This window comes from Pongo abelii, chromosome 9 (genome assembly GCF_028885655.2).
Source record: "Pongo abelii isolate AG06213 chromosome 9, NHGRI_mPonAbe1-v2.0_pri, whole genome shotgun sequence".
Taxonomy (NCBI): Eukaryota; Metazoa; Chordata; class Mammalia; order Primates; family Hominidae; genus Pongo; species Pongo abelii.
The window spans coordinates 119,203,345-119,263,693 of record NC_071994.2 but is presented as its reverse complement, the minus strand read 5'-3'; the positions used below and the strand labels follow the sequence as shown (position 1 = coordinate 119,263,693).

The following is a 60,349-nucleotide window of genomic DNA, read 5'->3' as shown; positions in this document are numbered from 1 at the left end:
TTTAGTATAAAGAGCTACAGTAATCGTCACCATGTGGTATTGGCAAAAAAAAAATCCAAACATAGATCCACAGATATATAATCAATTGATTTTTACAAACTACTAACGTCATTTGATGAAGCAAGGATAGTATTTTCAACAAATGATGGTGGAATAATTTCACAGTCACATGCAAAACCAAAATCAAACCCAGAAACCCTCAAGCTATACCTTGCACCATATACAAAAATTAACTTGAAATCTATCACATGCCTGAATATAAAACCTAAAAGCATTAAGCTTCTAGAATAAAACAGGTGAATATCTTTGTAAATTTGGGTGAGGTAAATATTTTTTTAGAGTACAAGAAGCATAACCAGGGGAGGAGCCAAGATGGCCGAATAGGACCAGCTCCCGTCTACAGCTCCCAGCGTGAGCGACGCAGAAGACAGGTGATTTCTGCATTTCCAACTGAGGTACCGGGTTCATCTCACTGGGGTGTGCCAGACAGTCTTTGCTATTGTGAATAGTGCCACCATAAACATACGTGTGCATGTGTCTTTATAGCAGCATGATTTATAGTCCTTTGGGTATATACCCAGTAATGGGATGGCTGGGTCAAATGGTATTTCTAGTTCTAGATCCCTGAGGAATTGCCACACTGACTTCCACAGTGGTTAAACTAGTTTACGGTCCCACCAACAGTGTAAAACTGTTCGTATTTCTCCACATCCTCTCCAGCACCTGTTGTTTCCCGACTTTTTAATGATCGCCATTCTAACTGCTGTGAGATGGTATCTCATTGTTACATATGTATACATGTGCCATGTTGATGTGCTGCACCCATTAACTCGTCATTTAGCATTAGGTATATCTCCTAATGCTATCCCTCCCCCCTCCCCCCATCCCACAACAGTCCCCGGTGTGTGATGTTATCAGGAACCAACCCAAATGTCCAACAACGATAGACTGGATTAAGAAAATGTGGCTCATATACACCATGGAATACTATGCAGCCATAAAAAAATGATGAGTTCATGTCCTTTGTAGGGACATGGATGAAACTGGAAACTATCATTCTCAGCAAACTATTGCAAGGACAAAAAACCAAACAAACCTGCACATTGTGCACATGTACCCTAAAACTTAAAGTATAATAATAACAAAATTTAAAACCAAACACTGCATGTTCTCACTCATAGGTGGGAATTGAACAGTGAGAACACATGGACACAGGAAGGGGAACATCACACACCGGGGACTGTTGTGGGGTGGGGAGAGGGTGGAGGGATAGCTTTAGGAGATACACCTAATGCTAAATGACGAGTTAATGACTGCAGCACACCAACATGGCACATGTATACATATGTAACAAACCTGCATATTGTGCACATGTACCCTAAAACTTAAAGTATAATAATAATAAAATTAAAAAAAAGCATAACCTTTTTTTAAAGCCTGGTAAATTAGACTTTCTCAAAATGAAGATTTTTATTCTCAGAAACATACCATTAAGGTGATGAAAACAAACAAACAAAAAAATGTCTAGGTGGAAAGGAAATTTTGGCACACAGAAAATAAAACTAGTTCTTAAGGGTCAATTATAAGAAGCCAAACAATTCAACTAAAAGTCAGAAAATATTTAAACAGACACTACACTAAAGAAGAGATATGGATGGCACAGAAGCACATGAAAATATGCTCAAAATTATTAAAAAGCAAATCAAAAGCACAAACAGATACCCAATGTACACAAATTAGAATAGGCAAACTTAAAAACAAAAAACTAACAATACCAAGTGCTCATGAGAACGTGACTGAATTTCTCATACATTGGTGGTAGTAATGTAACATGGTACAGCCACTTTGGGAAATAGTTTCCATTTTTGTATTAATTTAAACATACACTTACCATATAAGCCAGTAATTTTACTCATAGGGACCCACAGAATAATCCGTTGGGAGCCCTCTAAGGGCCCTGAAGAAAGCCACACCCATCTATGCACTTGATAACAGGACAGCCATCTGTGGATTCTGAAGCAGATCCTCATCCCAGTACTCATTCTGTGGACCAAGATCCTGGAAACAGTGCAGTCCATCCAGGAAGCAGAGAAATACATATCTGCTAGAATCTCTGGTAATAATCCTAACAACCATGAACCCTAGTGTGGACCCATTATCAGCTACATGACTCAACTTCAATCCCATGTGACTGTGATCCTGGAGGAAATTCCATTAGCCAAAGGACCTACCAGGAGATGACCTTAACCTGCTGAAACCAGTCTTTAAAGATTGAAAGAGATATTTGTTCCTTAAAATCCACATACCCCAACACAAGGTTACACAAATAACAGAGAATCAGGCAAACAGGATACCACCAAAACAAAGAAACTAACAAACAAAACTAATAAAGTTCCAGTAATGGACCCCAAAGAAATGGAGATCTGTGAATTGTCAAAAAAAAAAAAAAAGCATTCAAAATAATCATCTTAAAGAAGCTCAGTGAGATGCAATAAAAACAGAAAATTAAATAAAATTAGGAAAACAATTCAATAAGAACTTCAATAAAGAAATAGATATCATTTAAAAACAGAACCAAACAGAAATCTTGAAAAAGAAGAACACAATTACAGAATTGAAAAATTCAAAATCTAACTCCAATGGGCGACTCAGTTGTACAGAAGAAATAATTAGTAATTTAGAAGATTTATTTGAAAACAGCTAATTGGAGGGACAAAAATTTAAAAAAATTGAAAACGAGTGAGGAAAGCATAAGGGATATGAGACATCATCAAATATACAATTATACAAATTATGAGAATCCCAGAATAAGAACAGTGAGAGAAAGAAGTCAAAGCTTAATTAAAGAAATACTAATTGAAAACTTCCTAAATTGTGGGAGGGATATGGGCATTCAGATTCATGAAGCTCAAAGAACCCCAAGAAAGACAACTCAGAGAAGAATATTCTGAGACACATTAAAATCAAATTGTCAAAAGCCAAAAGCAAAGAGAATCTTGAAAGCAGCAAAAGCTAAAAGACTGGTCATAAATAAAGAAACACCCAAACACCCATAAGACTATCAGCTGACTTCGCAATAGAAATCTTGTGAGCCAGGAGGGAGTGGGATGATATATTCAAAGTGCTGAAAAAAAAAAACTGTAGAACATATATTCTTTTAAATTATGTATTAAAAATAAAGGGTGAAAGATTCTTTTCCAGAAGTGGTAGAGTATTTTCTGTTTCTTTCTTTTTTAAAAAAATTTTTTGAGACAGTGTCTGGCTCTGTCACCCAGGCTGGAATGCAGTGGCTTGATCTTGGCTCTCTGAAACCTCTGCCTCCCAGGCTCAAGCCGTCTTCCCACCTCAGCCTCCTGAGTAGCTGGGACCACAGGCATGCACTACCACTCCTGGCTAATTTTTGTATTTTTTGTAGAAATGAGGTCTAATTTTGTTGTCCAGGCTGGTCTCAAACTCCTGAGCTCAAGTGATCCAACTGCCTTGGTCTCCCAAAGTGGTGGGATTACAGGTCTGAGCCACTACAGCTGGCCAGAACATGAATTCTATATGCAGCAAAAGTGCTTAGAATAAAAGAAGATATAAAAACATTCAAAGACAAATAAAAGCTATGGGACACAAAAATCAAATAAAAATAAATAAAAGACCTAATTGTAAAACATGAAATTATAAAACTCCTAGAAAATAATAGGAAACAAAATCTTGAAATTGTCCTTGGCAATAATTTCTTGGATATTACACCAAAAGCTCAGGCTACAAAAGCTAAAATAAATATGTGGGACTATGTGAAACTTCTGCATAGCAAAGGAAACAACCCAACAAAATAAAAAGACAACCTAAAACTGGGAAAAATATTTGTAAATCACATATCTGATGAGCAGTTGAAATCCAAAATTTGTGATGAACTTTTACAATTCAAGACCAGAAAAACAAATAACTTAGTCAAAAAATGGGCAAAGGACTTAAACAAACATTGCTCCAAAGAAGACATGCAAACGGCCACAGGTATACAAAAAGGTGCTTAATATCACTAACCATCAGGGAAGCATAAATTAAAACCATGATGAAGTATCACCTCACAATCATTAGGATGGCTATTATCAAAAAGAGAAGAGATAGCAAATGTTGGTAAGAGTGTAGAGAAAATGAAATCTTAGTATGCTGTTAGTGAATATATAGATTGGTACAGCCATTATGGAAAACATCATGGAGATTTCTAAAGAAATTTAAAATAGAACCACCATATGATCCAGCAATCCCCCTTCTGGGTGTATACCCAAAGGAGATGAAATCACTACTGAAAGAGTTTGGATCTGTATCCCCACCCAAATTGCATGTTGAAATGTAATCTGCAATGTTGGAGGTTGAGCCTGGTGGGAGGTTATTGAATCATGGGGAGTGTTGGAGATTCATCATGAATGGTTTAGCACCATCCCCTTGATGATGTCCTCATGATAGTGAGTGAGTTCTCACAAGATCTGGTCATTTAAAAGTGTGTGGCACCTCCCACCTCACTCTCTTGCTCCTGCTTTTGCCATGTAATGTGCCTGTTACCCCTTTGCCTTCCACCTTCCACCATGATTGTAAGTTTTCTGAGGCCTCCCCAGAAGCTGAGCAGAAGCCAGCATTATGCTTCCCGTACAGCCTGAATAACCATGAGCCAATTAAACCTCTTTTTAAAAATAAATTATCCAGTCTCAGGTATTTCTTTATAGCAATGTGAGAATGGCCTAATACAACTACCTTGTAAAAATATCTGTATTCCCATGTTCATTGCAGCATTATTTACAATAGCCAAGATATGCAAACAACCTAAGTGTACATCAACGAATGAATTAATTTAAAAATGTGAAAAATATGCGTATTTGAATAATATTCAACTTATTACTCAACCTTAAAAAAGGAGACTACCATTTGCTAAATCATGGATGGACCTGAATGACAGTGTGCTAAGTAAAATAAGCCAGACACAGAAAAACAAATATTGCATCTCACTTTAATGTGGAATCTAAAAACAAAAAAGGTCAAATATACAGACATAGAGAATAAAACAGTGGTTATCAGAAATGGGGTGGAGGGGAGGAAATGGGGAGATGTAAGTCAAAAGATACAAAGTGGCAGATACGTAGAATAAACCAGACTAGACGTCTAATGAAAAATTGGAGGACTGTAGTTAATAAAATTGTATTGAATTAGGGATTTTTGTTAAATAAGTAGATTTTAGCTGTTCTTATCACAAAGAGTAACTATGTGAAATGATAGACATTATTAATTTGCTTCACTATAGTAATCATTTTACTATCTACATGTATGTTGTAAATCTCAAGTATAAATGATAAAATGTATTTTAAAAATGGCTGAGGGAGCTTATCACCATGAAACCTGCCTTATAAGAAATGCTAAAAGGAGTTTTTGAGTAGAAATAAAAGGATACTGAAGTAACAACGTGAAAACATATGAAAGTATAACTTCTATTAGTAAAAGTAAATACATAGTCAAATTCAGAATACTGTAATACTGTCATGGCAGTCTATAAATCACTTTTAACTCTAGTTTAAAAGTTAAAAGACAAAAGTATTAAAAATATACTATACTATAATCATAAATGGTTACACAATAAAAAAGGTGCAAATTGTGACATCGATAGCATAAAATGTGTGTGGAGGGGGGAGAAACAAAAGTGTAGAGTTTTTATATGCAATTGAAGATTAGTTGTTATTGGCTTAACTTTGAATATTACAACTATGTTTTATGCAAGCCCCATGGTAACCACAAAGAAAAATACCTCTACCTACAAGATAAAGGGAAAGACATAAAGACATACCACTACAAAAAATTTAACAAATTACACAAAAGATAGCAAGATTAGAAGAAAAAAACAAAGGAATTACAATGTAGTCAGTAAACAATTGGCAAAATGGCAATAGTGAGTTCTGACCCGTTAATAATTACTTTAAGTGTAAATGAATTAATTCCTCAATTAAAAGATAGAGTGACTAAACGGATTTAAAACAACAACAAAAGACTGAACAATATGGTACCTACAAGAGACTCACTTTAGCCTAAGGACACACATAGATTGAAAGTGAGAGTTGGAAAAAGTTATTCCATGTAAATGTTAACCAAAAGACTACAAGAGCAACTATTTTTACACTAGACAAAATAGATTTTCAGTCAGAATCTGTCACAAGAGGCAAAAAAAAAATCACTATTTGATGATACAGTTGTCAATTCATCAAAAGGACATAACAATTGTAAATATACATGCACCTAACACTGGAGCACCTGTGTATATTAGAAAATATTAATGAACTGGAAGGAGAAACACAGCAATATGATTATGGTAGGGGACTTCAATATCCCACTTTCAACAATGAACAGATCATTGAGACAAAAAATCAATAAGGAAACACCATACTTGAATAATGCTATAGACCAAATGGACCTAATGGACATATAAAGAATGTTTCATCCAACACTAGTGGAATACATATTCTTCTCAAGAGCACATGAAGTATTCTGCAGGAATCATATGTTGGCATACAAAACAAATTTTAACAAGTTTAAGAAGATTGAAATCAACTCAAGTACCTTTTCTGACCACAGTGCTATAAAACTAGAAATTAGTAACAGGAGGAATTTTGGAAAATTGACACATAGGTGGAAATTAAACAAGACACTCCTGAACAAATAATAAGTCAAAGAAAAAATTAAAAAGAAAATTTTAAAATATCTTGAAACAGAAGAAAACGGAAACCTAACATACAGAAACTTACGGGAATACAGCTAAAGCTGTGCTAAGAGAAAAGTTTATAGCAACACACACCTACTTTAATAAAGAAGAAAGATCTCAAATAAGCAATGTAATTTTATATCTCAAAGAATTAGAAAAAGAAGAACAAACTCACCCTAAAGTCAGCAGAAGGAAAGAAAGAATAAGTATTAGAGAAAAAATAAAATAGACACTAGAAAGATAATAGAAAAGTTAAAAAAAATAAGAGTTGATTTTTTGAAAATATAAACAAAATTGACAAACCTCTAACTAGACTAATATAAAAAATAAAAAGGACTCAAAATCATAAGTAAAAAAGGTGGCATTATAATTGACATCACAGAAATGGAAAGGATCATAAGAGAATACTATGAAAAATTATACACCAACAAATTAGATAACAGAAGAAACGGATAAATTCCTAGAAACCTACAACTTACCAAGAGTGAATGATAAAGAAATAGAAAATCTGAACAGGCCAATAAATAAGGAGATTGAATCAGTAATCAAAAACCTCCCAACAAAGGAAAGCTCAGAGCCAAATGGCTTTGTGGGTGAATTCTTTTTTTAAAAAAGATCCAAGGCCAATTCATTTCAAACTCTTTAAAAAAATTGAAGAGAAGGAAACACTTTCAAACTCACTTTATGAGGCTAGCATTAGTGTCATACCAAAGCCAGATAAGGACACTACAAGAAAAGAAAATTATAGGCCAATACCTTGACTAATATAGATGCAAAAATCCTCAACAACATACTACTAAACTCAATTAAACAGCACATTAAATGGCTAAAACACTATAATCAAACATAATTTATCCTTGAGATGCATGGATGGTTTGACATATGCAATTGACATATGCAAATTAAAAATGTGATACACCATATTAACAAAATAAAGAATCATATGGTCATCTCGATGCAGCAAAAGTATTTGACAAAATTTAACATCTTTTTATGATAAAGTCTTTCAACAAATTAGATGTGAAAGGAATGTACTTCAACATAATAAAGACTATATATGGTAAGCCCATAGGTAACTCCATACTCAATGGTGGGAAGCTGAAAGCTTTTCTCTAAGATCAGGAAAAAGACAAGGGTGCTTACTCTCACCACTCATATTAAACATAATACTTGAAGTCCCAGCCAGAGCAATTAGGTTAGAAAAAGAAATAAAAGGCATCCAAGATAGAAAAGAAATAGTTAAATTGTCTCTGTTTTCAGATAACATTGTCTTATATGTAGAAAATCCTAATGACTACAAAATATCTGTAATAAACAAATTCAGTGAAGTTGCAGAATACAAAATCAGTATACAAAAGTCACTTTTGTTTTTATACACTGACAACAAACTGTTCAAAAAGGAAAGAAAGTGGTTCTGTACACTTCTGTTTCTATACACTAACAAACTGCCCTAAAATGAAATTCTAAAAAATAATTCCACTTACAATAGCATCAAAAAGAACAAATTATTTAGAAGGAGATGAAATACCTGTACACTAAAAACTATGACACTGATAAAAGAAATTGAAGAAGGCACAAGTAAGTTGAAAGATATGTTCATAGATTGGAAGAATAAATATTGTTAAAATTTCCATGTTATCCAAGGTGATACACAGATTTAATTCAATTTCTATGAAAACTCCAAAGCATTTTTCTCAAAAATAGAAAAAAAAATACTTAAATGTATAGGGAACCATAAGAAACCTTGAAAAGCCAAAGCAATTAACCAAAAAGCTGGAGGCGTCACACTCCCTAATTTCCCTATATTACAAAGTTACGGTAATCAAAACAGTATGATATTGGCATAAAAAAGAGATTCATAGACCAATGAAACAGAATAGAGAGCCCAGAAGTAAACTCATGCATATGTGGTCAACTAATCTTTGACAAGAGCTCACAATGAAGATACACAATGGGAGAAAAAACAGTTTCTTTGATAAATGGCTATGGGAAAAATGGATAGCCACGTACAAAAGAATGAAACTGGACTCTTGTATATTGCTATATACAAATATTAACCCCAAATGGATTAAAGACTTAAATGTAATATCTGAAACTATAAAACTTCTAGAAGAAAACAGGAAAAAAAGTTTTTGATACTGGCCATGGCAATGAGTTTTTGAATATGATATCAAACACACAGGCTACAAAAGTAAAAATACACAAGCGGGAGTACATCAAACTAAAAATCTTCCACACAGCAATGGAAACAATCAACAAAATGAAAAGGCAACCTAGAGAACTGGTGAAAATATTTTCAAAGCATGTATCTGATAAGTGGTTAATATCCAAAATATATAAAGAATGTACACAGCTGAACAGCAAAACAAACAAAAAAATAGCTGATTTTTAATAAATGGGCAAAGGCTCTGAACAGACAATTCTCCAAAGAAGATACACGAATGCCAAACTGGTATATGGAAAGTTACTTAACTTCGCTATCTTTAGAGGAATGCAAATCAAAATCACACTGAGCTATCATCTCATGCTTGTTAGAGTGGCTATTTAAAAAGACAAGAGGTAAATATTGGTGAGGCTGTGAAAAACTGAAAACCTTTGAATACTGTTGGTGGGACTGTAAATTGATATAGCCATTATGGAAAAGTGTGGAAATTCCTCAAAAATTTTAAAATAGAACTACCAGAAAACTCAACAATTTTACTTCTGGGTATATGTCCAAAGGAAATGAAATCAGTATCTCAAAGAGATATCTGCACTCTCATATTCACTGCAGCATTATTTATAATAGCCAAGATATGGAAACAATCTAAGTGCCATTGACAGATGAGTGAGTTAAGAATTAATATATATATATTCATTATATCTAATTTATATTATATTTCTACATATGCCTATATTTTATATGTAATAATATATGTATATAATATACTTAGATAGCGTATATATGTATATAATATATATGCACACACATACATACATAATAGAATATTATCCAGACATGATAAAGAAGGAAATCCTGCCACTTGCAACAATATGGATGAATCTGGAGGACATTATGCTAAGTGGGAAAAGCCAGACACAGAAAGAAAGTCACTCTATGATCTTACTTATATATGGAATCTAAAAAAGTCCAATTCATAGTAACATGTTGAATGATGGTTGTCAGTGGCTAGGGGGTAAAGGGGATTGTGAGAAATTAATCACAAAGTACACATTTTTAGTTATAAGATTCACTAGTCCTGGCAATCTAATGTATAGCATGGGTGGTGATGGGTGTGTTGATTTGATCGTGCCAATCATTACACAGTGTATACATATATCAAATTATCACATTGTACATCTTGAATATATACAATCTTTATTTATCAATTAAATATTTTAAAATAAATTTTAAAAACATGAGAGAAAATCCTTATGGTATACAATACAATACTACTCATAAATAAAAAGATCTATTTAAAACATGAATGAATCTCAAAATAACTATGTTGAGTGAAAGAAGCTAGACACCAAAATAATTCACACTATATCCTGTTTGTTAAAACTCCAGATATTGCAAACTAGTGTATAATTACAGATAGCAACTCAGTAGTTGCCTGTGAGGATGAGGGTGGGGGGGCATACAAGTGGGCATGAGAAAACTTTTGGTTATGTTAAATATGTTCATTATCCTGATTGTGGAAATGGCTTTATGATTATATACATGTGTCAAAATTATCAAATTGTACACTTTAAATAAGTGTGGTCTATTTTATATCAGTTCTACTTCAATAAAACTGATTTTTAAAGGCATATAGATGGCCAAGAGGTACATGAGAAGTTATTCAGTCACTAATCATCTGGGAAACAAAAATCAAAACCACAGTGAGATATTACCTCACATCTGTTCAAATCGCTATTCAGAAAGACCAGAGATAACAAGTGTTGGCAAGGATGTGGAATAAAGGCAATCCTTATATCCTGTTGGTGGGAATGTAAATTGGTACAGCCATTATGAAAAACAGCATGGAGAGTCCTCAAAACGTTAAAAATAGAACTACCATATGATCTAGCAACCTCATGCCTGGGTACGTATCCAAAGGAAACAAAATCAGTATCTCGAAAAGTTATCAATACTCCTGTTTATTGTAGCATTATTGACAGTAGCTAAGACATAAAATTGACCTAAGCAGCAATCCATGAATAATTGAATAAAGAAAATGTGATGTATGCATACAACAGAATATTATTTGTCCATAGAAAGCAGGAAATTCTACTATTTGTGATAACGTGGATGAAACTGCACACCCTTATGCTAAGTGAAATAAGCCAGACAAAGACAAATGCTGTATGGTATCACTTATATGTGGAATCGTAAGAAAAAAAAGTGGAATCGTAAGAAAAAAGAAGCAGAGAGTGGAATGGTGATTGCCAAGGGGCTGGGGCAGGGGTAGGAAAAATGAGGAGATGTTGGTCAAAGGGTACAAACTTTTAGTTATAGGTAAATAACTTCTGAGGATATAATATCCTGCATGGTGACTATCGTTAATAATACCGTATTCTTCAACTTTTTTTTTTAAAAAAAGCTAACAATATGAGGTGGTTGAATGTGTTAACTTGATTGTGGTAATCACTCCACAATGCAAACACATATCAAATCATCACATCATACATCATACATTAACATATATAATTTTATTTGTTGATCATACTTCAATAAAGCTGAATAATTTTTATCTAAAAATACATAACAAAAAGGGAAAGAAAAGTTGCTCAATGTCACTAGTTACAAGGAAAATGTAAATCAAAACCACAATGAGGTAATACTTCATACCCATCAGCACGGTTATAATAAAAAAGATAAAAATTTACAAGTACTGGTAAGGATGTGGAGAAATTGGAACTCTTGTGCATTGCTGGTGGGAATGTAAGATTGTGCTGCTACTGTGGAAAACAGTTTGGTGGTTAAAGATAAAGTTACCATATGACCCACCAATTCTCTGCTCCTAGGTATATATCTCATATAATTGAAAACAGGAACTCAAACAAACACATGTACACAGTTGCTGATAGCCATATTATTCACAGCAGTCAAAATGTGGAAACAACACAAACATCTATCAACAGAAGAATGGATAAACAAATTATGGTATATACATACAATAAAATATAATTTACTTATAAAAAGGAATAAAGTACCAATATGTGCTGCAATGTTGGTGAACCTCAAAAACGTTATGCTAAGAAGTCAGAAAAGATTACATATTATATAATTCCACTTATATAAAATACCCATAATTTGTAAATTTGTAAAGACAAGAAGCAGATTAGTGGTTCCTAGGGGTTAGAGAGGAGGAGAGGTAGGGTTGGGGAAAGTGGAGAGTAATTGCTTAATTGGTAGAGGGTTACATTTTTTGGTTGTTTTGTTTTTTTAATATACTTTAAGTTTTAGAGTACATGAGCACAATGTGCAGGTTTGTTACATATGTATACCTGTGCTATGTTGGTGTGCTGCACCCATTAACTCATCATTTAACATTAGGTATATCTCCTAATGCTATACCTCCCCCCTACCGCCACCCCACAACAGGCCCCAGTGTGTGATGTTCCCCTTCCTGTGTCCAAGTGTTCTCATTGTTCAATTCCCACCTGTGAGTGAGAACATGTGTTGTTTGGTATTTTGTCCTTGCAATAGTTTGCTGAGAATGATGGTTTCCAGCTTCATCCATGTCCCTACAAAGGACATGAACTCATCATTTTTTATGGCTGCATAGTATTCCATGGTGTACATGTGCCACATATTCTTGATCCAGTCTATCATTGTTGGACATTTGGGTTGGTTCCAAGTCTTTGCTATTGTGAATAGTGCTGTGATAAACATACGTGTGCATGTGTCTTTATAGCAACATGTTTTGTAATCCTTTGGGTATATACCCAGTAATGGGATGGCTGGGTCAAATGGTATTTCTAGTTCTAGATCCCTGAGGAATCGCCACACTGATTTCCACAATGGTTGAACTAGTTTACAGTCCCATCAACAGTGTAAAAGTATTTGTATTTCTCCACATCCTCTCCAGCACGTGTTGTTTCCTGACTTTTTAATGATCGCCATTCTAACTGGTGTGAGATGGTATCTCATTGTGGTTTTGATTTGCATTTCTTTGATGGCCAGTGATGATAAGCATTTTTTCATGTGTCTTTTGGCTGCATAAATGTCTTCTTTTGAGAAGTGTCTGTTCATATCCTTCACCCACTTTTTGATGAGATTGTTTGTTTTTTTCTTGTAAATTTTTTTGAGTTCATTGTAGATTCTGGATATTAGCCCTTTGTCAAATGAGTAGATTGCAAAAATGTTCTCCCATTCTGTAGGTAGCCTGTTCACTCTGATGGTAGTTTCTTTTGCTGTGCAGAAGCTCTTTAGTTTAATTAGATCCCATTTGTCAATTTTGGCTTTTGCTGCCATTGCTTTTGGTGTTTTAGACATGAAGTCCTTGCCCATGCCTATGTCCTGAATGGTATTGCCTAGGTTTTCTTCTAGGGTGTTTATGGTTTTAGGTCTAACATGTAAGTCTTTAATCCATCTTGAATTAATTTTTGTATAAGGTGTAAGGAAGGGATCCAGTTTCAGCTTTCTACATATGGCTAGCCAGTTTTCCCAGCACCATTTATTAAATAGGGAATCCTTTCCCCATTGCTTGTTTTTCTCAGGTTTGTCAAAGATCAGATAGTTGTAGACATGCGGCATTATTTCTGAGGGCTCTGTTCTGTTCCATTGGTCTATATCTCTGTTTTGGTACCAGTACCATGCTGTTTTGGTTACTGTAGCCTTGTAGTATAGTTTGAAGTCAGGTAGCGTGATGCCTCCGGCTTTGTTCTTTTGGCTTAGGATTGACTTGGCGATGTGGGCTCTTTTTTGGTTCCATATGAACTTTAAAGTAGTTTTTTCCAATTCTGTGAAGAAAGCCATTGGTAGCTTGATGGGGATGGCATTGAATGTATAAATTACCTTGGGCAGTATGGCCATTTTCATGATATTGATTCTTCCAACCCATGAGCATGGAATGTTCTTCCATTTGTTTGTATCCTTTTTTATTTCATTGAGCAGTAGTTTGTAGTTCTCCTTGAAGAGGTCCTTCACTTCCCTTGTAAGTTGGATTCCTAGCTATTTTATTCTCTTTGAAGCAATTGTGAATGGGAGTTCATTCATTATTTGGCTCTCTGTTTTTCTGTTACTGGTGTATAAGAATGCTTGTGATTTTTGCACATTGATTTTGTATCCTGAGACTTTGCTGAAGTTGCCTATCAGCTTAAGGAGATTTTTGGCTGAGTCAATGGGGTTTTCTAGATATACAATCACGTCATCTGCAAACAGGGACAATTTGACTTCCTCTTTTCCTAATTGAATACCCTTTATTTCCTTCTCCTGCCTGATTGTCCTGGCCAGAACTTCCAACACTATGTTGAATAGGAGTGGTGAGAGAGGGCATCCCTCTCTTGTGCCCGTTTTCCAAGGGAATGTTTCCAGTTTTTGCCCATTCGGTATGATATTGGCTGTGGGTTTGTCATGGATAGCTCTTATTATCTTGAGATACGTCCCATCAATAGCTAATTTATTGAGAGTTTTTAGCATGAAGCGTTGTTGAATTTTGTCAAAGGCCTTTTCTGCATCTATTGAGATAATCATGTGGTTTTTGTCTTTGGTTCTGTTTATATGCTGGATTACATTTATTGATTTGCATATGTTGAGCCAGCCTTGCATCCCAGGGATGAAGCCCACTTGATCATGGTGGATAAGCTTTTTGATGTGCTGCTGCATTCGGTTTGCCAGTGTTTGATTGAGGATTTTTGCATCGATGTTCATCAAGGATATTGGTCTAAAATTCTCTTTTTTTGTTGTGTCTCTGCTAGGCTTTGGTATCAGGTTGATGCTGGCCTCATAAAATGAGTCAGGGAGGATTCCCTCTTTTTCTATTGATTGGAATAGTTTCAGAAGGAATGACAGCAGCTCCTCCTTGTACCTCTGGTAGAATTCGGCTGTGAATCCATCTGGTCCTGGACTTTTTTTGGTTGGTAAGCTATTAACTATTGCCTCAATTTCAGAGCCTGTTATTGGTCTATTCAGAGATTCAACTTCTTCCTGGTTTAGTCTTGGGAGGGTGTATGTGTCGAGGAATTTATCCATTTCTTCTAGATTTTCTAGTTTATTTGCGTAGAGGTGTTTATAGTATTCTCTGATGGTAGTTTGTATTTCTGTGGGATCGGTGGTGATATCCCCTGTATCATTTTTTATTGTGTCTATTTGATTCTTCTCTCTTTTCTTCTTTATTAGTCTAGCTAGCAGTTCTATCAATTTTGTTGATCTTTTCAAAAAACCAGCTCCTGGATTCATTGATTTTTTGAAGGATTTTTTGTGTCTCTATTTCCTTCAGTTCTGCTCTGATCTTAGTTATTTCTTGCCTTCTGCTAGTTTTTGAATGTGTTTGCTCTTGCTTCTCTAGTTCTTTTAATTATGATGTTAGGGTGTCAATTTTGGATCTTTCCTGCTTTCTCTTGTGGGCATTTAGTGCTATAAATTTCCCTCTACACATTGCTTTAAATGTGTCCCAGAGATTCTGGTATGTTGTGTCTTTTTTCTTGTTGGTTTCAAAGAACATCTTTATTTCTGCCTTCATTTCGTTATGTACCCAGTAGTCATTCAGGAGCAGGTTGTTCAGTTTCCATGTAGTTGAGCAGTTTTCAGTGAGTTCCTTAATCCTGAGTTCTAGTTTGATTGCACTATGGTCTGAGAGACAGTTTGTTATAATTTCTATTCTTTTACATTTGCTGAGGAGTGCTTTACTTCCAACTATGTGGTCAGTTTTGGAATAGGTCTGGTGTGGTGCTGAAAAGAATGTATATTCTGTTGATTTGGGGTGGAGAGTTCTGTAGATGTCTATTAGGTCCGCTTGGTGCAGAGCTGAGTTCAATTCCTGGATGTCCTTGTTAACTTTCTGTCTCATTGATCTGTCTAATGTTGACAGTGGGGTGTTAAAGTCTCCCATTATTATTGTGTGGGAGTCTAAGTCTCTTTCTAGGTCTCTAAGGACTTGCTTTATGAATCTGGGTGCTCCTGTATTGGGTGCATATATATTTAGGATAGTTAGCTCTTCTTGTTGAATTGATCCCTTTACCATTATGTAATGGCCTTCTTTGTCTCTTTTGATCTTTGTTGGTTTAAAGTCTGTTTTATCAGAGACTAGGATTGCAACCCCTGCCTTTTTTTGTTTTCCATTTGCTTGGTAGATCTTTCTCCATCCTTTTATTTTGAGCCTATGTGTGTCTCTGCACGTGAGATGGGTTTTCTGAATACAGCACACTGATGGTCTTGACTGTTTATCCAATTTGCCAGTCTGTGTCTTTTAATTGGAGCATTTAGCCCATTTACGTTTAAGATTAATATTGTTATGTGTGAATCTGATCCTGTCATTATGATGTTAGCTGGTTATTTTGCTCGTTAGTTGATGCAGTTTCTTCCTAGCCTCGAGGGTCTTTACAATTTGGGATGTTTTTGCAGTGGCTGGTACCAGTTGTTCCTTTCCATGTTTAGTGCTTCCTTCAGGAGCTCTTTTAGGGCAGGCCTGGTGGTGACAAAATCTCTCAGCATTTGCTTCTCTGTAAAGTATTTTATTTCTCCTTCACTTATGAAGCTTAGTTTGGCTGGATATGAAATTATGGGTTGAAAATTCTTTTCTTTAAGAATGTTGAATATTGGCCCCCACTCTCTTTTGGCTTGTAGAGTTTCTGCTGAGGGATCAGCTGTTAGTCTGATGGGCTTCCCTTTGTGGGTAACCCGACCTTTCTCTCTGGCTGCCCTTAACATTTTTTCCTTCATTTCAACTTTGGTGAATCTGACAATTATGTGTCTTGGAGTTGCTCTTCTTGAGGAATATCTTTGTGGCGTTCTCTGTATTTCCTGAATTTGAATGTTGGCCTGCCTTGCTAGATTGGGGAAGTTCTCCTGGATAATATCCTGCAGAGTGTTTTCCAATTTGGTTCCATTCTCTCTGTCACTTTCAGGTACACTTTCAGGTACACCAATCAGACGGTCTTTTCACATAGTCCCATATTTCTTGGAGGCTTTGTTCATTTATTTTTATTCTTTTTTCTCTAAACTGCTCTTCTTGCTTCATTTCATTCATTTCATCTTCCATCACTGATACCCTTTCTTCCAGTTGATCAAATCGGCTACTGAGGCTTGTGCATTCGTCACATAGTTCTCGTGCCTTGGTTTTCAGCTCCCTCAGGTACTTTAAGGACTTCTCTGTATTGATTATTCTAGTTAGCCATTCGTCTAATTTTTTTTCAAGGTTTTTAACTTCTTTGCCATGGGTTTGAACTTCCTCCTTTAGCTCAGAGTAGTTTGATCGTCTGAAACCTTCTTCTCTCAACTCGTCAAAGTCATTCTCCGTCCAGCTTTATTCCATTGCTGGTGAGGAGCTGCATTCCTTTGGAGGAGGAGAGGTGCTCTGATTTTTAGAGTTTCCAATTTTTCTGCTCTGTTTTTTCCCCATCTTTTTGGTTTTATCTACCTTTGGTTTTTGATGATGGTCACATACAGATGTGGTTTTGGTGTGGATGTCCTTTCTGTTTGTTAGTTTTCCTTCTAACAGTCAGGACCCTCAGCTGCAGGTCTGTTGGAGTTTGCTGGAGGTCCACTCCAGATCCTGTTTGCCTGGGTATCAGCAGCGGAGGCTGCAGAACAGTGGATATTGGTGAACAGGAAATGTTGCTGCCTGATTGTTCCTCTGGAAGTTTTGTCTCAGAGGGGTACCCGGCCGTGTAAGATGTCAGTCTGTCCCTACTAGGGGGTGCCTCCCAGTTAGGCTACTCGGGGGTCAGGGACCCACTTGAAGAGGCAGTCTGTCAGTTCTCAGATCTCCAGCTGCGTGCTGGGAGAACCACTACTCTCTTCAAAGCTGTCAGACAAGGTCATTTAAGTCTGCAGAGATTTCTGCTGCCTTTTGTTTGGTTATGCCCTGCCCCTAGAGGTGGAGTCTACAGAGGCAGGCAGGCCTCCTTGAGCTGCAGTGGGCTCCACCCAGTTGAGCTTCCCAGCTGCTTTGTTTACCTACTTAAGCCTTAGCAATGGCGGGTGCCCCTCCCCCAGCCTCACCGCTACCTTGCAGTTTGATCTCAGACTGCTGTGCTAGCAATGAGCGAGGCTCCGTGGGCATAGGACCCTCCGAGCCAGGCACAGGATATAATGTCCTGGTGTGCCATTTTCTAAGACCACTGGAAAAGTGCTGTATTAGGGTGGGAGTGATCCGATTTTCCAGGTGCCATCTGTCACCCCTTTCTTTGACTAGGAAAGGGAATTCCCTGACCCCTTGCGCTTCCCGGGTGAGGCGATGCCTCGCCCTGCTTCGGCTCACACTTGGTGCGCCGCATCCACCATCCTGCACCCTCTGTCCGACACTCCCCAATGAGATGAACCCAGTACCTCAGTTGGAAATGCAGAAATCACCTGTCTTCTGTGTCGCTCACGCTAGGAGCTGTAGACTGGAGCTGTTCCTATTCGGCCATCTTGAAATGCCAGACCTAGGGTTATATTTTGGATTGATTAAAATGTTTTAGAACTAGCTAGAGGTAGTGGTTGCACAACATTGTGAAAGTACCAAATGCTACTGAGTTGTACACTTTAAAATGTTTAATTATATGTTATGTAAATTTTACCTCAATTTAAAAACTACTAAAAATAATAAATAATTTAAAAAATAAAGGTATACAGAGGGAAATAAAGGAAGTAATACTATCTTTATTTGCAGATGACATTATAGTTTTACAGAAAATTATAAGGAATTTATAATAAAATCTATAGAACAAATATGTGACTTTATCATGTTTATAAGATGCAAGGGCAATATACCAATATTAACTATATTTTTATATGTTATCAATAAACAATTTAAAAATGAAATAAGAAATTATATTATTAATACTAGTATAAAAATGAAAATATGTAGGGATAAATTTAACAAAATATGTGCAAGATCAATATCTTGAAAACTACAAAATACTGTTGAGAGGGATTTTTAAAGATGTAAATAAATGGCATGACATACCATGTTCATGGATCAAAAGACTCAATAGTGTTAAGATGTCAGTTGTCCCTAATTTACTCTACAGTTTCAAACTATTCCTATTAAAGTCCTAGCAGCCTTATTTTTTAGAAAATAGCAAGTTGATTCTAAAATTTATATGGAAATGCAATGAATTTAGACTTGTGAAAATATTTTTTTGAAAAATAACAGCTATGAAAGATTTATATTATATGATTTCCAGACTTACTATAAAGCTATAGTAATACACAGATACTCACATAAAGATAGGTTTTTTGGATCAATGGAGAGGAATCGAAGGTCCAGAAATAGACCTTCACATATATGGTAAATTGATTTTCAACAAAGGTCACAAGATAAATCACTGAAGAAAGAAAAGTATTTTCAACAAATGGTGCTGAGATAACTGGATATCTACATGAAACAAAGTAAAACTCAGCCTTCACCTAATAACATACACAAAAATGAACTGAAAATGGATCATAGACCTAAACACAAAAGCTAAAATTACAATATTTCCAGACAAAAAAAATCACAGCATAAAATTATCATGACTTTGAGGTAGGCAAATATTTCTTGAATAAAACACAAAAAGCAAAAGCCCTAAAGAAAATAATTACTAATTTAAAAGTTTTAAACTAGCAAAATGAAAAGGTAAGGCACAGACTAGAATAAAATATTCTTAATACATGTATTTTACAAGGAATTTTAATCCAGATTATGTAAAGAACTTATTCCAGCTTAATAAGAAGAAAATAATCCAATGAAACATTGGTAAACATTTAAGATAGTTCACGAAGAATATATACCATGAAAAGATGCTGAACATCATTAGTCATAAGAGAAAAGTAAATTAAAGCCATACCATGAGATATCTTTATTATACCTACTAGAATGATTAAAATTAAAAAGACACATTACCAAGTGTTGGTAAGGAATTGAAGCTACAGGAACTTTCATACACTGTTGGTAGAAATAAAAACAATGGCACAAACACCTTGAAAAACAGCTTGGCAGTTTCTTAAAAAGTTAAATATACCCTTACCATACATAAACTATGGCAATATCCTTTCTAGCCTCTCTCTTGTGGACACATTAGACATTACCATGTCTAGTAAATGTGCACAAGAAAACAAATTCAAGGATTCTCTTGATAGCATTGCTTCTAATAGTGAATAAATGAAAATAAACTGTGCCTTATCAGGGAACTAAGAAACTGCAGTTTATTCATACAGTGAAATACTATATAATAATTACAGTGAATAGACTACAGCCACATATATCAACATGGAGAAAGCTCATAAGAAAAAGTTGAGTGAAAAAATTAATTGTAATAGGGTATGTATTATTTACAGGCACACATAAATAGTAAAACATGAAACACAAATGGACATTACACAAACTTCAAGTTAGTAGATATCTATGGGGTGAAGAGATGGGAGAAGAATGTAGGTGGGACATTATCTGTAACTGAAATTATTTCTTTTAAAAAATAGAGATCTGAAGCAGATATGACAACATATTAATTTCTGTTTAATTTCAGTTGTAGAAACACAAATGTTTATTATATTTTGAAAATGTCTCTGTTTTTTGTGTTTTGTAACATAAAACATGAAGAAACTGGCCCATCCTTAAAGAGGGGGGAAGGTCAGTCCAAGGAGTTTGGTTTGCTGAGCCCCACTCAGGAATTCGTGGAGAAATCAAGTTCCATGTGGCTTCCATTGCACCTTCCAGAAAAGAGTCAGAAAATACACCCAGGAGACCATGCCAGAGAGGAAGGTGTAAGATTCTGGAAACTGCAGCCTCCTACATTTGGTACCTGCCACTTTCACTTCAGTTTCTGACAGCAATCAGCAGACTCTCAGAACCAAAAGGGCCTGCAAGATTGTCCTCAGAAGCATCAGGGATATGAGGACTGGGAAGGCTGAGTTTCACTCTGCAGCCAGGTTTGGAGAGATAGAGCCTGAGCAAAAAAAATGGGGATTGTCTCAGTTAATGCAGTGAGAGGAAACAGTATAACCCTGGTGTGGGGAAGAAGAATAAGTGAACTTAATGATGCCCTCATTCTACACAGATTCCTGAGATGCCCTAACGTATAATCACATTGTCATAAGCACTTAGAGTCTTCTTCTGCATACTGCTCCATGGGAATATTTAAGAATTCTTGGAGAGCTGATCCAACACAATAGCTCCTAAGTTCCTTGACCTTCTTAATCCCACTGAACATTGTTTCCACTCCTATATGGCTGTGTCTTACCTATATGTCATCATTTGGCTCTTCCTTCAGTGTGAAAACTTCAAATCTAGTGGCCCTTCTCTGCCAAAATAAGTGTATCAGGTCTTTTACTTTCTAATTCCCATTGTACTTGCTCTTCAATCCCACTGATGTCTCTAGGCCTGTGAATCCCTCATTTTCCTTTCATCTATCAACTACCTTTTAATTTCATTCTCTTACCTACCATAAAACCCACATTGATATCTTGAGTTATTCACTTGTAACTTCAACTCTTTTCTCCCATTTTCTTACTTGGCATTCTTTCCAAATTCATTCTGCAATCTATATTCTCTGTCCCTAAACATGTATGGCTGAGAAGAGTCAGAGAAAATTTTATATCCATACAAGCTGATATTATTGGAAATTTATAATTTCCAATATGAACTTGTTTTCAATTCTGTTTAACAAACCTTTCCTTTGGCTTAGACAATTCACTGTCAATATTCCTTTAGAAGATATTCCAAACCCATCTTTTCCTTAATCATTCTCTGAACCTCTGGCTTTCTACTTCACAAAGAATAAGAAGGCTATCAGGTGTGAGTTAACTATATCTGTGTTTAAACCCACAATGGGATACTTTGTAATCTCTACAATCATATGACCCTCTGTTCAACGTTTATCATTCCCACCTACTTTGGGCCACTTTTCCTTCTCTTATTTCTTCAGGATCAAATTCATTCTCTTTTCTGCCTTTATCCTTTTGATATATAAACATCTGCAAGGCTTTCCCATCTTAAAATCAAACAAGCAAAAACATTTACAAAACATCATCCACAATTCCCCATCCATTTTAAAGTGCTTCATTTTGTTTCTCATGGTCATGATTCAAATATATATGTTTTAAAAATTATAAAGTTTTCGAATATATATTTTTCTAATATAGAGATGTATTCTAATATATATAATTAATATACATATATATATATGGCTGTGTTTGTGTGTCCTTCACTTTCCGTATACCCCATGAATCACAGCTCATGGCTCTCACTCTTTTACTACACCACTAAAACTACTCTACACCACTAAAAGTACTCTGGCAAGTCACCAATGACCTTCTATGTTCATATCCAGTGACCACTTTTCTGTCTTATTTACCTGTGCTTGCTACAATATTTGATACTACTGATCAACCTCTCCCACTTTCAAGGAATAATCCACTTCCTAGTGGCATGACATTGTGATATAATAAGACATACATACTTGGTCTCTGCCCCCAGTTTCTGTCAAAGAGCTTCTAAAGTCTTTAGAATTTCCTAGGCAATAAGGACTTCTTGTGTTTTAATGAGGTGACTCTTGGTAGGTTCCTGGATGGAGGTTGGTTACCAGAAAGACCAAGCCAGGATTAAAAGCTTGGGACTTTCAACCCCACTGCCCGACTTCCAGGAAGAGGACAAAGGCTGGAGATTGAGTTAAATAATAGATCACGCCTACATCATGAAGCCTCCATAAAATTCCCTGAACTACAGGGTTCAGAGCAGTTCCAGGTTGTTGAACACATGAAGGTGCTGTGAGGGTGGTGTACACAGAGAGGCTTGGAAGCTCTGTGCCTCTTCCCATACACTTTGCCCCAGGTAACTTTTCATTTCACTGTTCATCTGTGTCCTTTGTAATATAGTTTATAAGAAACCAGTAAACATGTGTTTCTCTGAGCCATCCTAGGAAGTTATGGAACCCAAGGAGGGGATTGTGGGAACCCTGATTTAAAGCTGGAGGGTCAGAAGCAAAGATCACAACCTGGGAGTTGCAATTGAAATATGAAGCGGGAGGCAGTCTTGTGGGTCTGAGTCCTTGACTTGTAGAGTCTGTGCTATCTCCAGGTAGACAGTGTTGGAATCCAGTTAAGTTGCAGGATATCCAGCTACATCTGGGTGTCAGAGAATTGGTTGGGAATGGGTGTGAGGGGGAAAAACCACACATTTTGGTGGCCAGGAGTAAAGTATTGGTTGTTGAGTGAGAGTAGTAGAGTGGAGAAAAATGGAGTTAGTTTGTTTTTCCATATTCACTTGGTTTCTTCCATATCATGCTCCCCTGAAGCTTCTGCTGTCTCTCTACCTTTGCACTCAGTGTCCTTTACTCAGGTCTCATTCAATGTTTGTCTCCTTAGTACTTGACTTTGACCCTCTCTCTTTTCAATCTACAAACTCTACATGGGTGAATGCAGTGACTGCCCCTGTTCCCATGGCTTCCACACCACCTCAATCCTGACAACCGTAAAAACCTATACTGTATTTCCAATTAATATTTCCCTTCCTGAGCGTCAGGTCCTAATACTTAGCCATTTGCTGGTCATCTACCATAGCAATACAAACTCAACATGTCTAAATCCATACTCTGTAGAATGTCTTTTCCTCTTAAATTCTCTGTTTTGCTTGGTGAAACTCCTGTCCTCTCAAATTCCAATACCAGCAACCTAGAATTTAACTTCTCCTTTTCCCTCCATGTACATCCAGTGAATAACCAAGACTTCTCTCAAGTATACCAAAATATTTCTTGAAAGAGGCAGAAGAATTTAGTGGTTAGAAAGAGGATCCCTTGAGCCAAACTGCATGGGTTTGTAGGCTGGTTTTGCCACTTACCAGCTGTTGACCTTGGTGAAGTTACTTATTTTCTTTGCGCTTCAATGTCCTCATATATAAGAAAGGAATGATAATAATAGTACCTACTTCATAGAGTTGTTGAAGATTTAAACAAATACACAAAAAGCATCTAGAAAGTAGCCCACAATAATCATTTGGTAACTCATTATCATTATATTATTATTAATTTCTTGTAATTTTTACAGCCATATATCCATGCAGATATCCGTCATCTCTTCTCTCAGTCTTCTGTCCCTTCTCTCCTTCCGAGAAGGCTTAGGGGTTTTGGTACTGAGGTCTTGGAGTGGGAGTGGTCAGGGCTGTCTCATAGCAAGCAGCAAGGCAGGAATCCAAAGGCACTCATTATTTGGCTCCTGAGTAAGTGCAGACTGGGAAGCAAAAGAAGGTACAAAAAGACATCAGGGGAGGGAAACAAGAAGAACTGAGTCTGAAGGGAAGGGCTGGCCACCCAAATTGGACCGAGACAAATGAAGAATGTTCAGAGGTGCAGCTGGAGATGTTCCCAAGGCAAAATATGAAATTGAATAGCTAGAAAATATGTTTCAGAGAAATAGTCTCCTAACTCAGTGCTCTGCAATCCATGCTGTATATTAATATCACCTGAGGAACATTTATGACCTACTGAAGCCAAGGTGCAGCCCAGCCAGATTTAATCAGAATCTCAGGATTGAAGTCACAATACCATGATTATTTTTTAATTCCCCCGGGTAATTCTAATGTGTGGCATGTGGCTAGGGTTGGGAATCACTGTCCTAATTTTGATCACTTACTTCTCCAACACCATCCCTACCTGTCATACATACACACGGGCAGTTTGCACTTGCTTTTTTGTTAAGGCAAAGCTGGTCATGACATTATCTAGTCTAAAGCCCTTCAGGGGCTCTCCATAATCATATAGGACAGAAAATTCCAATTCTATAGCATATAAAAAGCCTTTCCTGATTATAGCCTTCTCTACTTCCTGCTGGCTTTTGAGAGCCAATCGAGCATATTTTTTCCCAGCTTTGAGTTTAATGATGTCTTGGAAGTTTGAAATCAGCCATGTTGGGTATGTTTACACCATAGAAATTGGCATGCTAAAAATCAGGGTTCCCGTAACCCCACCCCAAAAAGCTGGTTGTTAAAATTTTACCAGCTCATCACTGCTTTCTCTCACATTTTCCACATTGAAATGTTAGACATACTCTACTGAAATGTTAGACAACTTGAACTTTCTAGAACATGGCCTTTCAGAAGCTGTTCCTTCTACTTATAATATTTTTGTCTTTTCTTATTAACCATGCATATTTCTATTACCCTTCAAGTCTCAATTGAAACATCACTCTCCCTGTGAATGCTCTCCCATCCACTCCAAGAAGAGTGGGTCTCTTCCTTTCCTGTTACCGCTACACATCATTGGTGTGATATTTAATGATTGTGTTTTGCTGCATGTAATAACCTGAATTGCTTGTGTACTTACATGGTGTTTTTCCCCATCATCCTGTGAACCCCTTCTTGTCAAGGACCATCTCTCTGTCATCTTTGGTTCTCTATTAGCCTATCATAGTGCCTGGCATATAGTAGACACTCAATAATTGTTTCTTCAATGAATAAATGGGAGGATGAATGAATAAACCCATTGGAGGGGAATATTCAGAACAAAGAGCTTGGAGCAATACTGAAATGCCTCATTTTGGAGGGCATTTAATGCCAGATTTGGACTTCATCTTATAGTAAATGGAGAACCACTGAAGTTTTTCTAACAAGGGAAGTGACCTGTAACAAACCTTGTTTAGGATGGTTAGTCTGACAGTAGTGTTCAGAGGGGAATGAGAGAAGAGGAATCAGAAGAAAGAACTCTGGTCAAGGGGATCAGAAATTGAATAGGTGAAAAGGTAGAGTCAGAAGGTGGGCTCAGCAGAGGCACACCTACCAGTCATTGGCATCCTGGGGTGAGTATGGGGGAGAATTAATGTGATAGTGAGAAGCCCAGAAATAATAAGGAGAATTTGGTTTGCTTGCCTTGAAGAATAGAAAATGTAAGGATACATGATGGCTCTCTTCAAATCTTTGACAACTACTCCCAGGGGAACAGAAATCAGCCAATTTATTTCTGTATTCTGAGTTGCCCAGAGGTCAGATCTAAGACAAATATAAGGAAGACTTTTTTTTTATCCATTAGACATGTCTAAAAATGGAGCAAGCTGCCTAAAGAAGTAGTGAGTACCTTGTTACAGGAAATGATCAAGCAGGGCAATTGGTAGGGTGTGTTACAGAGGGAATCCAAGAATTAGACCAGGTAATTTTTCTGGCACTTAAGATTCTGTTATTTTCTGCTGGATTCTGTCCCAGTGAATTTGAGATAACAGTACAATTTTCAGATGCAGTGTCCAGGAGCTGGAGTTCCTGGACATAAAGCCAAGAAGACCTCTCAGGGACAAAACTGTACTCTGAGTGTTGGGTGCCCAAGCCCAGTACTGTTTACATTATACCATAGTTATCCCAAAGAAAACAGCCAGTGCCAAAAAGTGGCAGTGCTGTGTTGAGTCATCTCTGTGACTTCTCGAACCCCAGGAGGGTGTCAGGAGGCCATGAAGAAAATGCCCCACAGCAGCTTTCCTTCCTCTTCTTAGCTTCAGAAGATGACCTCACTGTGTTTTCATCCAACAATAGGGTGTTCCTCAAATTCTCTTTTCTCCAGCACAGCATTTCTTCTGCCTTTACACCCTCAAAGGCCCACTGTCTTGCTGTGACATAGTCCTCCACATGTGTTCTTGGTCCCATTTCCCTTCTCCCCCTTCTGGGATCTTCCTCCATCTCTCTTTGTACCCAATCTTTGCTTTTCATTGGTTCTAAACATTTATAATTATTTTTATCCTAGAACAAAAAAGTCCCTAAAATTACTAGTCAGCCTCTATTCACTCAAATTTGTAAAGTGGATGCTCTACTCTTGTTGCCCTTGACCTCGGCCACATCCTTGCACCTCACTCCTTTCTTACAGTCCAACTTCGACCCCAAAGTGCTTTTCTGAAAGACAACCATGTAACACGGCAGAAACAGGATATGATTTGAGATCAGAAGGCTTGGATCAGTTTCTGGATCAGCCAATTACTATCCGAACCTCGTTTTCTTCATCACATTTGTTATGAGCATCAGATGAGCTAATAGACGAGGAAGACGTTTTCTCCCCATGAACTGAAAAACACTGTACAGATGTTAGTGTTAGTGAAACTGCTGTCACAGAGATGATCAGTGACGTCTTTCACCACCTGCTTCAAGGGCCTTTGCTCGGTTCTCCATCTCATATTGTCTTGGCCACATTTGAACTTGCTGTGCCCTCCTTTGTGAAACTCTTTACTTCCATGATTTCCTTTTCATTTGTTTCTAAGAAATTAACATCTCATTTCCAGTTTCCTCTCTGCATCCTCCTTCTGCCCCAACATCCAGATTCCTATAAGTTGTCTTCCCTTTTCTGCTGTTCCTCCTTTACTTCCAAGTGAGGGAATAATCACCCTTCCATGGGATTCAACTATCTCTTCTGGATGCATAACCAATTCACATTTCTCTCCCAAGTTTTGGTCCCAGATTTAAAACCCTGCTGGATTTCTCCTCTGGTTTTCCTGCCAGGATCTCAAATTCTTTATTGTTTTCACAAGATAAATCAATGCATCTTTGTAGAGCCTCTGACAAAGTGGTTTGAAAAGGCCAGAGACTGAAATATTATTGGCCAGCCCTGCAAAGGAGTGCACTTATCATCAGGGCCCATCTCCCAAATGCCAATCAGAGAGAACAATTCCTTTTATGTAAACTTCATGTTGTAAATTATAGTATCTGCATGCCAAGGAGAGGATGGTAATATTCACTCCCATGAGTCTCTGGGTATTGCTAAAGCATTTTATGAATTGACAACTCTCCCGTATTATCCATCTCTCTGGGTTCTAGATTCTTGGTTTTGGAAACTGTCAATGGCCAAAGTCTATAAGCTGAGTTCCTGGGTCCTTCCCAAACCCTCCCTGATGGATAAACAAGGTGATCATCAAAAGAGTAATAAGACCAATTCTTATCAGATTTCTTTTTCCTGGTCTGAGCCAAGAGAAACCACACATCTAGTCCAACTGGCCCAGAAATTCTGTCCTTTTAATATTTTGAGTTGTATTAAACTATAAAAAATCTTTTCTTTATATCATAGCAAATATATGTGATCTATCTGTGTTTCCCTTTACTGGTCTCTTTAATTTATGTTAGTGGTAGATGTTTAATAAATGTTAGTTTTCTTTCCCTATTTCCCTTTTCTCTATCAGACTGCCAGAGCCATGAGGGGAGGGACTTAGTATTTCTCATTTTTGTACCCCTAATGCCATGCCTTATTCATCCACCCATACACACACACACACACACACACACACACAGTTAAATTGAACTTATTAAAGTAAGTATAAAATATCTATGTGGGTGGTGTGGGAATATCCAATTTTTAAATAGTATCAAGAAGGATAAGGTATGATGCCTTTTGCATTGACTGGTGGGGCATATTACCCATATAATATATCATGGTTGTGTCTGAATGTAGCACTTCTGATCCCCAACCTGTAGCTCCAGAGAACCTTCTCTAGTCTCATCATCTTGTGTCTAACCCCTTAGCATTGACCAGGACCCATTCCCTACTTGTCCCTCAGTATGGCCAGGTAACTGGCAAACAGCGGTGTGCTGGAGGCAGCTCTCACAGGCTAGTGAGGATCCATTGTACACATCTCTTCCCAAGTCTGCATTAAGGGATATCACGTTGGCAACTTTAAACTGGCAATGTGGGAGTATTTACACCATGGTAACTGGCAACCACTGCAAATCAGGGCTTTCTTTTCCCCCAGAGAGCTTGCTGCAAAACATTTACCGCCACACCATTGTTTTCAACATTATTCCTCGTTTATCTCTTTGCATGACTGGCTTCTTCTAATCCATAAATTTCAGCTCAAATATCACCTCTTCTGAGAGATATTTTTATCCCAAGTTACCCCCACTCCCTTCACTTTCTATTATATCATCCACTCTTTCCTTCAGAGGGTATATTTCAATCTGTAACTATCTTGTGCATGTATTTTGTGTACTGGTTTATTGTTCATCTTCCTCCCTAGAAACCTTATCTTGTCTCATTCACTGCTGTATTCTCAGCATCTAGTAGGCTCAGGCACATAGTTGGTGCTTCAAAAATATCTACCTGAAGAATAAATAAAAACAATAAATGATTCTAACATCTCAGGCATCAAAGATGCAAAATACAATAGTTTACTTACTTGTGTGTGTCTCCTACTACATTCTGTGTGTTTTGAGATTGATTTTCAACATATTCCCAGGATCTAGCACAGTGCCTGGAACATAGCAGAGGATCATTAAATTTTTAAGACGAATAAATGTAACATTAGAGACCAGCCAACTCATGTAAGTTTCCCTGTAACACCCCAGAGAACTCCATTCCTTCACCTTCGTAGACAACATAAAAACACTACTGTTTTCTTCTGAGAATGCAAAACCTCAAGGCAGGAGTTTGTCCCCACCAGCACTGCTGGGAAGACTGGGGTGGCATCAATTTATCTCATCCAACCTGTATTTTTCTTCTCTGACTGGGTCAGAGCAATTCATTATGTCACCCTTAGGCAAGTCCCCAAATGGGAATGAGAAAGGCCATGGCCCCGTCTCTTCCAGTGGGCTGCAGCAGAGATAGCTTTCCTTGCATGGATGAATAGCTGTAAGCCACCTTTGCCCCAGCCTCCTCGAGAAGGCAAAAGAAGTTTTCTAAATGTTTTCCTGCCATGCGGATCACTGAATTATGCATGAGGCCAAACCTAGGGAACAGCAAATCGTTGTGGGATGGAGGGGCAGGGTTCATCCAGAAAGGGAAATCGAAACCTTACTTGCCACCCCCTCAGGATGGCTTCCCTCAATTGATAAGCAGTGTTATATTATTCCACATCTTTAATAGATTATCAACGCATTTGGCAATGATATAATCCTGGTGTCAGGAGTAATTCTTTCTTTTTAGTATGCTGCACTTACTATACTCAGGCAAGGCAGCTTGGACACAGGGCCTGGTTGATCCAACTCAAATCAATTAGATCCAGGACTTCTCTGGGCATTGATGGGCAGGATGAAAAAAAGATGCATATTCATTATTTGCCTCAAAAGCAAGAGAGACCATGAGACAGTGAGTCTACAGGAGTCTTCTGGTGATACAGGTGAGAAGGCCTCTTTCTTTCATCTTTGCATCGAAGATGCCAAGTACCTTGCCACCATGGCCATAGTACTTAACATAGGGCTGTGCCATCTACCAGTGGCAAGCGGTGCTGCTCTCAGCTGAAAAAATGGAAAGGATCATCTTCATCTCAGTTGGCACTGCATTCCCAGCAGTGTTTTCTCCCCTGTCTCAGTTCTTTTCCAATGGGTAGTCATGCTTCTGGCCCAGAGGACTCCAGTCATTTCATAAGGCAGAAGTACCTCTAAATACCCCAAATTACACACTCAGGAGTGGAGTAGGGATGGATGTAGAATCTTTGGATATGGATCTTGGGCAGACAACAAAATCCTTAAACTGAGCAGGGAGGGCCATTGAGGTCAGCTGCTTGCATCTCAGGAAATTCCAGCAAACCTTGAAGAACAGAGGAGGAGCAGCCTAGTTAGAGATCTACCAGCCAGGCTTTACATTATTCAGAAAAGCATGATCTTGCAATAAAAAATTTTTTCTGGAAAGTCACAACCTTCCCACTCACCTCCTGTGTAGTGGAATGAGTGTTGGAATTGAAGTAAAAGAAAAAAAAAAGATATGAGTTGAGTACTGGATTGGCCATTTTTCAAAGCTATGTGACCTTGGTTGCTTAGTCTCTCTTAACATTATTTATTCCACCAGTCAAATGGGAACAATTATAGATTACCCTACACTACTCACAGTTTTGTGAGGGACAAATAAATAAAATGAGATGATACAAATAGAAGCCATTTGTAGCCAAGTGCTATATGAACTTCAGGGACATTTGATCTGCCAGCACCCTTCCCTTCTTCTAGGAAGTGTCCTCTTCTTCTTGGAAATGTTTCTCTTCTAAAAGGAACCATGTGGTTTAAATAAAGGCTGCCATGTTGTTACTCCATGTGTGGGTCTCTTTCCAAAGCCAGGCCAGTCATGGCCACCCCTGTCATAGCTGTCATGATTGAATGGGATGGCTCTGAGGTGGGCATCTAAACTCCAGTGAGGCATTCAGAGCCCTTCCCCAAGGGTTTCCATCTTGCTATGAGAAGAGTGTGGAGCAGTTCTCTCTAGGGGTGGAAGCTGCAAGATGGGAGGCATGGATGTTGTTGGTCGTTCTGTTCCCTAATGCATGGAGGAAGCCTGCTGCTGAGGGAGAAAATGAAGCTGCACAGAGAGAAAATGAAGAACAGACAGAGATGAAACACAGAGTTACCATGATATGTCTGGTTCAGATTTTCCTGTGGGTCCAAATGAATCCTTTCTTGTCCTATGGCTTGGAAGGATATAATTTCAGCATCCTTCAAATACTTTCCTCTTTTTGCCTAAGCCAGTTTCAATTTTATGTCTGTCATTTACTACCAAAAGAAGCTCCACAGAGAGGCAGCCATTCATTATTTTGGTTCCTCGTTCCAGGTGGGTTGTGGATCTCACATCCTGATCTCTCTGCCTTAGTATTCACAGAACTCATTCTCCAAGGCCATTGCACTTGCCTTGTCTTTATTCACACTATGTGAGCTTTTCCCATGTTCCAGGGACCCTCCCAAGCTTCTGGGTCTGCATATAATCTAAGGAAGACATTTGGATATTATCCTGAGGAAACTCACTCAAGCACCATGCCTATAAAAGCACTTGGTTAGACGGCCAAGTCCACTTATTCTGATGCACCTAATTATTTGTTTTATTTTCTATAGCATGCATTTATGTAGAAATTGTCAAATATTTTGTGGAATGGGGTAGGTTAGGTTATAACTAACTAAAAATTGCTAAGCTTTTACTGTCAGCTGAGAACTACTGGGAAAAAACAAAAATAAGACATGCCCTACCCTTGAAATGCGTATAGTCTTGCTGAGCAAACAACGAAAAGCTGGAGAACAAGTCAGAAAAATAAAACCTGGCAAATTATGAGACACAGATAAGTGTTTCAAACAATGACAGAAGGTAAGTCTTTGATAGACTAGGGTGTTTAGGGTAGAATTCCTACAAGGTGTAGTCTATTGGAATTGTTTTGTTAGACCAACAGAGTATTTAATAGTTTAAAAACTGGTGCTTATTACTTAAAACCAGATTTCATACGTTTTAAAAACATGTGTTTCTGGGCCGAGCGCGGTGGCTCATGCTTGTAATCCCAGCACTTTGGGAGGCAAAGGCGGGTAGATCACGAGGTCGGAAGTTCAAGACTAGCCTGGCCAAGATGGTGAAACCCTGTCTTTACTAAAAATACAAAAATTATCTGGGCATGATGGTAGGTGCCTGTAATCCCAGCTACTTGAGAGGCTGAGCCAGAGAGTTGCTTGAACCCGTGAGGCGGAGGTTGCAGTGAGCCAAGATGGCGCCACTGCACTCCAGCCTGGGCGACAGAGCGAGACTCCATCTCAAAACAAACAAACAAACAAAACATGTGTTTCTGGTTTCTTTTGATAAATGGGGGGACTTGATAACAGTTCTCACTTGACAATAACCAGCTGGGATGGAGTAGCTGCTCCCTTCTTCGGCCTGAGCGGGAACGCTCCAGTTACCTGACTGGCTTCATACCTTTGGGTTCCCTGGGCTGGTTCCCAAAAGCATTTGAGTTTGCTACCTGAGGCCCAAGTTGGAGCTCAAAAGGTCCCAGCTCCCCAGCAGCTGGAAGGAGGAACTTTAGGACCGACACCTATCTAAGGTTGATGCCTACCTTGACAAGCATCCAATTCATTATTTTAAAAGTGTCATTGAAAAGCATACCCCACGCCGGCTGGTCTAGGCTGCATTCACTCACCACGCGACAGGTGAACTGAAGTCAGGGACAGGCTTCTCTGTAGTAACACAGAGGTAGGGGAAGCCTTCCTCAAGTCATCAGCTACCCAACACCCACCACTCCGAGCCTCAGATTTTCTTCAGAGCCTCTTCCTTCTTCTTCTCCTTCTTTTTAATGTCCACATTTTTTTTCACTTTGTTGCATTTGAATGCAGATGATACAGAATGAAATTCCTTTGGCGGCTGTATGTGCGGGAGTGCGCAAAAGTATTTATGAATCCTAAATGAAGCTGGCTGCAGAGCCAAGGAGCTCCAGCAGAGCGCCGGCGTGTGTGCCCGCCGGAGTCTGATCTCTTACATGGGAAGCTGCGTTTGATATCTCATTTGTTGGCTGTGTTCCTCGCAAATCCGCGCGCTGTTTAACCCACTTTGCCACAGCAGAAAGAGACGCAGAAGAGGCTCGCTGGGCATGGCGAAGGCGGTCCCACAGCAGTGCCCTGGAATGGTCAGAAAACAAAGAAAGCCATGGGGCGTGTGGGAGGTGCTGCCACCCTCTGGCTGGGTGTAGCACCGCATCCTGCTGGACCAAGGAAGCTCCCCCATCCCTTGGAGCGGGGGCCTCCCTGTCTCTATACCTCTCTGAGGTCCCAGAATTGCAGGTGAATCTGGACCGGGTTGGCTTTTATTGGGGCTCTTAGAAAAATCTGTGCTTTCCTTCTTTCTGGTTTCATAAGAAACTTCTCTTAGGCAAACCAAGACCCCCCTCCAACCTTGGCCTAGGAGAGACACAGCATGTAGCTGTGGCTGAATCCACCTCTTTCTGCTAGATATTCAGCCCACGCGTGACAAAGACTTTGGCAAAATGCTAGCAATCAGAAACCTGCTCTTCATAGACATAAAAGAGTCGGGACATAGGTCTCCCCAATAATGATAGTCTACATGCATTAGCATATATTTTCTTGAGAAGTAAACTACCAGAGTTAAGTCCCTAAAAGCAATTCATTCTATTTACAGCTTTTCTGAAGCCCCCGAGAGGGAATCATCTTGGAGCACTGCAGATACCACACTGAAAATAGTGAAAAACATTCAATTTAGAAACAATTTTATCTTGATTTATCTTTTTTTTTTTTTCCTTTGTGAGTCAGCCCACTGCTTCTGCTCCTTCTCTTACCTAAAGGTGGTTCCCTGCATGCCTCCTCCCCAGGTCATGAGGACAGGGATGGTGGTGTATCCCCACAGTGTGGCCAGGGTGGCCAAGAAGGATACCCGATCTTGCCTCCTGGTGGGAACGCCTCATTCTCAGAACTGCAGAAGGATGAAGAAGGAGCCGGGAAACAGAAGCTGCACCAGGTGCAGCAGCAGCACTATTGCTTGCTACAATACACAGATTATTCTCCAGGAGGTAACTACAGCTCTTTAAAATACTGACAATGTGAATGTCATGTCCTATTACCCCATCCTCTGGGCTAATAATAAGATTTTGTAACCATGTCAACAGCAAGAGAAAGAGAGCAAGAAAGTATCCCTTTAATTACATAAAATGCCCAGGTACCTAGTACAGCCTTGTAAATCACTCAGCTCACAGGTATGTGCTGCCTAAAAAAGGCATAAGGTGAGGTCAGGCCTTGCATCACCAGCAAAGCCAAGGGTGCACCTGCAATCAGGGCTAGGTAAGTAGTAAGCACCTACTGTGTGCCCACAACCATGTTCGGAATCAGAAGCAAACAGAGAAGGGCCAGGTGCAGTGGCTCATGCCTGTAATTCCAGCACTTTGGGAGGCCGAGGCGGGTGGATCACTTGAGACCAGGAGTTCAAGACAAGCCTAGGCAACCTGGCGAAACCCTATCTCTACAAAAAATACAAAAATCAGCCGGGCATTGTGGTGCATGCCTGTAGTCCCCGTTCCCCGCTACTTGGGAGGCTGAGGCAGGAAGATTGCTTGAGCCCCAGAGGCAGAGGTTGCAGTGAGCTGAGATCGTACCATTTGTACCACTCCAGACTGGGTGACAGAGCAAGACTCCGTTAAAAAAAAAAAAAAAAAAGAAAGAAAAGCAAGCAAGCAAGTAAGAAAACCAGATAAATAAATAATAAAAATTCAGTTTCTGCTTCTGAGAGAAGTTAACAATTAGGTTAGAGATAAGCCCAAGTGTGGGTTGTAAATACACTGGATTTAGACTCAAAAGACAGAAATCGAGATTCTCCCTCTTCTCTCAGCTGTGTGCTCTTGATGAGATAGTTTGTCTCCCTGAGCTTCGGGCTCCTCAGCTTCAAAATGTGGGTGATAATACCTAGTCCTACAAGCCTCACAAACTTCTCATGAGGATGAAATAAAAAATGTAGTCATTTCTAAATCAATAGTGCAATCCCTTTTAAAACAGAAAAAATTGTATGTGAAACGCTAAAATGAAACACAGATCAAGAGCTGAGCTGCTGTATTTAGAGGGGGCAGGGACATAAGCATGAGGCTTATGTCCTGAGGGTGAGCCACCTCCTGGCCCTGGGGGCACCCAGGAGTACCCTATAGCTCTGAGCAGCATAATGTGAGGACCAGAGAGGAAATGCTTTGAAATAATGTATTATTATAATTATCAAGAATAATACAAACTGGCCATTCATGGAGGTAATTGTAGAAATGGAGAGAAGGGAGAGATCAATGGGAGCTTCAATACTTAAATAGTAGTAGGACCAATGTTGCTCCTTAAATTATAGCAAGCATCTGGGTAGGCAGAGAGGAGTAGGGAGAGGATTCCAGTGGGGGCATGGACGTGAGCAATGGCATGGACACGAGATGAGAACTCATGTGTGCTCTTCAGGGACAAAGAAAGAGCCAACCTTGTGAGAGCAGAACCTGTGTGTACTGTGGTGGTGAGGTGTGGATGTGCTTAAGGCTGACATCTTTAGGGTCAATGTGATTCACATTGGAACCCCACAGGCAGGTACTATGGGAAGACTGAACCAGGTAGGAGCAGGCTGGTGGGTGTCTGATTCTATTGTAGCTAGGCTAATTCATTGGCTTGAACTCCACCTATTTATTGGAGTCAAATTTCCTTCATCAAGGGCCATTTACTCTACTAATGATGATCCTTTGCTTTGGACTCTGTGATTCCTAATTGCCGTCTCACAGCTCTCCATGTGTTCTGCTCGCCTCTGTCACTAACTGACGTAGATGGAGGTGTTCGCCCCCAGCCTCTATGGAAGCATCCCCCTGAAAGTCCGTTTACTCAAAATTTCAAGCCTTCCTATACCCCCCATGGGGCACACCCACTGAGGTGCCTCTTTAGGTCCTTGTGCCCCTGGGAAGGGCTGTCCGGCCCGGCCTTCTCTGCTGAATCCCCTCAGTCCCCAAGGATGACTGACCTTCTCTGCTTGTCTCAGAACACCTTGTTGTCTTGTCCTCTTTGAAATGCCTGATGGCAGCAAATGCTTGGGTCTAAAAGCAAATAATGAAATCACATGAAAGCTCCCCAATTTCTCAACCGCTTGTCCTTGGTCCGGTGTGGTGCACGGCATGCATTATTCAGAGAGAAGCAGCTGTATTACCTGAAGCAGAAATTCTATTTTTCAGGCACCAGTCTGGAGGGATGGCTGGAGTGGAGCTGATGACCCTGCCCAGGAGCCTGGGAGTGCTTGGGGGCAGAGGAGAGTCCAGCTTTTGCATTGCATTTGAGGAGGTCATCAAAGTAGCTGCCTAGTCAAGAGAAAGGTCACTTTAGTAAGTGAGACCAGTTTAAGAGAAGGGAAGCCCAGACAGGCCAGGCATCTATGAAGGGAGCCAGCGGGAAAGATTACAGGAGAAAGTATGCAGACTGTCTGGATGAAGGGGCTCCTAGTTGTTCAGAACACTTCCAGATATATGGCCTGTACTGCAAATCATCCCCCACAAATGCATCAAATACATGAATATAATATTAATAGGACATAGAATATCTTCTAAATAAGAATGCTATGAAAATCCATGTGGGTGTGTATGGAGTGAGAAGGACGGGGTCAGATTCATGGTGGTGGATTGTACTGTTGTTCTAGGATATTCACTTTTTTCTCTTGAGAGCATTGTGATCCATGCGGCTTCCCTGTGGCTTGTGGTGGCCTTTAGAAAATGGAGTATATAGCTGGGCGTGGTGCCTCACGGCTGTAACCCCAGCACTTTGGGAAGCCAAGGTGGGCGGATTATGAGGTCAGGAGATCGAGACCATCCTGGCCAACATGATGAAACCCCATCTCTACTAAAATATACAAATTAGCCAGCTGTGGTGGTGGGTGCCTGTAATCCCAGCTACTTGGGAGGCTGAGGCAGGGGAATCGCTTGAACCTGGGAGGCGGATGTTGCAGTGAGCCGAGATCATGCCACTGCACTCCAGCCTGGTGACAGAGCAAGACTCCATCTCAAACAAACAAACAAGAAAATGGACTATATTCCATGTCCCTACCTCCTGCCCCTGTGTGCCAGCTCCCCACACCCCCATCAAGCTTGGCCATGTGACTTACTTGGATTCATGGAATATGAGTCAGTTCAGAAGCTACAAGGAGTACGGCGTGTTCAGTCAGTTCTCTTGCTCAGTTCTTTCTATTGTCAGATTAGCAGGTCCCAAATTAGGGACTGCCCTTTCAGCCTAAGTCCCTGAATGAGAAGACTCATGAAGCATATCTGCAGCTGCCAACACGCTCTGTGAACAAGAAATAAATGCTTGTAAGATATAAGCTGCTAAGATTTTAGGGGTTGTTTGTTACCATAGCAAAACTGGCTAATATAGTTAATGTCAATCAATGATGAGGAAATTAATCATGTCTGCCTTGAGTTAAGCTTTTTTAAACTTGATTTGTTTATTTAATTGATTGTTGTCATCTTCACTTGGGGTGAATAGCATTGATAAATAAGAGGGGCTGTTTGCTTTAATGAATCCATGGGTGATTGTTGTTGATTTTTACATACTCCACATATTAGAATTTGACAAGTCCTATGGCTGGGCCTCTAGCTGGGTTTCCCTTCATTAGTGGTTGATGAGGTCTAAACATAGCATAGACTTGGCCATTTTCTGCCCTCAACCTATGGAGAACACATTCCCACAAGCCCTTCACTGGAATCCTACCTACTTTGTGTGGACAGCCTTCTTCAACTCCAATTCAGTGACTATTTAATTAAGCCCTCAGTATGCCCTGGGTCTTGGGAGTGTACCTCCATTATCTCATTTGGTCCTCCCAACAATAATAATAGGTGTTATTGTTGCTGTAGTTCATTTAGGTTGCTATAACACAATGCCATTGATTGGGTAGCTTATAAACAACAAAATATATTTATCAAAGTTCTGGAGTCTGGAAGTCTAACATCAAGGCAGAGTCTGGAAGTCTAACATCAAGATTGTGGGGAAGGCTCGTTTCCTGCTTCATAGATGGTGCCTTCTTGTTGTGACCTCACATGGCGGAAGGGGCTACCCAACTTATTGGGGATTCTTTTGCAAGGGCACTAATGGCAATCATAAGGCCTCTACTCTCATAACTTCATCACCACCCCCCCCCAAAGGGCCCCATTTCCTAATGCCATCCCCTTGGGAGCTCACATTTCAACATGTGAATTTTGGAGGGACATGAAGATTCAGGCCATAGCAATTGTTACATAGCTTTTGAAGAAATCGAGGGTCCCAAGGGTCGCCCAAGGGCACAAAGCTGGTAAAGGGAGATCAAGACTTTGACCTAGGTTTCTTTATTCTTAGCCTGGCACTGTCATCACCACACCAAGCTACATGGATTGAAGGTGTTCTGTGTCAGCTTAGCATCTAGGATCAAATTTGCCAAAGGCTCGGGGACATGGGTTCACGGGCTTGTGGTAGGAAGGTGGGGTGGAAGACAAGACCCTTTGTACTTTATACATTTATATTACAATGTATATTTTATTGCCCAACATTAATTCATTTAAATTCTATTCCTAGGACAGGCAGTCCAACAAGCTATGAGACTGAACTCTAGGTAGGTCCCACCTTTTTAGGTGGGACTTCTGTGTCCTCTTGGAAGAAAAGCATTAGTGAAATTAAAAATAGGTATCTCTGGAAGACAGCCAGTCTCCAGGGGGGCTGTAATCTTTGAAGAACATTCCCACTCTCAATTCTCTGAGAGTGGCAAGGGTGTTGTATTAACAACAACAACAACAACAATAATAGAACAATAGCTTCGGTGTCAACAAATATTTTACAAAATGCTTTCATATAAATTGCCCATCTGCTGCTTGAGAAGGCCATCAAGAGCCGCTTAAATGTACGCTGTCACCAGGCTGTTGATTGCCATCTGTCTGGGGCTCAAGGATTCCAGGAGCAATGATACTGGACTTCCCCTACTGCTGGGGTACAGATAGGCAGAGGCAAAGAGGCAGGCAATAAAGAGATGAGCTTGTCCTTGCATTCTTGTTTGGAAGGATTGAAAGATCCTCTCCATGAGCCTAAAAGAAGAGTGTTGGGTGGAAGACTCTATCAGTACAAATATCACTAAGGCCTGGGTATTAGAGGCTTACTCTCGACATACTGGTGACGATGTGCTGGTTCTATTGCATGAAGTCAGAGACACCTTATGCTGACCCCAGGACTCCTCCAGCCCCTCTCAAATAGAATCAGTGGGGGTCAGGCCTAGCAGGACTTCATGAGGTCATCTCATGTCTCTCTTGCCTCCAGAAAAATAAAATGTCTCCTCGATAGGCTGGGAAGCCTGGCAGCAAGTGAAGGGCCTTTCCCTGTCCCTTGTACCATGAATTGACTGAACTATAGATTTGCCCTGGCTTCTTATAGGGACTTAGGGAGAAAAAGCAGTAGTTCTCGGTTTGCCTGTATATGACTCTCATAGAATTTCAGCTCTCAGGAAGGTTTTGTGGGATCCACTATTTTCTCCCCAGCCAGCTGAATTACAAACCCATCTCCTTTAGGACAAAGGAGTCCCAGCAAGAGAGTGTGGATGACCCAGCACACGCTCAAGTTCATCACTAAGAAAAGTAACTCCAACACACAGCCATGGGATGGAACATCTCATGTAACTCTAACACACAGCCATGGAAGTAACATCTATCTGAGAAGGGTCAGCATGTTCCCTGGAGTCTGGCCTCAGGTCCTGCAAAGGGAAGGGTTTGGGAATGGACTTTGGAACAGCCAGATCTGCCCACTCAATGCAAACAAGAGAAAAAGGGGTGGAACATATTGCTCTTCCTGGGAGCTTTCTGAATTGAAGCACACAGCCTGGAATGTTCCCCTAGAGTGGTGCTGAGGGCCTGAAGAAATGCATGGGTCCTACTGACTGTGTGCTAGCCCCTCTTCTTGGTTTTTCTGGACTGGGGGCCCACCCTGTCCCCTTGTGCTAGGTTCTGAGTACATCTCCTTCTAAGCTTTGTTACCCTGACATCTGCATTCTGGCTCACCGCTGCAGACTAACATGGTCAACAGAAATGAGGCACACTCTTGAAGAGTTATGATTCTTTCTTTGTGTAAGCTGCCTTGAGATCAAGCAGAGAATCACACATAGACCTGGTTTGTGAGTGTCTCACATTCTGAAAGCTTCAGGCTCTGAATCCTAATCCCTTTCCTTTCCACCCTCTTGTTTCCCTGGAATCCTGGGGAGTAAACAGGTAGCTGCCTGTTACACTGTCCCCTCGGGCCTGCTCCCCCTGGGGAACCCCAGCGCTGCCATACCCCAAGCCTCAAGCTCTCTTCTGAGGGTTTCTTATGCATGGGTCTCTGTGCCAAACCCACCCCAGGCCTAACCTATCCTCTCACGATAGCTACGGGACCAGGAGCAGGCCTCAGACCCCAGGGTAGCCAATTTCCAGCCTGCCAGTGGTCTGTGTGACGGTCAGGCTTTTAAACCTTCCCAGTGAGTGGTGGCCAGTCCCAGATGGTGACTAGTCACATCTGTTGTGCTCTCCCTCAGAAGTCTGAATGTAAGAAGTACAGAGATTTGGCTGCTGAGTTCCTTGGTGATGGTAGAAGCCAGAGAAGCAAACGCTGAGAGTCGCCAGGCTCTTCTGTGGAGGGATTCTAGGTCAGGGACAAGGCCTGCTGCTGGGGGCATGATCTGCTGACCTTGTCTCAAAAGCTGGTTGGCCCCTGAGCGGCTCCCAGGCCTGTCTTTTCATCAGGCCGCATTCCTGTGTTCTTGCAACAATCTCAGCAGCCTGAGTATATTTCTTTTTTCTTGAACCTAAAAGTCACACAGAAAGCATCGTTGAGAAACCTGGATTTAGAAGGAAGAGCAAAAACAACTCATCAGAGCTTTCTTGGGCTCTCACCAGTCTACTTCTTTTTTGTGCCCCCTATGACATAATCTGGAGCCTGTCTGAGCAACCCATCTGGGTCAGGTTGAGGGGTGCCTCTGGCCCTGCCTGGAAAGCAATGATCTGTGGGAGGTTTGGAGGACAGCAGGGGAAGAGGCCTTGCCCCTACTGTTGTGTAGCAGCTCCAGGAGAGGTCAGAGAAAACCAGTAGGGTGGGAAGGGCTCCAATCCAAGAAGATGTCCCTTTCCCCTTCTCCAGCCACTCCAAGCAGAGGAAGGGGAGAGGTGGGAGAGCAAAGTGAGGATGGTGAGAGTTGTGGTGTGGGCTGGGGGCGAGTGTGGTGGATGGGAGAAGGGAATAGGATTGCAACCTCCCCAGGTCTCTGGCTCTTGGCTTGGGCCCAGTCAGACAGTGGGGAGATGCATTGAGTGGGTGCCCAATGTCTGGGCTGTTCTTCTTGCCTCTAATTTTGGCTTCTAGTCTGATGTCCTCACTTCACCCTCTCTGCAGCCAGAGCTGAGTCTCCCACTCCCCTGGGAAGAAAGGAGCTTTGTCTGCCCCAAAGTCTAGCAGGCACAGCAAATGGAGAGGCAGGAGTTTTGAAGCCCACCTCTTTCAGGAAGCTTTCTCTGCTTAATTGCAGCAGGACACTCTTTATTCTAAGTTGTACCACCAGGGAATGTGAGTTGGACTGCCCGACCAGGAGGACAGGAGCCCTGTCAGACTTGCTTAGTGACTATCCTGAATGCTTAACACAATGTTTAGTCCAGGGAAAGGACTCACTAAATACTCATGGAAGGAAGAAAGGAAGAAATAGTTTCTTTTTTAAAGCCAAAGTGTTTTTATTTTAAATAAAATAATACACAACTTCCAGTACATACAGGTAGATAGCAATGAACTGTGATGAAGGGATGGGAGAGGGTCCATGACTCTGCATCTGGGCTCCCTTTGTTTCTCTGCAACTGTCTCTAAGGAATCTGAATCCTTTGAAATTCAGAGCCAAACCCACCCATTTTCCAAATAAAGAAACTGAGGTCCCCAAAGGAAAAGTGGCCTGTCTAAGCCAGAACAGGCACCCAGGCTATTGTATATGTGCTCTGTGGAGAAAATGAATTCACACATGGTAGGTGCACAGAAGCGTTGGATGAATGAAGCATTGGAGGGAGGCGGCAGGAGAGGGGGAGTTGTTGATTCCCAGGCTGTGTGGGCCTGGAAAGAGTCATGAGCAACACCCGTGAGGAAGGATGCCGCACCAGAATCAAAGGTATTGTATTTAAATATTCCCCAAGTCATTTTGTGTATTTAAGTCTTAATTCATCTCCTCTAAATCTCTCCCGCTACATTAATGTGACGACTTTGACAGAAAGATGAATAACATTATTAAAGAAGCTTGTGAGCAAATTTCACTCATAAAAATCTCTCATCCACTCATGTGCTCTGCAATGCCCACTCCATGTTTGTTTCTGTTGACTTCCCAAGTGTCTGCTGCGCTGGGCCTCAGGTTGCCGGAGGAAGTACGTGGGAGGGTCAGAGGAGGGAGGAGGATGCATTTCACACCCACTCTTAAATCTTTCCCTTTCGTTAAGAAAATAAATACATCATTTGAACCAAGAGTCTCCAGGAGTGCCAAGATTCAGGCTGGAGAGGAGAAGGCAACACAGAGCCTGCTTCAAGAAAAACCTCCAGTGGGTACACAGAATGGGAAGCACAAACAGCAAGTGACTAGGGAGGGTGTCCTCCTCGGTGACCCACGACTCAGGACAGGAGGGACCCTAGCTACAAAGTCATCTTCTGGGGATTCCTTCCAACTAATGCTTTTCAAAATGCTGGCACAGGCCCAGCTGGAAACAGCTCTGGAAGCTGCCATCACATCCTGTTCCTCCTCCCAGAGCCCTGCTTGGCCTCGCTGGCTGGGGATTTATGCCCCTCTTTGCCAAGCCGCCCTGATGAATCGCTTCCAGGATGGCAGTGAAGTCAATGGTATTCATCTCACCGACGTCTCAACCTTCTCCTTTAAATCATTGCTCATGTTGGCAGCCGTTTGTTCGCTCCTGACAGCCTGGCCTGGGCCTGGCTGCTCCATTAGTGAGACTCCCAGCCGGAGAAGAGCCTGCAGGGCTTGGCAGGGGCTAGAGGAGCCTCTGAAACCTTCTCCTCAAATGCCATCCCTTCTTTACCTGGCCAAGCTTCCATTTGGTCACCTGAAGTCTGGGAATCTAACCTTAGAGCCCCAAAGGATCCTCCTGTCAGGCACACCTCTCACCTATCACTTACCGTATTATATAAAAAGTATCTGTTGATATTACCAAGCTATTAGCGCTTCTAGGCCATGGACGTGCATGCTTCCTCTCAGTATTCCCAATGCCTAGTGGAGTGGCTGGCTCATAACAGGTACTCAGTGGCTATTTGATAAACAAACTGTTTAAATTGTGGAGTGGATACAACTTCTTTGGAAAACTACTTGGCAGTCTCTGCTGAAGCTAACGATACCTATGCTGTATGACTCACTGGAATTTATATCCAACAAAAATGACTGCTTGTGTCTACCAAAGACATGTACAAGAATGTTCATGGCAACCTTATTCCTATAGGCCTAAACTAAACATTGCCCAAATGTCTACCAACAGTAAAATAGGCAAATAAATTACAGGCATGTTTATTCAATGATTTGATTGCATTTGTGTTAATGCAGCAATAAAAAAGGACAAAGTACTATTCATACAATATGGATGAATTTAACATTTAAAATGTCAAATAAAAGATGGCAGATACAAAAGGGTATGTAGTGTATGATTACATTTATATGAAATTCCAAGACATGCAAAAGTTATCTGTGATAATTAGAGGTCAGATGGTTATCTTGGAGGGGTGGATGGTGGTGGTGGTTATTGACTGGGAGGAGATATGAGGAAGCCCTCTAGGGTATTGGAAATATTCTAAATTTTGATCTGGGTGGTAGTTATACAGGTGTATACATATGTAAAAATTCACTGGGCTATACACTTACTACCTGTATACTTTACTGCATGTAAGTTAAACCTTATTAAAAATGGTAAAGAAAATCTGAAATGGTTCTCAATCATTTTGTAATCCGTGCCTCAGTGTAGTCTCACACTACTGCATATCTAAAACCAGACAAAACTATTACATTGAGTTGTTTCTATGTTTTAGATTATGAAAACAATTGATATATTGCATGTGCATTTTTTTACTCAAGAGCATGCCCTCTAGAAATTTTAAACATATCGCTCCCCGCTTCCCAACACCCTGAGTGCAAATCATCACATTCGAGAATATTTACTTCTTAGCACAAAAGAGATTCATTGCTTCCCAAGACCATGTCTCATTACAGTGAGATTGTAGGTACTAAGAAGAATTAGTAGCTCATAAAGGTATGGGAGTTGGGAGGGGTAGGAAGCTGTCATAGCGGAGAAGCAAAGGGAGTTTGTGTCCAAGAACCTCAGCATCCTTAAGAGGTCTGAATTCAAGGTGTTTCCCAAGAAAAGCAAGGGGTATAGAACATCCCTTACCTTATCTCAGCTTAGTTCCCTGAAAACTAAGCCATGTGTGCCTTGTGAATTCAGATGCTCCTGGATATACATGGGGCTGACAGCTTGAACCACTGCAATCAGTTTGGGTGAAGACAGGAGCTATGAGGGAACAAAGGGAACAAAGGTATCAAAGCCAGGTCCAAAGACAAGGGCTGGCACTCAGGAATGGTAATAAATGGAGCAACAGGGCTGCCAACAGCTCCTTGGCCTTAACCCTTCAGCCTGGGTGCAAAATTCAAAAATCTCAAGAAAGAGATTTGATTGGCCCAGATTGAGTCAGTTGACTGTCTCTAGACCTATCTAGGCTGAGACCAGAGAGGAAGACCCAGTATTTTAAATGACTGCTCCTGCATTAAACATGGGGACGGTGGATGCTAGGTGCTAGTGAATGAGCAGTGTCCTTAAAGGCAGGGCTGGTCAGAGACAATACAATAAATACCCTTTATAAGAAACCTAGAAAGCAAATGGTTCTTTCTTCAATCTACAGTTGTAGGCAGAATCGAATAAACATTATTTTCTCCTAACATTGTGACCATAAGCTACCTATACTTGGTTGATGTAACCTATATATTAACTTCTGTTATGGTGAGAGTTTGTTCATAGTTTGACCTTGTTTTGTTTCCTAGTTCTTCAGTCTGTTTGCCATTTGGCACCCTGATACCTCAATCTTGTTATTTTGACACTTTCTTGCCTGGATCCAGCATTCATTTACTTCAATCAACTCCTAGTTGTTGGGTCTACAGTCCAAACTCAAGGGTATGATGGTGGAAACTTGACTGCATATTGTTGAGTTGCTGATACCATCTAGGTGAGGAGTTTCTTCTTGGGTAACCCATTTAACCTCTTTGAGTCTTATTTATCTTCAGGTAAAAATCAAATAATATTAATATAAAATGCTATCTGCCTTCTTCATTACATCCCTTCATTTGAGCCTCACAACAAGTCTATGAGATGGGCAGATATTTGTTGTTACAACTCTTTTCTTACATTTGAAGAAAATGAGACCGAGAAAGATCAAACAAGTTGCTCAAAGTTATAGATACCAGTGTTAATTGGTAGATCTGGGATTCTAATTCAGGTCTTCAGATTACAAATCCTCTATTTGCCTAAAGATGGAAGGTTGAGCCAACCAAGTGACTTGTCAGATTCCTTCCAGATTTAAAATCTACAATTCTGTAGAAAATAACAATATTAAGGTAATATTAGCTAACATTTATTCAGTGTTTGCTATGTTACAGGCACAATTCTAAGCATTCTATACATGTAGCTCATTTTATTCACATAATAACCTCATGCTGTACATACTATAATTATGACCGTTTTATGGATGAGAAAACCAAGTCATAAAGAACCAATTACCTTGCCCAAGGTCAAATAGTGAATAAGTGGTAGATCTAGAATTCTAATGCAGACTTTCTGGCTTCAGAGCCTGGGTTCTTAACCCCTACTGCCTCCTAGGATGACAAGAAAAACTTCCTTTAGAACTCTCAAAACAATAGGGACTGTCTGCTCTGTGTCCCTGGGATTACATAGCACAGCCTCATTGAAGGTTTGACAAATCCTACCAAGGGGATCTAGGGCTCCATGGGAGGGTGATACAGCACTAAACACCTCCAATAATTAGGATGAGAGGTGGTGCAAGATGAAAGGAAAGGAGAAAATGCACTTAAACAGCATACACTGTGAAGAAGAAGGCAAGAAGTGAAGCATGGATTTGGGGGTTCCAATAGGGTTTGAATACTCACTATGTGTTTGAGCATGGATAAGTGGCCTAACATTGCCGAACCTCAAGTTCCTCATCTGTAAAATGGGAATAACAATAATCCCTACCTCCTGGGTCTAAGGTGGGGATGCACATGAAGTACTTAGCACAGTGTATAATATAATAAGTGCTCAATTAATATGTGGTAGCTAGAAATGTTAGATTGGATGAAAGATTAAAGCAAATGAAAACCCCTTGGCTGCGCAGCTTTGTTTCTAAGGAGCTTGCATTCCAAGAGGGGAAGTAAGCCAGAAGAAGAGCATTTGTTGGGCATTCCTATGTGCTCCTCAGAGCAAAGAAGTGCAGCTTGGAATGAGTACTGTTTCAGTCCAGCCAGGAGGGGAAGCGATGGGATCTGGAGGAAACCAAGACACCAGGTAGTGTGCTCTTAATCCAAGGAGAGAGTTTCCCTCTCCATACCCCTGGAGAAGATAAAGCCACATCGCTTAAGGAAGGAGCCTCAGTTAACATCCTGGCCTGGCCCTTTATTAGTTGGTTACCTTGAGCAGGTGAGTTACATTCTCTGGTGCACAGCATGAGGATAGGAGAACAGGTACCTAGGGCTCTAGTCCAGTGCCTGGCACATAGGAGGCACAGTGTCCCTCTTTAGGTGGCCGTTAGTATCATCAGCAGTGGAGACATTACAGTGATGCCATGAAACGTCTGGGCCATCCCTTTCCCTAAACCAGGAGGGACACTATACCTGCTGCCCTTCCCCATCCACCACAAAGAGCAACCCTGCTGAATCTTCTTTCCCCACTGCCTGGATCTGAAACCTTAAGAAATTCTCTTTCTGCTTTACCCTACAACCCACTAGGACACACCAAATATAGCAGAAATCATACTGTAATTAGAGCCGGTTGAACTAAGCTTTGGGTAATTCACTCAAATATCTCTTGAGCCTCCATTTCTTCATCTATAAAATGAGAAAGACAATCTTTGAAAGGGTAGTTGTGAGAACGAAACTAGATATCATTTGCACAGATTGATGGTCAAGGTTACTTGAATCTGCCATGAATCTGGAGGGTTGGGCTTTCTTTACCTCCTTATCTCAACCCCCTGTGCATCTTTCCTTCATGCCCTAAAGGGAACATAGCACTGGCTGCATGCAGCATATTCTTGTTCTACACAATGGGCACACTCAGAGCTTGGCCTCTGCATGTACACATGCACATATGTACACACACACGAGTGCATGGCACACGGGCATCTCCAGTTCATGCCCCCCTGACACATACGTGCACTGCACACAGACATCTCCAGTTCATGCATGTGCGTGCGCGCGCACACACATACACACACACACACGGTATGGCTGTCATGTGGCAAAATAGCAGCAGGAGGAAATTCCCCCGTCCTCTCTCCCTATGTCGCTTTGTTCTGCCTGCACAGGCAACAAATTAAAACAAGAACCCCCCACCGCCCAGAGCTGCCTGGGCTTCTGCCACATGGGCTCTAATAATAGCTGAGCAGAAAGGCCCCCTGTCCGTCAGGCCCGGGAGCCAGGAGGCAGCGCTTTTCATTCGCAGCCAGAGAAGCGGCTGGGAGCTTTTGCTGTGTTTATTTGGTGTGACTTTGGGGCGATTATATATTGTTTCTTGTCCTCTCTCTAAGTGCTTCATCAGAGGTGGGGGGAGAACAAGGGGTGAAGGGGCAGTAGTGGGAAGGAAAGCAAAAAAGAAATTCAACTTCCTGAGAATACACACACACGGGGCGCTCCGTCAATGCAAGCACCAGCACACGGCAAAATTGAACTTCCCTGCCTCACAGTGGTCTTTGAAAGCATTCAATTATCTGTCTGCACCTATAGAAAATGTTAGGGATTGCTTCCAGAAGCCTTTAAAAGGGTCTATACATAACAGAGGCACACGCACACTCTCAGCGGCAGGCTGAAAAACAACAACAATCTATTCATTTACCTTTGAAAAAGCCAAAAAGGTATAAATTCTGCCCAGAAATCAATCTTCCTCTCTCTTTCTTTCTTTGTCTTTTGCCACATCCCTTCCCCACCTCTCACTCTGTCGCATGTTTATTTATTTATTTTTCAGCTAAGGCCACAGAAGGAGCCAAAGAAGGCAACGTTAATGCAGAGTAAAGAAGCTGAGTTTATTTTGCTGGAAATGCTGGGTCCACTCAGGCAAAGCAAAGCCTCCTCAAACTGGTTCCCTGCAGGTCTCCCATTCAAATGGAATGCATTTTCATGGCGCACCCACTGTGGCACAGCACCAGGCACCAGGCACTGCAGTGGATGCCACTTTCCTGGGTTCTCCAAATGAATCTTTGAAGTGGATGGTGTTCCTCCCACTTTGCAGATAAGGAAAGTGAGGCCCTATTCAGATCTTCTGTCTCTCAATCTAGATTTCTTCCTAGCTATACCATTTTTGTCTCCTTCCTGGGCTCTGAAGAGACACTATGGTAGGCTCAATGGATCATGTCCAAAGTTACTAACAGCAACAAAAGGAAGCTGGTTTAGTGGACAATGTTTACTAAAGGCTGAGGAACACTGTGATGAAAATAAAGATGAAGATGATGATGATAACGGTGAAGTATAGGGAAAAATACTGACTTAGAAGGTGAGTGCCTTAGCTATTAATCTCAGCACTACTACCTACAGCTGTGTGACACAGCAAAAGTCACTTCACCTTTCTGTGTCTTCAAGAGGTTGGACAAGATCAATGGTTTATCCTTAGCTAGGTCTCTAAGGATACCCCTGCTCCCTGCATGGGCTGTGGGGTAAGTGGATGGAACTTAGGAATCTGTTTCTACCAGAGAAGCCCCCACCTTTTAAAATACCTAGTTCATGTCTTGTAGTTCTGCATAGTGGTTTGTTAGAAGAAAGGCTCCTACTATTAACAGGATGAGATCCAAAGGCTCTTCCTGCCAGAAGATTCCATGATGTGATGGTATCATGGCATTCAGAATCCAAGGAACTCTTGCCTCTCTCAGGACCTTAAGACCACAGAAAGCAATGGCAGAAATAACTTGGGCCTAGATAAACAGCTTTGTGGTGGGCAAGGAGAGGCTGTACCCCTCATATTGCCACTGAGGCAGGCTGGGGAGACACAGCTGGTGGGATGAATCCAAGACCGGGATCTCGAAGGATAGCTGAGGGCCTGAGGCTGGCATAGCCATCAAGAAACAAGGGATACATCAGTGAAGGGGTGACTGGAGTCACAGAAACTGGATGGGAACTGGAGAACTGGGTCAAAATGGAGCTGGCTGAGAAGGAACGGGGAAGATGAGGGAGCAGCGCTGTGCATATTGTGAGCATTTATCCACCTTCATGGGCAGGCGGAGCTCAGTGGGTCTGGCTTAGGGAGGTAGGATCATGATGAACAAAGGGCTGGTTGTAAAAACCTGGTAGTGCGTGCACTTCTCACCTGAGTCCCACTATCCCCTGTGGACACAAATCCTAGACAAAGCAGAGCATTCTCTGTTCCCAAGTGTGTTTTGTAAGGTGTTTAATGAGCCAGTCAATTCTAAATCTCTCAGAGCAGATGCAGTTCATTACATCTGTATGATCAAGGGTCTAATATTGAACCACAAAATCACAGGTTTGCAGCATTTTGGCACCAAGAAATCTTACAGGTCAGTTAGCCCAACTCCACTACCATCCAAAATCAGGGCTAGATTTTGGGGTCAACTTGCATTTACAACACACATCTCAGAGCAGATGGGATGAGCAAGATGGACTGTTTCCCAAAACTGGGCCAGTACCTGGGAATGATCACCTGAAAGCAACACTCATAGTTCTCAGCTTTGTCTGAATTATTTTTACTCACACTAATTTGGTGAGATAGCTGGGAGGACTGATTAAAACCCAAGTTTATCCAACCTACAGCCTGGGGGCCACATGTAGCTTAGGGCAGCTTTGAATGTGGCCCAACACAAATCCATAAACTTTCTTAAAACATTATGAGATACATTTGCTTAGCTCATCAGCTTTTTTTGTGTGTGTGGGTTTCTTTTGCTATTATACATCCCCATTGTTTTATTTTTTATTTTTATTTTATTTTATTATTATTATACTTTAAGTTTTATGGTACATGTGCACAACGTGCACGTTTGTTACATATGTATACATGTGCTATGTTGGTGTGTTGCACCCATTAACTCGTCATTTAGCATTAGGTATATCTCCTAATGCTATCCCTCCCCCAACCCCCCACCCCACAGCAGTCCCCAGTGCGTGATGTTCCCCTTCCTGTGTCCATGTGTTCTCATTGTTCAATTCCCACCTATGAGCGAGAACATGCGGTGTTTGTTTTTTGTCCTTGCGATAGTTTGCTGAGAATGATGGTTTCCAGTTTCATCCATGTCCCTACAAAGGACATGAACTCATCATTTTTCATGGCTGCATAGTATTCCATGGTGTATATGTGCCACATTTTCTTAATCCAGTCTATCATTGTTGGACATTTAGGTTGGTTCCAAGTCTTTGCTATTGTGAATAGTGCTGCAATAAACATACGTGTGCATGTGTCTTTATAGCAGCATGATTTATAATCCTTTGGGTATATACCCAGTAATGGGATGGCTGGGTCAAATGGTATTTCTAGTTCTAGATCCCTGAGGAATCGCCACACTGACTTCCACAATGGTTGAACTAGTTTACAGTCCCACCAACAGTGTAAAAGTGTTCCTATTTCTCCACATCCTCTCTAGCACCTGTTGTTTCCTGACTTTTTAATGACCGCCCTTCTAACTGGTGTGAGATGGTATCTCATTGTGGTTTTGATTTGCATTTCTCTGATGGCCAGTGATGATGAGCATTTTTTTCATGTGTTTTTTTGGCTGCATAAATGTCTTCTTTTGAGAAGTGTCTGTTCATATCCTTCGCCCACTTTTTGATGAGATTGTTTGTTTTTTTCCTATAAATTTGTTTGAGTTCATTGTAGATTCTGGATATTAGCCCTTTGTCAGATGAGTAGGTTGGGAAAATGTTCTCCCATTCTGTAGGTTGCCTGTTCACTCTGATGGTAGTTTCTATTGCTGTGCAGAAGCTCTTTAGTTTAATTAGATCCCATTTGTTAATTTTGGCTTTTGTTGCCATTGCTTTTGGTGTTTTAGACATGAAGTCCTTGCCCATGCCTATGTCCTGAATCGTATTACCTAGGTTTTCTTCTAGGGTTTTTATGGTTTTATGTCTAACATGTAAGTCTTCAATCCATCTTGAATTAATTTTTGTGTAAGGTGTGAGGAAGGGATCCAGTTTCAGCTTTCTACATATGGCTAGCCAGTTTTCCCAGCACCATTTATTAAATAGGGAATCCTTTCCCCATTGCTTGTTTTTCTCAGGTTTGTCAAAGATCAGATAGTTGTAGATATGTGGCATTATTTCTGAGGGCTCTGTTCGGTTCCGTTGGTCTATATCTCTGTTTTGGTACCAGTACCATGCTGTTTTGGTTATTGTAGCCTTGTAGTATAGTTTGAAGTCAGGTAGCGTGATGCCTCCAGCTTTGTTCTTTTGACTTAGGACTGACTTGGCGATGCGGGCTCTTTTTTGGTTCCATATGAACTTTAAAGTAGTTTTTTCCAATTCTGTGAAGAAAGTCGTTAGTAGCTTGATGGAGATGGCATTGAATCTATAAATTACCTTGGGCAGTATGGCCATTTTCACGATATTGATTCTTCCTACCCATGAGCATGGAATGTTCTTCCATTTGTTTGTATCCTCTTTTATTTCATTGAGCAGTGGTTTGTAGTTCTCCTTGAAGAGGTGCTTCACATCCCTTGTAAGTTGGATTCCTAGGTATTTTATTCTCTTTGAAGCAATTGTGAATGGGAGTTCACTCATGATTTGGCTCTCTGTTTGTCTGTTATTGGTGTATAAGAATGCTTGTGATTTTTGTACATTGATTTTGCATCCTGAGACTTCACTGAAGTTGCTTATCAGCTTGAGAAGATTTTGGGCTGAGAGGATGGGGTTTTCTAGATATACAATCACGTCATCTGCAAACAGGGACAATTTGACTTCCTCTTTTCCTAATTGAATACCCTTTATTTCCTTCTCCTGCCTGATTGCCGTGGCCGGAACTTCCAACACTATGTTGAATAGGAGTGGTGAGAGAGGGCATCCCTGTCTTGTGCCAGTTTTCAAATGGAATGCTTCCAGTTTTTGCCCATTCAGTATGATATTGGCTGTGGGTTTGTCATAGATAGTTCTTATTATTTTGAGATACATCCCATCAATAGCTAATTTATTGAGAGTTTTTAGCATGAAGGGTTGTTGAATTTTGTCAAAGGCCTTTTCTGCATCTATTGAGATAATCATGTGGTTTTTGTCTTTGGTTCTGTTTATATACTGGATTACATTTATTGATTTGCGTATGTTGAACCAGCCTTGCATCCCAGGGATGAAGCCCACTTGATTATGGTGGATAAGCTTTTTGATGTGCTGCTGGATTCAGTTTGCCAGTATTTTATTGAGGATTTTTGCATCAATGTTCATCAAGGATGTTGGTCTAAAATTCTCTTTTTTGGTTGTGTCTCTGCCAGGCTTTGGTATCAGGATGATGCTGGCCTCATAAAATGAGTTAGGGAGGATTCCCTCTTTTTCTATTGATTGGAATAGTTTCAGAAGGAATGGTACCAGCTCCTCTTTGTATCTCTGGTAGAATTCGGCTGTGAATCTGTCTGGTCCTGGACTTTTTTTGGTTGGTAAGCTATGGATTATTGCCTCAATTTCAGAGCCTGTTATTGGTCTATTCAGAGATTGAACTTCCTCCTGGTTTAGTCTTGGGAGGGTGTATGTGTCGAGGAATTTATCCATTTCTTCTAGATTTTCTAGTTTATTTGCGTAGAGGTGTTTATAGTATTCTCTGGTGGTAGTTTGTATTTCTGTGGGATCGGTGGTGATATCCCCTTTATCATTTTGTATTGCGTCTATTTGGTTCTTCCCTCTTTTCTTCTTTATTAGTCTTGCTAGCGGTCTATCAATTTCGTTGATCTTTTCAAAAAAACCAGCTCCTGGATTCATTAATTTTTTGAAGGGTTTTTTGTGTCTCTATTTCCTTCAGTTCTGCTCTGATTTTAGTTATTTCTTGCCTTCTGCTAGCTTTTGAATGTGTTTGCTCTTGCTTTACTAGTTCTTTTAATTGTGATGTTAGGGTGTCAATTTTAGATCTTTCCTGCTTTCTCTTGTGGGCATTTAGTGTTATACATTTCCCTCTACACACTGCTTTGAATGCATCCCAGAGATTCTGGTATGTTGTGTCTTTGTTCTCGTTGGCTTCAAAGAACATCTTTATTTCTGCCTTCATTTCATTATTTACCCAGTAGTCATTCAAGAGCAGGTTGTTCAGTTTCCATGTATTTGAGAGGTTTTGAGTGAGTTTCTTAGTCCTGAGTTCTAGTTTGATTGCACTGTGGTCTGAGAGAAAGTTTTTTATAATTTCTGTTCTACATTTGCTGAGGAATGCTTTACTTCCAACTATGTGGTCAATTTTGGAATAGGTGTGGTGTGGTGCTGAAAAGAATGTATATTCTGTTGATTTGGGGTGGACAGTCCTGTAGATGTCTATTAGGTCCACTTGGTGCAGAGCCGAGTTCAATTCCTGGATATCCTTGTTAACTTTCTGTCTCATTGATCTGTCTAATGTTGACAGTGGGGTGTTAAAGTCTCCCATTGTTATTGTGTGGGAGTCTAAGTCTCTTTGTAGGTCACTCAGGACTTGCTTTATGAATCTGGGTGCTCCTGTATTGGGTGCATATATATTTAGGATAGTTAGCTCTTCTTGTTGAATTGATCCCTTTACCATTACGTAATGGTCTTCTTTGTCTCTTTTGATCTTTGTTGGTTTAAAGTCTGTTTTATCAGAGACTAGGATTGCAACCCCTGCCTTTTTTTGTTTTCCATTTGCTTGGTAGATCTTCCTCCATCCCTTTATTTTGAGCCTATGTGTGTCTCTGCATGTGAGATGGGTTTCCTGAATATAGCACACTGATGGGTCTTGACTGTTTATCCAATTTGCCAGTCTGTGTCTTTTAATTGGAGCATTTAGCCCATTTACCTTTAAAGTTAATATTGTTATGTGTGAATTTGATCCTGTCATTATGATGTTAGCTGGTTATTTTGCTCGTTAGTTGATGCAGTCTCTTCCTAGTCTCTATGGTCTTTACAATTTGGCATGTTTTTGCAGTGGCTGGTACCAGTTGTTCCTTTCCATGTTTAGTGCTTCCTTCAGGAGCTCTTTTAGGGCAGGCCTGGTGGTGACAAAATCTCTCAGCATTCGCTTGTCTGTAAAGTATTTTATTTCTCTTTCACTTATGAAGCTTAGTTTGGCTGGATATGAAATTCTGGGTTGAAAATTCTTTTCTTTAAGAATGTTGAATATTGGCCCCTACTCTCTTCTGGCTTGTAGAGTTTCTGCCGAGAGATCAGCTGTTAGTCTGATGTGCTTCCCTTTGTGAGTAACCCGACCTTTCTCTCTGGCTGCCCTTAACATTTTTTCCTTCATTTCAACTTTGGTGAATCTGACAATTATGTGTCTTGGAGTTGCTCTTCTTGAAGAGTAGCTTTGTGGCGTTCTCTGTATTTCCTGAATTTGAATGTTTCCCTGCCTTGCTAGATTGGGACGTTCTCCTGGATAATATCCTGCAGAGTGTTTTCCAACTTGGTTCCATTCTCCCCGTCACTTTCAGGTACACCAATCGGATGTAGATTTGGGCTTTTCACATAGTCTCATATTTCTTGGAGGCTTTGTTCATTTATTTTTATTCTTTTTTCTCTAGACTTCTCTTCTTGCTTCATTTCATTCCTTTCGTCTTCCATCACTGATACCCTTTCTTCCAGTTGATTGCATCGGCTCCTGAGGCTTCTGCATTTGTCATGTAGCTCTCATGCCTTCGTTTTCAGCTCCATCAGGTCCTTTAAGTACTTCTCTGCATTGGTTATTCTAGTTATCCATTCGTCTAATTTTTTTTCAAAGCTTTTAACTTCTTTGCCATTGGTTCGAATTTCCTCCTGTAGCTCGGAGTAGCTTGATTGTCTGAAGACTTCTTCTCTCAACTCGTCAAAGTCATTCTCCATCCAGCTTTTTTCTGTTGCTGGTGAGGAGCTGTGTTCCTTTGGAGGAGGAGAGGTGCTCTGATTTTTAGAGTTTCCAGTTTTTCTGCTCTGTTTTTTTCCCATCTTTGTGGTTTTATCTACCTTTGGTCTTTGATGATGGTGATGTACAGATGGGTTTTGGGTGTGGATGTCCTTTCTGTTTGTTAGTTTTCCTTCTAACAGTCAGGACTCTCAGCTGTATGTCTGTTGGAGTTTGCTAGAGGTCCACTCCAGATCCTGTTTGCCTGGGTACCAGTAGCAGTGGCTGTAGAACAGCGGATATTGGTGAACTGCAAATGCTGCTGCCTGATTGTTCCTCTGGAAGTTTTGTCTCAGAGGGGTACCCGGCCGTGTGAGGTGTCAGTCTGCCCTTACTGGGGGGTGCCTCCCAGTTAGGCTACTCAGGGGTCAGGGACCCACTTAAGGAGGCAGTCTGCCTGTTCTCAGATCTCAAGCTGGGTGCTGGGAGAACCACTACTCTCTTCAAAGCTGTCAGAGAGGGACATTTAAGTCTGCAGAGGTTACTGCTGTCTTTTTGTTTGTCTGTGCCCTGCCCCCAGAGGTGGAGTCTACAGAGGCGGAGTCTACAGAGGCAGGCAGGCCTCCTTGAGCTGTGGTGGGCTCCACCCAGTTAGAGCTTCCCAGCTGCTTTGTTTACCTAATCAAACAATTAACTCGGCAATGGCGGGCGCCCCTCCCCCAGCCTTGCTGCCGCCTTGCAGTTTGATCTTGGACTGCTGTGCTAGCAAGGAGCGAGACTCCGTGGACGTACGACCCTCCAAGCCAGGTGCATGATATAATCTCCTGGTGTGCCGTTTTTTAAGCCGGTTGGAAAAGCGCAGTATTAGGGTGGGAGTGACCCAATTTTCCAGGTGCCGTCTGTCACCCCTTTTCTTTGACTAGGAAAGGGAATTCCCTGACCCCTTGCGCTTCCCGGGTGAGGCAATGCCTCGCCCTGCTTTGGCTCGCGCATGGTGCGCTGCACCCACTGTCCTACACCTACTGTCTAGCACTCCCCAGTGAGATGAACCCGGTACCTCAGTTGGAAATGCAGAAATCACCTGTCTTCTGCGTCGCTCACGCTGGGAGCTGTAGACCGGAGCTGTTCCTATTCGGCCATCTTGGCTCCTCCCCCTCGCTCATCAGCTTTAATACAACTCATTAGTGTATTTTTTTTGTGTGGCCCAAGATAATTCTTCTTCTTCCAATGTGGCCTAGAGAAGCCAAAATATTGGACACCCCTATTAATATAACTTATTTTGTTCATACCCATATACATCTAAAGGACTGATAAAGAAGGGCTTTTGTTTCCTGAAATTACATTCAGAAAACAATATCACTTTTAAGTTTTCAGACTTTTTATATCTGTTGTGTGTAATGTACCAAAGGTGTCTATCAGTAAGTATTATTAGTCTCACTTTATAGATGAGTAAACTGAGACCCAGGACACCCAGTGACCTACTCAGTTATTCAGTGAGTTCAGGGCCAAACTGGAGCTGGAGTTCAGTCTCTCTGTTTCACCCAGCTTCCCTCACACAGCCCACCCCTCAGCAGCACCCCCATCTGCTGAGCTCCCTATTCAGACCTCCAGAAATCTTCCGACCCCAGGGCCCAGGTTTAAGCATTGGGGAACTGAGGGTAAACGAGAGAGTGACTTTCCCATGGCGTGTAACTTGTCGACCAATTTGAAGAGCATTTTCTTGGCCAGTGCTCTAATCCCAATGCTTGAGTAATGCCCTGAGACCACATCGACCGGGATCTGGGAAATTCCGACCTGACCGCAGCACATTGTAATGGTCTCTGCCCAGGTGACCTTCTCCCTGTCAGAAAATACATCTTTTCTGCAAGTCCCCGGCCTGCAAACATCACTGACAGCCAGCTTAGCCCAGACAAAGGGCTTTGAAATGGTCCAGATAATGCATCGAGGGGAAAACTGTTTTCCAAGTGTGTAATTCGTCCACTATTAACCTGCAGCTGTGGGGATGGCCCTGCCTTTGATTCCCTTCTTAAACCAGGGCCACTCCTGTCATGTCATGTGACGCATGCTGCATGGCGGTAGACAGGGAGCAGAGGCTTGTCATATTTCCTGAATGCTAATGGCCCCCTGGCCAGCTGGCTGACACTCTGCTGGCTGCCTGGCTGCACTTCAGGCCTGACCCACCATGGAACTTGTCTGCTATTTGGTTCTACCACGGAAGTTGTCCTGGTATTTGGCTGAGTGGCGTGAAGAGGGAGCTGGCAGCCTCTGCCATCTAGAGGAGTGTGTTCAGGATAGGGCTTGACACAAACACAAGGGCCTAACTCAGACACTCTGGACTCCAGTTCTAGCTACTGACACTGGGAGGCTGTGTGCCTCTGGGAAAAGCACTTTCCCTTTCTGGCTTCACTTGTATTGGCTACAAAATAAAAGCAATGAACAAAGTCATTGGACTTATATTTCCTAGATTCTGTTTTTATTTTCAGATGATTTTGTTTTGGATTAAGTGATGGGCAGAATTTAAAAAGGAAAAAGAGGAGGAAGAGAAGGGGGAGATGAATGCAGAAGGCCTGGGATAAATGATCCTAAGCACCAAAATATGTGTGCATGGGGTGAAAAAAGAGAACGTTTTCACCATTATCCTTTTTTCTTTTTCTTTTCATTATTATCCTGGTCTCAGAAAGTTTTCTGACCTCCCTCTGAGCTAAGCTTGGCCTTGGGTTTGAGGAATCAGGCCTGAATAAAGAAGGCCTATGGTACTGGTGAGTGTTCACCAGGTGAGAGTGGCCTGGGAGGCACGACAATGAGGCAAGGGGACAGAGAACAGGTGCAGAGTTGTGGCAAAGGTGTGGCACCACCGAATGAACAAGGCTGCTAGGGGAGGCTAGGAGGCAGCATCAATGACATTTTCCAAAGTAGTGGGAGGTGAAGGATGAAGTCCTTTATAGCAGGGTCCCCAGTCCATGGCCTGTTAGGGACCAGGCCGCACAGCAGGAGATGAGTGGTGAGCAAGCATTACTGCCTGAGCTCTGCCTCCTGTCAGATTCTCATAGGAGCACAAATTCCATTGTGAACTGTGCATGTGAGGGATCTAGGTTACACACTCATTATGAGAACCTAACTAATGCCTGATGATCTGAGGTGGAAGAGTTTCACCCCAAAACCACCCCCTGCCACCTGGATCCATGGAAAAATTGTCTTCCACTGTTTGTCTTGGACTGACAAACCAGCCCCCGATGCCTAAAAGGTCGGGGATCACTGCTTCAGAGGGTGTCTTCAGAAGGGAAAATGGGGTAGGGAAGGAGCTATGATGAATATTCAGCCAATTAAATAATGGTAGTTTCAAAGGAGTGATTCTCAACCGCTGACAAATGTGCAACATTAGCCTGCTAATGTCTAGTGTAGGACTGAGGGTCTGCTTAACGTAATAATCCAAGAAATAATGAAACATGGGGGAAAATCTGCTTTATTAATTTTCCAGGCCTCAAATAAAAGATGAAAATCAGGAAAGCAAAACTACACTTACATCCCCAAAGGAATGTGCCTCCCCAAAGCTTGGGTCTGTGAAACCCCAAAGCTTGGGTTTTCAGCTGGTAGTGACTGCATCTGTAGAGCTTCTAAAAAATACAATGTCTAAGGCTCATGACCTAATGAATCAGAGACAAGGCCTTCCTGGGCATGGACCATAGTTAGCATTGCCTGTTGAGTAAGGGGAACTGGATGCCACCCACTCACTTCTAAAACAATAGCAAGGACAACTATGGGACATGAAACAGCTGCTCAAGAACTGTGTTCAATCAGGCCAGCTGTTTGTTCTACTAAATGTTAAATATTTGTTGAATAAATATTGCAAGACTAGACTGTGAGTTCCACTAGATTCTGCAATCTTTTAGTGCAGGGACCATGTCTAAGTCATCCTTGTGTCCCTAGTGCCTGGCACAGAGTAGATGCCCAATGCATGTTTGTTGAGCATGTAAATAAAGGAGTAAATGAATACATGAATGTAGAATGAGAACTCCTGTTGGAATAGAAAGAGCCCAAGCTTTGACACTGGAAGCCTTCATTCCAATCCTGGTTTTGTAGCATTTTAGCACAGGATCTTTGGTCAAGTTGCTTTACCCATTTGAGCCTCAGTTTCCACATCAGAAAAAAACATGGGGACAATACAATGTGCTTCTTGTGGCTAAATGAGTTAATTTATATGAACAGGCATATGTAAGAGTTCAAAGCACTGGATTCAATTAATGTGAATGGGACAAAGTTCCATCTGGGGCTCTGGTGCTGGACATCGCCTCTACTTCCCTGAAGCAGGAGGGCTCTACTTCCCCATCAGCTCCTAGTCTCTTCAGACCCCAGAGCCCAGACAGATGCAGGAGAGATCAGGGACAGTAGCTGTGAAATAATCTCCCTCCGGTACATCAAAATCCTCACATAGGACCAGACTGAAACTGTTTTAATTTTAAGTGACCTTGATAAAAATGGCTCATTTTCCTTTAAATTCATCATCAGACAAAATTGCCTTCTCCCAGAAGCTGTACACCACAAGTTTGGGTTGACACGACATATCAATGTAGCAAGACAACATAATTTAAAGGAGCCCTGTGGCTTTTACATTTGAGGCTGACTGTTTCCCAGCATTTGAGCCAATGCTCGGAGAACAGCTGGGGGATTAGGTACTAACGAAAAGGAAATGATTTGAAATATCCATGCTACACTCCCTGCAAATCAGAGTGCCTGTGACTTGGCAAGCTTCATCTTTCCTCCCCACCCCTGCCACCCCCATTGAAATGTGTCTCCATACAGGGCTGTCTGCAGAGCTGCTCTGAGATGTTTACAGCTCTCTCGCTCTTGGCTTCCTTGTATGTTTGTGTGATGAAGGTTTGGCTTTGTTGTATCAAGCGAAATCACAGAGCTGGATGTTTCCCTTGTCTGTCTGAGAAATACTGCAAATATTATATTAGGTTGTGCCTTTGCGCCCGATCGTTTATCTCGCCTATAGTCGTACCTTTTGGGGACTATCCTGGGTAGTGGAGACAGAGCGAGGGAAGCAGAGGAGGCTGCAGCATGTCACCTGGACAAGCCCCCACCTCTGGGCAGAGATGCCTCTGAATTGTTTTAAGTAGAGTTGTCTGGCCTCTGGG

The 60,349-nt window shown here is 40.9% G+C and overlaps 1 long non-coding RNA gene across 1 annotated transcript; it reads right to left on the bottom strand.

The window, feature by feature from the left end:
- Window positions 1-19,514: 19,514 nt before the first annotated feature.
- LOC129048782 (uncharacterized) lies at window positions 19,515-33,143 on the bottom strand. Its single transcript, XR_010135559.1, has 3 exons — window positions 32,649-33,143; window positions 28,950-29,024; window positions 19,515-24,047 (listed from the first exon to the last, which is right to left on the bottom strand). It is a non-coding gene; the product is annotated as an uncharacterized LOC129048782 (long non-coding RNA).
- Between the last annotated feature and the right edge of the window lie 27,206 nt (window positions 33,144-60,349).